The 58,265-nt window shown below is 39.0% G+C and overlaps 1 protein-coding gene across 1 annotated transcript; it reads left to right on the top strand.

The window, feature by feature from the left end:
• The first annotated feature begins 4,324 nt into the window (after positions 1 to 4,324).
• On the top strand, positions 4,325 to 49,652 carry LOC115219990 (condensin complex subunit 3). Its single transcript, XM_029790291.2, has 18 exons — positions 4,325 to 4,436; positions 6,615 to 6,729; positions 9,694 to 9,927; positions 11,799 to 12,024; positions 13,283 to 13,513; positions 16,214 to 16,406; positions 18,945 to 19,094; positions 23,525 to 23,650; positions 26,346 to 26,559; positions 31,645 to 31,821; positions 33,900 to 34,007; positions 35,347 to 35,466; positions 36,222 to 36,473; positions 38,529 to 38,710; positions 39,614 to 39,773; positions 41,988 to 42,158; positions 46,673 to 47,051; positions 48,822 to 49,652. The coding sequence occupies exons 2-17, from the start codon at positions 6,646 to 6,648 to the stop codon at positions 47,018 to 47,020; spliced, it is 2,976 nt and encodes a 991-aa protein (XP_029646151.1). The 5' UTR covers positions 4,325 to 4,436; positions 6,615 to 6,645; the 3' UTR covers positions 47,021 to 47,051; positions 48,822 to 49,652.
• The last annotated feature ends 8,613 nt before the right edge of the window (positions 49,653 to 58,265 follow it).

The following is a 58,265-nucleotide window of genomic DNA, read 5'->3' as shown; positions in this document are numbered from 1 at the left end:
GGCGAGGCTGGCAACGGCCACGATCGGATGGTGCTTTTTACATGCCACCGGCACGGAGGCCAGTCAGGGCGGCACTGGCAACAGCCACGATTGGATGGTGCTTTTTACATGCCACCGGCACGGAGGCCAGTCAGGGCGGCACTGGCAACAGCCACGTTCGGATGGTTCTCTTACGTGCCACCGGCACTGGTATCACAGCTACAATTTCCATTGATGTTGATTGATTTTGATTTTGATTTTCACTTGCCTCAACAGGTCTTCACAAGTAGAGTTTTGTGTCCCAAGAAGGAAAGGTATGCATAAGTGGACTGGCTACATCCCAGGTAGAGGCCACGGGTTATGGTCTCACTTGTCCTGCTGGGTCTTCTCACACACAGCATACTTCCAAAGGTCTTGGTCTATAGTCATTTCCTCGGTGAGACCTAAAGTTTGAAGGTCGTGCTTCACCACGTCGTCCCAGGTTTTCCTGGGTCTACCTCTTCCACAGGTTCCCTCAACCGCTAGGGTGTGGCACTTTTTCACACAACTATCTTCATCCATTCTCACCATATGACCATACTAGTGCAAACGTCTCTCTTGCACACCTCAACTGATGCTTCTTAGGTCCAACTTTTCTCTCAAGGTACTCTGTCGAGTATGAACACTGACATTACACATCCATCGGAGCATACTGGCTTCATTTCTTGTGAGCTTACGCATATCCTCAGCAGTACGGCCCACGTTTCACTGCCATGTAGCATGGCTGTTCGTACACATGCGTCATACAGTCTGCCTTTTACTCTGAACGAGAGGTCTTTTGTCACCAGCAGAGGTAAAAGCTCTCTGAACTTTGCCCAGGCTATTCTTACTCTAGCAGTTACACTTTCAGCACACCTGCCCCTGCTACTGACTTGGTCACCTAGGTAACGGAAACTATCAACTATTTCTAGTTTTTCTCCCTGGAATGTGGCGGAAGTTGGTCTCTGCGCATTTTCAGTGTTTATTGCTCCTGAGCATCTGCCACATACAAAAACTATCTTCCTAGTTAGCCTTCCTTTTACATTGCTGCACCTCTTATGTGTCCATAGCTTACACTTGGTGCATCTTATAGAGTTTCTACCTACGCTTTTTCTACAGATCGAGCAGGGTCATCTACCTGAAGGCGTTTGTGATTTGTCTACCTTCCTACTTATTAGGACTTTGGTTTTAGCTAGGTTGATTCTAAGGCCCTTCGATTCTAATCCTTGCTTCCACACCTGAAACTTCTCCTCCAGTTCTGATAGTGACTCTGCAATTAGAGCAAGGTCGTCAGCATAGAGGAGCTCCTAGGGGCATCCTTTCTTGAATTCCTCTGTTATTTCCTGGAGGACTACGATAAATAGGAGGGGGCCGAGGACTGAACCTTGGTGGACCCCTACCTCTACCCGGAATTCTTCACTGTACTCGTTGCCAACCCTCACCTTACTAGCAGCGTCCCTGTACATGGCTCGCACAGCTCTCACTAACCATTCATCTATCCCTAGTTTCCTCATTGACCACCAGATAAGGGATTGGGGGACCCTGTTGAAGGCTTTCTCCATGTCAACGAAAGCGAGGTACAGGGGCTTATCTTTGGCTAGGTATTTCTCCTGCTGCTGTCTTAGCATCGGTGGTACCATCTATTTGGAAAAGTTGCATTGAGATAGATCTGTAATGGACCGTGGATGTGAGGTGACGAGAATGGCTCTTTAGTGCCACATCACACAGCCGATATAATAAAGAGAAAATGAAGAGTACATATAAGTGCCAGAAGGAAAAAGAGACATAACTGTATAAGAATGGTTAAGAAAACATTTATTCATATGTTAACATGTGTGTCTATGTGAGCATCATGTATACAGAATAATAGACAGGCCATCATGAGAACCAAGTGTGTGTGTGTGTGTATGTAAGCATAGATGTATGCGCATGTGTTAACATTTAAGGATGGCAGTGAAGAAGGAGACAGTGAAAGGGTCTATAGCCATTGATGTGAGAAGTTCATAGCTACAAGAAGAAGAATACCAGTTTGTAGTCAATAATACATGGTAAGTGAAATACTGTATCAAGTGTGGAGGCACAATGGCCCAGTGGTTAGGGCAGCGGACTTGCGGTCGTAGGATCGTGGTTTCGATTCCCAGACCGAGCATTGTGAGTGTTTATTGAGCGAAAACACATAAAGCTTCACAAGGCTCCTGCAGGTGGTGGTGGTGAACCCTGCTGTACTCTTTCACCACAACTTTCTCTCACTCTTTCTACCTGTTTCTGTTGTACCTGTATTTCAAAGGGCCAGCCTTGTCACACTCTGTGTCACGCTGAATCTCCTCGAGAACTACGTTAAGGGTGCACGTGTCTGTGGAATGCTCAGCCACTTACACATTAATTCCACGAGCAAGCTGTTCCGTTGATCGTATCAGCTGGGACCCTCATCGTCGTAACCGATGGAGTGCTCCTATACTATATTACTGTATCAAGAAGTCATGGCCATGATGCTGAGCTGGTTACAGTTACAGGTACATGATGTACGTGAAGTCATGGCTATGATGCTGCTGCCTGGGTCACTTGATACAGGAGTTAATGCAGGTTGTATATTCGCTGTTGATCCATTGTGAAGTAACTCATAAACAGTGAAGTGTTGGAACCTGGGTGAGTTGCTTGCTGCGCTGTGTACAAAGAGAGATGATATTGGCATCGTTGAAAAGGACATGATGGTGGTGATGAAGAAAGCGGTTGCTGTAATGCTGTTGGACGAAGTTAGTGAGTCTCAACGTGGCTGCTGTGGTGGTGTTGTCTGGTGTTGTCACCAGAACTGGTAGTATCTTTGTGGTCAGTGGCTATACCTTAAAAGATCTGGGACCAAAGACCTCAGAAAGAGGAAAAGCTGAGTTTTTATAAGAAACTCTAGGTTAAGAATAGGTTTGTAAACAAGTTGTCACACATGATTGCATTTAGGGCCTCTGACAGGTTATATGTGGCAAATTGGCACGACAGAATAAGAGACAAATTGTGCCAATACTAACCAATCAGAATAGTGGTCACAACAGGATCCAAATAGTGGCTAAAGGCTAGCTGTTCCTTGCTATGTTTGAATGCTTGTATATATAATAAATGGGAGAGAAGAATTTCACCCGAGTCTATGCTAGAGGTCCTTATGTCATGATGGTAATGGAGAAGTGCTCTATCTTGCTGAAAAGAAATCTCTTTGTCAGCAAACAACTCTTTGACAGATGGAACAACAGATTCCTGCAGCAAATTTAGGTAAGCATCCCCAGTTTGGTCAAAGATGGTTAGGGTTAGGGGTTGGGGAAGGGTATCTTTTTTTCTTCACAAATTTAGATAAACCCAAGCTGTTTCTTAAAGGAGGGACATATTCATTATGCACAGAATGTTATTTACGTCAGTGGAGGTAATTGATTGGTTAAAATTGCCGAAATGCAAGTAATTTCAGACGAAATATCTTACAAACTAAAGAATTTTCTCAATAAAGCGAAGAGAAAATGATGTTTTATAAACACATTCTACCAGTATACGAAGTTTAAAACTTTTTAGTTACCTAGAAATTATGTTACAAAGTGCCGTTCAAAAGGAAAAGATCCCCTCCGTATCCGAAAACGGGGATTGTTGGCCAAAAAATTACAAAAATAAACAAATTTGGGAGAAAATGGTGGGGGACGGGGACGGGTGGAAGTCTTTCCTAAACTTTGTTGACCCTAAAACCGGTACTCGCACAAAGGGGTTTGTTACGTCTCCGCTATGTCGTTTTTTTTAAAGCACATGTTAAGTCCTCGCACCTACAAACCTAGATGATCTGATGCCAATTTTGAAGCCCTTGACCAAAAATAAATGCTTTATTCTCTACTTCGCATGTTTATAAAGAATAATTTAACCAATAAAGACTTTAATAAATGGTGGTAATTAGAAAAGGAAGAATGTTACATGAAACGAAACAAAATGCTGATTCCAAGCGATAAAAATAACGAATACTAAAGAAAATTGGAATAGATGTATTTTAAAAAAAAATTTATTCTTGGTGTTTCGGTTAAATATACATAGTTTAGGCTATCAAACACTGTGACAAATGATTTTGCGTACAAAAAATTAGAGTATATATCAAGCGATGCGTAGTCACCAAATTTCCGTTGCGATGAGACAATTTAAACGATTTAACGAAAATATTTACTTGCGAAGAACGAAGTTAGTATTTTACTTTCGTACAGATGAAAAAAAAAATCCCTGATATTTTCTCAAGTGTTTATTATTATTAAAAAAAAATATAAATATAATTGGATCTTTTCCTTTTGAACGGCACTTTGTAACAATTCATTATTTTAAATATTTAAAAGCTATAAAAAGAACGAAGTTTTGTCGCTGCCAGCATAATATGCGTATCTTTTGGCGGACTATTCGAAACTGATTACATGTCTCCCTTCTAATTTCAAGTAAGGTTTTATTATTTATTATATATTTAAATGGTACGTTAATATATTGAAATGCATTAAAACCACTATTCATTTTTCACAAAACTTGTTTCTTTGATAGGCTATATTTTGGTTATAAAACATCAAAGAAATTCTATTATATACGTATATTCTACACGCATATGTCAATACGTTGGTATGTATTTTCATAACACTTGATTTAAATCACTCATACGCCCTCTTATGTATTATATAAATAAAATCTTTGTTCCCGATAATTTAAGACTTAATCTTAAAGCTGTAGCAAAGACAAGTAACTTCATAAACTATTTTAGCTTCAATATCTTAAGGATAACTTTATAAAACTCGTTAAATCATTTTAAAATAAAGCAAGTCTTTTCAAAAAATATTTCCCAGACTAGTTTTAGTTACGAAATCTAAAGAAATTACTGTAAGGAGTTCCAGAAATATATAATTGTTAGGTAATTAAAAGTAGTGCTGCAGCCCCTCTAAAGAGATTTACAAATGTTGGTTCTGTAAATTTTATCTCAGAAATCTCGAAAACTAGTAAGAAATATTTGATGCCATCGAATTATAGAGAAAGGGTTGTAACGAAATTAACCATTTAAAAAAACAAAACAAACACAAATCCCTTCGGAAATGACAAACATAACCGAACATCCCAATTCTTTGCTTACCATATTTACTCGTGTATAAAATCGTTCTATTTTATTTTTTTTTTCTGAAAAAAAAAAAAAAAGACTGGGATGCGACTTGCACACGGAGCAAAGCTGATATGAAGTTTGAATATGAGGGGAAAATTTGTGTACCAAGATTTAACACTAAATTTGGGAACAACTTCTACACGAGTAAAAATGGTATATAAATATTTCACCTGGCGTTCAATTCTTCTAATTGTTCCAGTATTGTATACAGAATTGATAACAATATTTTCTATCTTAATTCATGGTATATTCTTAGATAAATAGTTTATTACACACAAAAACTGTCAAACTCTGCCTTCCTTCCTTCAATTGTCAAAAACGGAACCAGTTGCATTCGTGCTTAATTGTTGCTTAACTGTCTGTTGCGGTCTGTATCTTATGAAGTTAGGAATTTCGGTGATCTTCAGCTCTTTCAGTCATTATCTGATATCAATTTGAATAACTTTTAAAAATCAGACTCGACAAACCTGTTAGTTTTTCGCATTTGCTAAGAAATTTAAAACATTGCTCTCCAACTGTGACAATCACGTCTTTTATTTATTTTTTTCAGGAATCAAAAATTGTTTTCTAAGCATCAACAAAAGCGTTCCAATCGTGACTAACCCTAAACCTAGCCCTAATTCTAAATCCCAACTCTAGCCGAACCTGGAACGCAACATAAATTGTACAAAATTTGTCATATTCGTTTAGAGCAAGTTGTTTTACACATATTACACTATATTTTTTTTTTGTTTTGGTGCCCGGGTCAACCCCTCAGACGCTTTCGGAAATTCCCGATGTGAATTTTCCGAGGCCTCTCCCCCACCCCCCTTTCGTGTGCACGCATTTTTTTTTTTTCATATTCGTTTAGAGGAAGTTGTTTTACGCCTGTTACACAAAATTTTATTGAATACTAGCTGGCCCCGTGCCGTCAAAAATGACGGCTAATTGTAGTATTTTATATATAAATAAGGACAAAAGATAGAATATGGATGGTAAATCAAATTAAATCAATGTTATCTAGTGGTTGTCTTTTGAGATTGTTTGTTACTGAAAGAATGCTGGTTCACATACTTCCCTTGTACACTCACTCACACAGTTGAAACGCTGTTTGATCTTCCCTTTCAGCGTTGAATGTTCACCATCCCACTTCTATTGCACACACACATTCACATACCTCACTTTTACATACACACACACTTTATTGTATGCACACACACACACACACACACTGCTATAATACATTTCTGCACATCTATACAAGGGAACCTATTCAAGGTTTCTTGACCTGCTAGAAACAACAGCAAAATTTCCCTCAAAACATACACACTACAATGTTAGAAATGAAGACACATTGATCAATGTAGTCCTGAATACACAAAAAGACTGAATGGTCAGGGCTGCAATCTCTTTGGTTATGGGTTTGACTGATATGGGTCAAACAATGATGCCACATCCATACACAACATAATTTTATATCTTATTTTTTTTAGAGTAAAAGAACACCAAACCAAACCAAAGACAAAATGGAACCGATTTTCCATCAGAGTCAACAGAATTCACAGTCTCATGGACGACTGATCAAAGAGATGCAGAAGATATATGAAAATGTAAGATAAGATTTAATTACTTCTTTCTTTCCTTTCTTTGTCTCACTAAATGTTTTTCTTTTTTTTTAGTATTTATGTCGTTCTCTGCCTTTATCACTAGTATTGAGGAATATTTTATAAAATCAACATAAGGCATAAGCATGGCTGTGTGGTTAAGAAGTTTGCTTTGCAATCAGGTGATTTCTGGTTCAGTTCCACTGTGAAGCAACTTCGGCAAGTGTCTTCTGCTATGTCCCTAGGCTGGTAGATGGAAAACTGTGAGGAAGTCCATCATATATATATATATATATAATATGTGACATGCCAATTGTTCAGTAGGCATGATAAAACTCCGAGTTTCGGATGTCAGGGTGGAAACCCATGCTGCCATCTCTTCAGTTATCCAGCCATCGAAAAAAGAGATGGTGGCTTGGGTTTTCCGCCCCGACATCCGAAACTCAGAGTTTCATCATAGCTACCGAATAATTGTCACATTATATTTACAGATAAATTCCTCTATTTACATAATATTGAGGTCTCTTTCATTCTTTTGTTGTCTTACCATTTCTATCAATATATATATCATCATCATCATCGTTTAACGTCCGTTTTCGATGCTAGCATGGGTTAGACGGTTCAACTGGGGTCTGGGACGCCAGAAGGCTGCGCCAGGCCCAGTCTGATCTGGCAGTGTTTCTACAGCTGGGTGCCCTTCCTAACGCCAACCACTCCGAGAGTGTAGTGGGTGCTTTTTACGTGCCACCTGCACAGGTGCAAGACGAGGCTGGCAAACGGCCACGATTGGATGGTGCTTTTTACGTGCCACTGGCACGGGGGCCAGACGAGGCTGGCAACGGCCACAATCGGATGGTGCTTTTTACGTTCCACCGGCACGGGGGCCAGACGAGGCTGGCAACAGCCACAATCGGATGGTGCTTTTTACGTGCCACGGGCACGGAGTCCAGTTGGGGCGGCGCTGGCAACGGCCACATTCGGATGGTTCTCTTACGGTATCACAGCTAATATAAAAATATCTATCTATCCATACCAGTCTATCTGTCCATCTCTAACTATCCATATTTGTCTGTCTGTTTGTCTGCATCACCATTTAACAATAAGTGTTGGTTTGTTTGTGTCCCTATCACCTAGCAGTTCAGCATAAGAGACCAGTAGAATAAGTACCAGTCTTAAAAAATAAGTATATTTGTTTGACTAAGCCCTTCAGTGTGGTGCTGCTGCATGACCGCTGTCCAATAAGTGAAACAAGTATGTGATAAAATATGAAAAAAAATAAACTCAGTGGTGAGGTTTATAACTGACCTATGGTCACTGAGGGTGTATTTTACTTTTCCTTTCATTGAGTAAGTTAATATAATGAGTACCAGTAATAGGCTGAGGTTAATTTGATTGTTCTCCCTGTGCCATTTACTATTGCTGTTGTGTTACAACTTGCCCCTCCTCTCAAAATTGCTAGTCTTGTACCAAAAATTAGAAAGTAATATTATTACTATTACCTCTGCCTTAGCAAAGGCAGAGGTATTGTTTTCAGTTGTGTTTGTTTGTCCGTGGAGAAGATGTCTCAAGAACCGCTGGAGGGATTCAGATGAATCTTTCAGGGATGTTTGACCTTGTGACTAGCATGAACTGATTAGATTTTGGGATTGATCCAGTATTGGACAGGAATTCTGGATTATTTTTCCTGCTTTTTTTTACTTAATCTTTGAGAGCAGTCAGCTTCATTTTTAGTAGTCTCGTTTGTGAGAGCAATCAAGTTTATTTCAGATATTCTCATTTTAAAAATCATCTCTGGCTAATCGTTGAGAGGACGTTGGTGTTTCCTTGGCAGAGGTTTGTGCTCCCTGAGTGCTCTTGTTATTATTATTATCATTATCAAAGTTGTGAGCTGGTTGAACCGTTAGCATGCTGGATAAAATGCTTAGCTGTATTTCATCTACCTCAAATTCCACCAAGGTTGACTTTGCCTTTCATCCTTTCAGGGTCAATAAAATGAGTACCAGTCAGATACTGGGGTCGGTGTAATCTACCCCCCCCTTCCCTCAAAACAACTGCTGACTCTGTACCAAAATTTGAAACCATTATCATCAAATTCTGCTGTAGTTGACTTATCCTTTTTGTCCTTTCGAGGTCGATAAAATAAGTAGATGGAGGTTGCAGATGGAGTTTGTGACAAGGGTCCTGGACACTTTCACTTTGGAGGGCTTCCATGGGGCATTCATGAAGTGGCTGGGGTGCTACACTTTGGTGGGAGTGCCACTGGAGGAGGAATTTGTGGTCCTCTTCCATAAGGGAGGGACATTGCAGAACTTTGTTAGGAAGTTTGAAAGGAAAGGCCGGTGGGAGGGGATTTTGTCCTGCACGGAGAACCCTGAGTGGCCTTCGCAGTGGCTGTGGAGGTCATATGGGAAACCGATTTGTGCAGGATAAGGAATTCCTTCCCAGCGAACTCCTTTAGATATATGGCAAAGTGGTCTGGCTTGGAACTGTCTAGATGCTTCGTAGAAGTGAGGAGCCTGGTTGGTCGGACAGAAAAGCAAATAACTGTATTGTTGTATTTTTGTGTTAGAGGTTTATTGCCTCAGTGTGATATTTTAAAAGAACAATGTTTTAGAGAAGCAAAAGTCGGTGGGTGCTTTTGTCTTCTCTCATCTTTATCATCCTTGTATCATTATCATTCACCTCATTAATGTCCGTGTCCAGCCTGCAAGCTTCCTTACTCTGTGTACTGACTTTATGGCAAATTTAATAAAATAAAGAAGTGCATTGAAGTCAGACGATCCTACTTTGAAGGAGATTAGAGTTTTGTACTTCTTTGAAATTAATAAATGTCTCTTTTGGAAAAAAAAAATGTCTCAAAACTTCTGGAATGAATCTTGAATATTATGTTTTTTTGCACTTTTACAAATATGCATGATTTTTATTTAAAAAAGCTTTCTTAATGCTTTTTTTTTTTTTTTTTTTTTCCAGAAAACCTTTGAGGAATTTTGGGTTGAACTGAAGTCTTTCATGAAATACTTTATGGTGAAGTTTGAACGGGAACCTGCCGTGGAGCGTGTAGTCAATTTTGTGTCCAATCTAATTATAGCATTAAGTCGCAAAAACAATGAAGTGCAGGACTTACAACCAGAGGAGGAGGAGAATTCGCAACCAGAAGTGGTTCAATCTTCAATCATGGAAAAAGTTATTGCTTTTATTTTTGATGTAAGAAACATGTTCTAAACAATAGTTGAGGCACATGTGTGCGTGCACGCACACACACATACACACTATGTGTATACATATTTTACTCGCATGCGCATATCCACACACATATCTCTCTATATATAAATACTCTCTGTATACTCTCTTTACTCCTTAACTCTTTTACTTGTTTCAGTCATTTGACTGTGGCCATGCTGGAGCACCACCTTTAGTCGAGCAAATCAACCCCGGGACTTATTCTTTGTACGCCTAGTACTTATTCTATCGGTCTCTTTCGCCGAGCCACTAAGTTACGGGGATGTAAACGCACCAGCATCAGTTGTCAAGCGATGTTGGGGGGACAGACACACTCACACATACACACACACCCACATATACGACGGGCTTCTTTCAGTTTCCGTCTACCAAATCCACTCTCAAGGTCAGCCCGAAGCTATAGTAGAAGATACTTGCCCAAGGTGCCACGCAGTGGGACTGAACCCGGAACCATGTGGTTGGTATGCAAGCTACTTACCACACAGCCACTCCGACAAACACTACACATACACACCCTTTTTTCCCAGATATTTCTAAACATAAGCTCTTGTCCACTTATACATATTATTGCTCTTACACAATCCTATATACAACTCTACAACTATAGTATGCTGTTACACACACACACACACACACCATGTGTGCCATGAACCTTACATATACTTTATAAACCTTAAATTCATTATTATCATCATCATTGTCATCATCATTTAATATTCCTTTTTCCATGTTGGCATGAGCAACCACGGAGTGGTTGGCATTAGGAAGGGCATCCAGCTGTAGAAACACTGCCAGATCAGATTGGAGCCTGGTGCAGCCTCCTGGCTTCCCAGACCCCGGTCGAACCATCCAACCCGTGCTAGCATGGAAAACAGACGTTAAACGATGATGATGATATATATACAACAGGCTTCTTTCACACACACATACAAACTGTAGGCAAGTCTTAGTCAACACAAATTTTATAATAAATTGAACTGTACTGTTGCACCCTCACCATCAGTAAATGTTTTGTTGCTGTTCTTAACTCTTTTCTTACCATATTTCTGTTGAGATACTCTGTGTTTCCTTCAATTAATTTTAAATATAATGAAGAATTTAGTAAAATGACTTGGTGATCATTCAGCTAGTGTTAGGAACATAAATTGTGACTAAGGTTTGGTGGAAGATTTTAATTCAAAACTTGTCATCATCATTTAATATTCCTTTTTCCATGTTGGCATGAGATGGATGATTTGACATAAACTGATGAGCCCGAAGGCTACACTGAGCTCCAGTGTCTGTTTTGGCATGCTTTCTACAGCAGAATTCCCTTCCTAGCTCCAACCACTTCACAGAATTTACTGGATGCTTTTTTACATGTCACCAGCACTAGGTATATCCCCAAGTACCCACAAGGCAAAGACATGAATATGAAAGTATGTCAGAGGGACAGAAGCAGGTCTTGCTGAAGAGATGAATACATAGCATCCCCATTTGGAAAGAGAAAGAGAGAGAGAGATGTGAGGTCAAGGTACAAGGTAAATATATAGGACAGGAAATGGTGTGCTAGAGTGAAAATTAGTGCGGTTGTCACTTTAAAGCTAGTTTAACCCTTTCATTACCAACCCAACTGAAACCGGCTCTGGCTCTGAGTACAAATGTCTTGTTTTCATATGTTTTGAATTAAAATCTTCCACCAAACCTTAGTCACAATTTATGTTCCTAACACTAGCTGAATGATCACTAAGTCATTTTACTAAATTCTTCATTATATTTAAAATTAATTGAAAGAAACACAATGTTAAACAATGATGAATACAACTATTTAAACATTGTCTTTTTCTATTTTTCAGTCCCACAATTGTTCTTCACGAGCTATTCGCTATCGCTGTTGTCAATTGACAAATAAACTACTTGCTGGTTTGGGTGATGTTATGCTTGACGATGAGCTCTGTGCAAATATAACCACCATAATGCTAGAACGGACAAAAGATTCTATACCTATTATTAGAGAACAAGCCATATATGCCCTGGCTTGCTTACAGAACCCAGAGGATGAAAACTGTCCCATCATTGAAGGTAATGATATGTCAAGCTTATTTTTCCTTGGTATTGTCAATTTTGGTTTTTCTCAAATTTATAAGGTTCACGCCAGTTTAGTTTCGATTCACACAAGAGATATCTGGTGTTGGAAGCAGGCTTTCGGATTAGTCTGTCAAAAGTAATGCTTATTTATTCATATTGTTTTAAATTAATCATGCATTATTTTGTAGCTTTGAGATTGGGATAATGTGATTGTTTATTCTTAGAATAATATTGTAGGGTAAGTGTGAGAGGCCAGATCTGGCCTGTTTGAAGATAAAATGAATAAAATATTTCAGTTGTATACAGCTAGCTTAAATGTTAAAGGACTAAATTCCATAGCTGCTTTTGTTGATTTAACCCTTTCGTTACCAACCTGGCTGAAACCAGCTCTGGCTCTGAGTACAAATGTCTTGTTTTCATACGTTTTGAATTAAAATTTTCCACCAAACCTTAGTCACAATTTATGTTCCTAACACTAGCTTAATGATAACTAAGTTATTTTACTAAATTCTTTATTACATAAGAAGTAATTGAAAGAAATACAGAGCATCTCAAAATAAATACAGTAACGAAAGGGTTAAAGTAGGCATCGGCCTGCAGGATTTACTGAATGGTAAGCTTTGTGATTGAATTTGGTAGGTGGAAGTTCCTGTCATGTGTGAAGGTGATTATGCCTCCTGTAACAGATAGGAGGGGAAACACCTGATGAAAAATTACCTTGAATTTTATTGTAGTGTGCCCTGCAAGATGATGAGCAATTTCTTGTGGCCTACTTGTTGTAAAAGTTTATCTGATTTAAGCTTTAATTGCTAAAATAAATATCACTATAAAACTGGATTCCAGGAATTTCATTGTAAAATAAGAGGTGGGCTGTACTATAGAAACAACTGTAGGTTTCATTTCTTAAAGGTTAAAATGAGATCTATGCAGAGACCTCCTTCAGTCATGACTGACCATGGGATTGCACCTAGGAAGTTACCGTCCCAGGTACAAGTCCGTGTATGAGAATCTTGCTGAGAGAATCCATGCCTGCCCAAATGCAGTACGACAATCATGCACATTGTTTGTCACACAAAGACTTGTTGCTGATAGCTTGGTGGTTCATGTTACTTAGATGCACAAGTTACTGAAATTGGGCCAAAAATAATCAGGAAAACAAAAATTGCTGTGTTTGAGGACACTGATGATGATAAGGATATTGATTACCTTGAAGTTTATTGTCTCTTCATAATTGTCTTTCTGTTGGTTTCAGCGTACCTGTTTCATTTGGAGAATGATTCTCATGCTGGCGTGCGACGTGCTGTAGTTGGGTCTATTGCACTGTTAAGCAAGACGTTACCAGCCATTCTTGACAGAACTAAAGACATAACTGAGTCTGTTCGGTGCCAAACGTTTTCCATATTGGCTGAGAAAATCAATATCAGGGCATTATCTATCTCACAGCGTCTGGACTTGATAGACAGAGGATTAACTGACAGATCTAGTAAGTATTTTAAGCATGTTCATTATTTAATGGTGATATTCTTGAATTATTGTATTTTGGTGGAATTGTATGGGCCACTTATTAATCTGATTGAGCTGGTAGAAACGTTCGCATACTGGACAAAATGCTTCGCGGTATTTCGTTCGTCTTTACGTTCTGAGTTCAAGTTCCGCTGAGGTTGACTTTGCCTTCCATCCTTTTGGGGTTGATAAATTAAGTATCCCGAAATTTCGGGCCTCGTGCCTAGAGTAAGAAAAGGATATATTTCTTTTTATACTGAGTAACATCCAAATCTTTGATCATGCATATTTGATACATATATATATTAGAGAGAGAGAATATCAATCTATCAGATCAACATTTTCCATTATTCTGTTTTCCACTGTTCTTTCGCAAGTTTGTAAAGTTTATGCTTGCCTATTCTTTGATATTCCACTCCTCAAAGCCTTATCTCCTGTTGTCTGCTAATTCTTCCTTCAGGAACTGTCTTTTACGAGATGGATTAATAAGACCACAAGAACTTAATAAACTTATAAAAAGGGATAAATGAGTGAATATGTTTCAACATGTGGTCTTAAATTGAATCTTATTCCAAACGTATAGAAGAAAGGATGTTAGAAATCCTTTTTATATTTTAGGAAGTGTTAAAGTATTTTTATATTTCAAGAAGTATTAAAGAGCCCTGTGTGGCCAATAAAGAAAGTTATATTTCGGGAAGTATTAAAGTATGTTATAGGTTGGTAAAATCTTCAGCACATTGGACAAAATGCACAGTGGCATTTCTTTCAGCTCTTTGTTTTGAATTCAAATTCTTACAAGGTCTGCCATTCATCCTTTTGGAATTAAAGTGCCAAAGCATTAGGGTTGTTGTGATTGACTCACTCTCTCCCACTAAAACTGCTGGCCTTGTGCCAAAATTTGAGACAAAATTACTAATGCCTGAGGATTCACACACTCACTAGAATTACAGACAAAATGTCTTGTAATATATAGTTACATGCCTCCAAGGTGGTGAGCTGGCAGAAATGTTAACATTCTGGGCAAAATAGTTTGTGGGATTTCATCCGTCTTTATGTTCTGAGTTCAAATTCTGCCAAGGTTTACTTTTCCTTTTGTCCCTTTCAGGGTCAATAAAATAAGAACCAGTTGATCACTGGGGTTGATGTAATCAACTAACCCCTCTCACCCGAAATTGCTGCTTTTGTGTCAAAATTTGAAACCACTGTATGGTTATATGCCTACACATTCTGAGTTCAAGTCCTGTTGGAATTGACTTTGTCTTTCATCCTTCCAGAGATGATATAATAAAATACCGGTCAATCCCCTAATAAAATACCAGTCAATAAAATACCAGACTAATCCCCTTTCTTCAAAACTGCTGGTTTTGTACCTAAATCAGAAACCATTATTATTCGTCAGGAGACTTCTTTGAGCACTGGATAATTGCCTTGTGGAATTTTTTTCCGAATTTGCCTTTCATCCCTTTGGAGTTGATAAAATAATGTCAGATATGGAGGTTGATGTAATCAGCATGTTCTCTTCCATTAAAAATTGCTGGCTTGAACCTTGCACTTGACCAGAGTCCTGTTCAGGGGGAATGTTGTAATCTTGGTCAATGATACATCGTGGATACCCAGTAACTGGCCTTGCAAGTCCTTGGGCTCAAGAAAAATCTGGCAGAAATGATAGCATGTTAGGCAAAATATCTTGTGGTATTTCATTCATCCTTACATTCTGAGTTCAATTCCGCCATGGCCAACTTTGCTTTTCATCCTTTCAGGATCGATAAAATAAGCACCAGTTGAGCACTGGGGTCAATGATATCATCTTAACTACTCTTGGGTATGAGTATAAAACACTGCATCCCTCTCCCAAGCCATGTCAAGCCAGTGTGGTGGAGTAGGCTTACCAAACCAATATGATTTCAAGCTCAAAATTCACAGCCTCCACTTCAGAGTGGTGGGTGGAAGGAACATGTTGAAGCCTTCATCTTGCAGAGGACTCTTTACTCTCTACTCTTTTACTTGTTTCAGTCATTTGACTGTGGCCATGCTGGTGCACTGCCTTTAGTCGATCAGATCGACCCCAGAACTTATTCTTTGTAAGCCTAGTTCTTATTCTATCTGTCTCTTTTGCCGAACCGCTAAGTTATGGCGACGTAAACACACCAGCATTGGTTGTCAAGCGATGTTGGGGGGGACAAACACTGAAACAAACATATACACACATACATACATACATACATACATACACATATATAATATATATATATTATATATATATATATATAACAATTTATAGATTTAACCTTTAAAGGTATTTTTTAATATGCTGGCCATTGATAGAATTTTTTTCAAAAAATTTTATCCTACATTAGATATATATACATATATACGACAGGCTTCTTTCAGTTTCCATCTACCAAATCCACTCTCAAGTCTTTGGTTGGCCCAAAGTTATTGTAGAAGACACTTTCCCAAGTAGTGGGACTGAACCTGGAACCATGTGGTTGGTGAGCACGCTACTTACCACACAGCCACTCCTGAGCCTAGGACTGTATATAAGCAATCCAAAAGTTGCATGCCCGTGTTTGTAAAGTTGTCACTGATGGCTTGACTGTAGTTTCTGAAACTATCTGTAAGTCAACACTTGATATCTTGTGGAGTATATATATATTCAGTTTATGTTTGTATATTTCAGTTACTGTGAAGAAGATTTGTACCAGAAAATTGTTTCAGTCTTGGCTTCAAAGTTGTGATGGTAGTTTTCTTGAATTACTTTACTCTCTTGATGTTGTCACTAGTTTTAAGCAGTGTGAGAAGCTACTTTTGTCTCTCTTTGAGCAATATACTGCAGAAGAATTAGTTAAAAACTTCACCTTTTTATCAGATGAGTATGTTATTCTTTACTTTTTATTCATCTATAATTTTCATAATGTTTCATCTATAATTTTCATAAGTGCTGGTATAGCTGTGTTGTTAAGGAGTTTGCTTACTAACCGCATGATTTTAGCTTCAGTCCTACTGAGTGGCACCTTGGGTAAGTGTCTTCTGCTATAGGTGAGAAAAACCCTGTAAGTGGATTTGGTAGATGGAAATTGAAAGAAGCCCTTATGTGTATGTGAGTGAATATGTATATTTGTGTCTCCTTGTATTGACATTGTGTAATTGTTGTAAATGAATCTGTGGTAACATGTCTGGCCAGGGGGAAATATTACCTTGCTTATAAACAAGGGTTGGTAACAAGAAGGGCATCCAGCCTTAGAAAATCTGCCTCAAACTCAGTGCAACCCATGCAAGCTTGGAAAAGTGGATGTTAAAATGGTAATTTAATCTTTTATTTTAGATTTGTTTATTGGTCTTTACCTGAAGATATCACAGCTCACTGGAGCTTATCCCAGTTTTCAAGCTGTTGAGTGTTTAAGGTGATATTTTTTCCTGGATAGAATGTCAGTCTGTTGCATGGTATATATCAAGACATAACATACTGAAACATGTTATCACTTGTTAATTATATACTCTATATGATGCTTTCTTGCTGCATGGAGTTGAAACCTGGACAGTCTATAAAGCTCAAGTAGGCATATTACATGCATATATGATGAGACAGATGCAACAAATTATGAACATCATTTTCTTTGACAAGATCAGGAATGAAGAGGTCCTACGGCATGCTGGTCTGCTTCCTATGATGGAAATCCTCATTGATAGAAATTTATGTTGGTTGGGGCATATACACAGGATAGACAATAGCAGACTCTCCAGACAAATCTTTTACTCCCAACTATACAAGGGGAAAAGAAACATGGAAGATCTAGACTGAGGTTCAAAAAGATACTGCAAAAACCCTAACACTAACCCTTTGACAAGATCAAGAATGAAGAGGTCCTAAGGCATGCTGGTCTGCTTCCTATGATTGGAATCCTTCTCATCATCATCATCGTTTAACGTCCGTTCTCCATGCTAGCATGGGTTGGACGGTTCGACCGGGGATCTGGGAAGCCAGAAGGCTGCACCAGGCTCCAGTCTTATCTGGCAATGTTTCTACAGCTGGATGCCCTTCCTAACGCCAACCACTCCGTGAGTGTAGTGGGTGCTTTTTACGTGCCACGATAGAAATTTATGTTGGTTGAGGTTTGTACACAGGATGGACAATAGCAGACTCTCCAGACAAATCTTTTACTCTCAACTATACAAGGGGAAAAGAAACTTATGGAATATCTAGACTGAGGTTCAAAGATACTGCAAAAAGGAACATGAAGTGGAAAGGCATTGATCATAATAAATGGCAAACTCAAGCAAAAAGCTGACCAGTATGGAAGGAAGCTTATCAACTCATGCCTGTGCAATGAACAGTCATAGTTATGATGACTGCAGATAATAATGCCTTCAGCAGTAAGCTAAACCTTCTCATGTGATGAGCTTGTAAGAGCCTCTATGTCATTGCTCAACCTGTGAGAAACAACAGCTAAATCTTCCTCTCAAATCACACTCATTCATAATCTTACTTGTCTCTTTTCCCTCAACTCCTAGCATAATGTTGCTCCTACACCTGCGGGGTACATTGCCTTGCAACCTGCATGACGGCATCACTTGTGCTTGTGACCCATTCCATGCTGTTTAGTGGTTGGCATTAGGAAAGACATCTGGCCATAGAAACCATGCCAAAGCAGACACTACAGTATGTTGCAGTCCATGGGCCCTTTGCATCCTGCCAAACTGTCCAACTTATGCCAGCAGTTAAAATGTATGTTAGATGATGATAATGTATAGATAAGTTGGTCTTCAATAAATGGTCTCCAACTTACTAGAAATAGCAGTCAAATCTCTTTCAGATTGCATCTTACATTCTTAAATAAGGAAAAGACATAAATGCACTCCGACATACTCCTAAAAGATGAGTTGGTCTCAAAATGCCTTTGATCATAGGTGCGCTTGGTCAGCACTGTCTTGGAGATAAGTAACGCCCTTATCATTTAACTTGCTGTTAGTCAGGTGCACTGGGCAAAAAAGGCTTAAGTACTTTTGTTGCTGTGGTCCAACAGAAACTTTGGTGATAAGACAGTTTGTGACACTTTCTTCCCTAGAAGGGCAGTAACTCTGATTGAGACACTGGTTGCTTAGATGTGGTGGTGATCTATGGGCTGACCAACATGTCTGTCAGTGGGTGAGAGTTCTGTTCCTGAGAGAAAAACTTTGGGTGCATTTCATATTATAACTCTCTCTCTCATTCACTCACTGAGGTGTTGGCATAGCTGTGTGGTTGAGAAGTTAGTGTATTAAATTGTATGTAGTGCTGGTGAGGATGGTAGATAGTAAATGAATAAATGAATTAACTGTATAATGGTAACGTAATTAATTTTTCATTTATTAGTTTGTGTCAGTTACTTATTGATGTCATTCTGATAATGATAAACTACTTCTGTTTCCAGCTTGCTGATTAATAAAGAAGAAGTTGACTGTGAAAAAGTTGCCTACTGGAAGACTTTATGTCAGTACCTGGACTCACTTGGTGTTGATGGTGCAGACAGCTTAGAAAAAGTGTTACCAAACAGTATTGTGTTTTGTGACTATCTTAAGAGGTAAGACGTTTTACTGTTTAGTTATCAATTGACTTTTGTCCCTTATTAATGGTTATATGAGAGCTCAAAATCTCTCGTGGAAGAGTCATCCAACCAAAATGCAAATATATGGGAAACTACCACCTGTGTCATCTCTTGGGAAACTACCACCTGTGTTATCTCTTGTAAAAGGTAGGAGAGTCCAGTTTGCTGGACATTGTTGTAGAGCTGAAAACGAGGCAATTTCTACTCTTCTCCTTTGGAAGCCATCTACTCGCAATACCAGAGGGCACACACTCTCCTACCCTGATGTAATCTCCAGGGATACAGGCATCCAGCAACAGGACCTCCATAATGCTATGATGGACCGTGAAGACTGGCGTAGCATGGTAAATTCCATTGTCTCGACCACGGTTGAACAATGATGAATGATATTTGTGGGTTTTTTGGGGAGGCGGGGGTTAGGTGTGTATTTCTGCAGTGTTGTGTGGTTAAGAAGTTTGCTTCTCAACCACAGGGTTTTGAGTTCAGTTCCACTGCATAACACCTTGGGAAAGCATCTTCTATAACCCTGATGTGACCAAAACCTTGAGTAGATTTCGGTAGACTGATAGACCTGTTGTGTGTGTGTGTGCGTGCGTATATATACATATTCTTTTTCTTTGTTCTTTTATTTGTTTCAGTCGTTTGGTTGTGGCCATGTTGGAGCACTGCTCTTAGTCGAACAAATCCACCCCAGGACTTATTCTTTGTAAGCCTAGTACTTATTCTATCGGTCTCTTTCGTCGAACCGATAAGTTACAGGGACGTAAACACTCCAACATCGGTTGTTCAGTGATGGTGGTGGTGAGGGTGGGTAAACACAACACACACACTCACACACGACAGGCTTCTTTCAGTTTCTGTCTACCAAATCCACTCATAAGGCTTTGGTTGGCCCGGAGTTATAGTAGAAGACACTTGCCCCAGGTGCCATGTAGTGGAACTGAACCCGGAACCATGTGGTAGGGAAGCCAGCTTCTTACCACACAGCCAGTCCTGCACCTATATACCTATATATATATATATATATATATATATATATATCTGTAATATAATATGTGACTATTATTCAGTTGCCATAATAAAACTCCGAGTTTCGGCTGTCAGTGCGGAAATCTGCTTCGGCATCTTGTCAATTATTAATGGTATGAAAATGACCATTAAACAAAGGGAAATTACTAAGTAAGTGACTGTTATTAAGACAAACAAAAGACCTATTAGAATGACCGTTAAATAAAGGGAAAAAACCTGAAAGGTAGAAAGTAAAAAACACTTATAGAATGTGCGCATGTACATACATACACATGTGCGCATGCACACCCGTGTACATGTGCCTATATGCATATGCTCACTCACACTCGCTTGAAACACATGCACGCACACCCACACACATTGCCTCTATGTGCACATGTATATGCAACCATACACATGTACATATATACATATCCGCACACACGCACACATACGTACACATGCCCATATGTGCACATTATATATACATGTCTAAATATGTATATGCTATATATGCATATGCTCACTCACACTCGAGTGAAACACATGCATGCACACCCACACACCTATATGTATACATATATATGCAACCATATGCATGTACACTCCCGCACACATATATATACCCATATGTGCACAAATACGTTCATATACACGTCTATATACGCACATGCACAATAAAAAATGCAGGGTGAAAGGTAATATACAGAAAAAATATGTAAAAATATATAAAGCAATAAAGATATAAAAATATGTAAAAAAAATATATATATATATAAAAAATATATATGTAAAAAAAATATATATAAAAGAATATATAGAGATAAAATGCTTGTATGTGGACACAATATAAAAAGCAGGTGCTATCTGTGATCTTGGGGGAACCAAAAATGTAACAAATATTTAACCATATTTGGACATGATCCAGAAAGTTCAGTTCTTGAATTTAGACATGTAGTGGGGTCTAAGATGCTTTTCCAGATGAGCCATCTTTCCATATCACAAAGACTGCACTTGCCACTGCCATTGGTGTAAGGCTTACACTTGGCTAAGATCTTCCAATTGACACCTTTTTTTTTCATTTTTTTCCCCTTTATTTAATGGTCATTCTAACAGCACTTTTGTTTGTCTTAATAATGGTCATTCACATAGTAATTTCCCTTTGTTTAACGGTCATTTTCACAGCATTTTTGTTTGTCTTAATAACTGACGAGATGCCAGAGCAGATTTCGGCCCCAACATCTGAAACTCGGAGTTTTATTATGGCAACCAAATAATTGTCACATATTATATTACAGATAAATTCCTCTATTTACATAATATCAAGGTCTCATTCATTCTTTTGTTGTCATACTATTACTATATATATATATATATATATATATATATATATATGCCAGCATGGAAGGTGGACGTTAAATGATGATGATGAATATACATCATGGTCATCATCGTTTAACATCCATCGTCCATGCATGCAAGGGTAGGACGGCTGACTGGAGCTGGCCAGGTAGAAAAACTACTCCAGGCAACTGTGTCTGTTTTGGCAGGGTTTTTATGGCTGGATGCCTTTCCTAACACCAACCACTCTGCAGAATGGACTGAGTACTTTTTAACGTGGCACCAGCACAGGCGAGGTCGGTTTGTGTGTGTGTGTGTGACCTTGACTTGTCATCATGTGATTGTTGTAAATGAATGTCATTTTTTTATTTCCGATATTCTGCAAAAACGTTTGCTTGGAAACAGGTTAAGGCTGGTAACTGGAAAGGCATCATAAATCTCTCTGACCCATGCAAGAATTGAAAAGTGAATGTTGAAACAACGATGATGTATTTCTATGGTGTAAATGTATCTATTGACACACACACACACTAGCTAGTGATAGTTTGTGTTGGTACCAGTTTGAACACCTAAAGTTACGGTTGGATGCACTTCCCCTTATCTCTTAACTGCTTAAACATGAAATGCATGTGCTGACTGATTGTTAGCTAAATAGACTGAGATTTCTAATTTGCTCAGTATTGTACTTTATTCTGTGCTAAGGTGCATCATGTTTTCAGTTAGTGATGCTAAAGTTTGAAAGCCATCATTGGTTGTTAGTTCAGCAGAGTAAAGACCTCCTTTGGTCATGAATGACCATGGGATTGCTCCTAGAAAGTTCCACTCTGAGGCACAAGTCTGGGATAGGTTGTTTATAGAAGACCAGCAGTTGCCCATGCATACCAGCCTCTCCTCTCCATGCCACTGATGTTATCCAAAGGAAAGGCAAAAGCCAATACAGTTTGGCTCCAGTGGTGTCGCAACTCATTTCTACAGCTGAGTGAACTGGATCAACATAAGTAAAAGTGTTTTGCTCAAGAACACAACACACAGCCTAGTCTTGGAATCAACCTCACTACCTCACGATTGTGAGCCTGACGTTGTAACCATTGAGCCATGCGCATTCACTGTTAGTTCAGCACCTAAATATTAAAACTATTTTGTTTCATTTTGTGTGTGCGTGTGTGTGTGTGTGTGTTTTTTTTTTTTTTAACTTTTACTTGTTTCAGTCATTGCACTGTGACCATGCTGGAGCACTGCTTTAAGGGGTGTAAGTCCAGTCATGAGCAGTCTGGCTTGCAGAAATCTCTGAATGGCATCATGCCTAGCAAAAAAATTACCTTGAATGCTTTTATTAGTGTGGTCCATCTGATGATAAGCCATGTTTTGTGTGGCCCACGTTTTGGAAAAGGTTGCTCATGCCTGGTTTAGTTGAACAAATGAATCCTAGTACGGATTTTTGTTTACTTATTCTATTGGTCTCTTATGCTGAACTGCTAAGTTACAGGGACGCAAACCAACCAACACTGGTTTCAAGTAACCAGTGTTGGTGGCACAAAGACATCTATACATATTTAATTACACTGTGTAACAAAATTTGAATTTTTTTCGCCTTTGGCCAGTAAGTGTTATTTCCTATTTGCTTCTATCTAGAAATCAAAGGAAATGATTTACTATTCCTTTCAAACATTGCTTTTGTCAATTGGACATCAATGTTTTGAAACTGACCTATTTTCCTTTACATTTTGAACAGATTCAGCACTGCTGAAGCAGAAATATTGTTATAAGCAAATATTCTGCTCAATATCATAGATTTGATTGTTAATTGCTTGACTTTAACCATTTGAGCATGTGGCCGACAGTATGTGAATCTCTGATCATAAGCAGGAGTATCATAAGGGGAGCATCATAGCTATGTGTTGAAAGGGATTCTTTGGGGTTTGAAAAAATGTAAGGAAATAGCCATTTTTCATACTTTCTAGGGGTAAGCAAATAAGAAATTACATTGACTATTCAAGGACAAAGATCTTGTTACACAATGTTATTTAAATATTTCTTATTTCATTATCTCATTTCAGTTGCAATCTTGACAATTGCGTTAAATCCGAAACAAGATCTGCTGAAGACGAGTTAGAACTTCAATTCATTGTGGAGCAGTTGATGGGCATGTTGAAATTCATGGATTTGTCAGACATTGCTGCAAGGTATGAACCAAAGTTTTGACTTGTTAAAACTTAACTAACTACATAGACTGGAGGTACCATCTTGTGTGGTGGTCAGGTTATTTGTTGGTTGGAATCATTGTCTGTTGTAGAACTTTGTGTATTTTCAAGTGAGATATCCACCTAATATTAAATGCTAGTCCAGCAGTTCTCGAAGTGACCAGTACCAGTGAAATTATTTTAATCCTTCTTCATCTCAAAAAGAGTGAAAAAGAGTTTGTGTCTTTGTCTTGATATTGGACAAATTTTAAAAGTTTAAAACCAGGTTAATTTTTTTCAGGCTTGGCTGCATGGTTAAGGAGTTTGCTTCCCAACCATGTGGTTTCAGGTTCAGTCCTACTCATGGTACCTTGCGCAAGTGTTGCACATCTTTGAAGGTATAAAGAGGAGCAGTTGATTAGTTGACAGAAGTGATAACAACAATGCTGCTTGTTTCTCTCAATTTTAATAGAATACAAATACACACACTTTTAATAGAGTACAAATACACACACACATTCACGCATTTATATGGACAGTCTTCTTTCAGTTTCCTTTTAGCATATTCTCTCCCAAGGCCTTGGTGTCAGCTTGGGCTATAGTAGAAAACACTTGCCTAAGATGCCATGCAGTGGACTGTATATAAACGACATGATTGGAAAGCAAACTTAATCACAGTGATACATGTACCTGCTTATAGAAAAACAAGGAAGAATTTGACAAAGTATACAGTGACTGGAGAAGGGTGAGATCAGAATGGACAGGAAGCGATGCGGTTTAGATGGTGGAAGTCAGGTAGAGGCAGCTTGTTTTAAGGCACAGATATCAGTATACTAGCTGTAGATAAGAGAGAAATAGAAGACAGTTTGGTGAGTGGTGTAGTTGTAGAATATTTAGCGACTATGATTATATAGAATGATTAGTGATGTGTTTATGTGACATTATCATAATCATCATCATTTAAAGTTTGTTTTCTTTGCCGGTGTGGGTTGGACAGTTTGAAAGGATCCAATGGACTGTTGGGCTGTATTGTTAATTTGGTATGATTGAATAAATGATGTCACATATTGGAGATGGTGCACTTGCTATACACATACAAAACTGCATTGTATTGTTGTCACCACCATCATCATCATTTTATGCTCGTATTCCATGTTGACATGGGTTGGACAGTTTGACAGAAGCTGGCCAGCTGAGAAGCTGTCCAGAGTCCGATTGTCTCTTGTGGCATGGTTTCTATGGCTGGATGCCCTCCCTAATGTCAACCACTTTACAGACTGTGTTGGATGCTTTTTACATGCCACTGGCATGGGTCAGCATGAGTGTATTTTATGTGGCACTGGTACCTGTAAAGGACAAGCCTGTATGTATGGATGGCCACAATTTAACTAAGCTTGACACATCTTAGGTACAGAAAATCGCCACAACTCCCTTGGATGGAATGCAAAGATTTATTCATTAACATGTTACAACCAATAGCCTAAAAGACCCACAGATATGATGTGTCATCTTTCTGAATCTTCTACCACCACTACAACATCCTGGACTAGAAAGTTGTGTATCACTCCAGGCCAAGCCTAATCTAATTTTTTTCCCCTCATCAGTCATTCCTGTAGTATTTTCTCTTCTTCATATTTTTTTTACTAAACCTGTTTTCTTCCTGTGTTTTCTCTATCAGACTACAAACTTGGGATTCTCTGCTTATGTTTTCCCCTTCAGGCAACAGCTACAGAAGGTGAAGCTAAATATGTGCTCTGACATACCTTTTTTCTCTCCTTCCATTTAGGGTAACCATGTATCTCCTCTACTGCAAAGCACTTGTGTCTGACTCCTCTATCATAAATTAACCTTTCATCGCCTGGAATAAAGCCTCCACCCTTAATACTATCCCTTACTCCTCAGTTGAAGGTGTTGTCTTGTAAGTTACCAGTGCTGGTGCTATGAAAAAAGCACCCAGTAAATGCTGTAAAGTGGTTGGCTTTAGGAAGGGCATCATCATCATCATCATCGTTTAATATCCTCTTTCCATGCTGGCATGGGTTGGACGGTTTGACATGGAGCTGGCTAGCAAGGAGCTGTCCAGACTCCTGTCTGTTGTGGCATGGTTTTGATGGCTGGATACTCTTCCTTACGCTGACCACTTAACAGTGTGCTGGGTACCTTTTATGTGCCACTGGCATGGGTGCTTTTTAAGTGGCATCAGCACCTGAAAGGGCAAGCCTGTATGTGTAGGAGACAGTGATTTTACTTAGCTTGATGTGTCTTATCAAGTACAGCAAATCACCACATCTCCTGGTTCCTTGTCATTTTTTCAGTGAGGGCCAGCATCTTAAAATTCTTTCTCACCAGTCATAGATCATCCAACCATAGAAACCCTGCCAAAGCAAACACTGGAGTTTGATGCAGTTCTCTGGCCACATTGGTTCCTGTCAAACCGTCTAGTTCTTGCCAGCATGGAAAATGTATGTTAAGCAATAATGATGATGATAAATCTTATTATAGTGTGACAGAGTCAGCAAGAATGATGTCATCTCTTATCCTTTTGTGGCTTAATAATTTTTTAAGATTTGAAGATTGCAAAAAAAAAAAAAACCTTGCCTCACCACAAAAAGAATAAGAAATACTTTTTCCCTTTAAATTAGAGCGTTTGTCCTTTTATAATTATTGAATTTAAAAAAAAAACAAATTTATTTTTTAGGAATGCTGTGCAGACTTTGCTCCATGATGTTTTAGTGTCTGATAAGACCAACAATTGTTGGATTAGTACCATTGTGGCACAGCTACACATACTGAAACCAGATCAAAAGGAACTTATGAACTACATTTGTGACTTGGTCAGTGAAATACATGAGCCTGTTGTTTTGACATTGCTGAGCGTTAACGAAGATGAGAGACGAGCAATTGATCTGAAGGTAATGCATACAAATTTTTGTTTTGATTTTCACTCTCATGGCTTCATCTGTCTTGTCTGTATTACTCAACACTGGACTCTTAGCTCTCACATCAGGTTGAATGGTTAAGAAGTTCACTTCTCAATCATGAAGTTGTGTGTTCACTCTCACTGTGCAACACTTTGGGGCAGGTATCTTCTACCATCACATCAGGTCAGCCTGAGCCTTGTGAGGGAAATTGGAAGCCTGTCAAATGTATTGTACCTGTTAGGGATAAAATGATCAATAGTTTTTTTAGCAGGGATGCAACAAGCTGAACACCAGCATTCAACTTGTTGCATCCCTGAAAGTCAGTCTCTTTTCTGTGTGTGTTTTTGCTTGAGTTTTTTGTATAGTAGACAGTTTTGTTTTTGCCAATTATTATAATGTAACTCTTATCCAAGTAAAATGAGTTACACGTTCTTCACTGGAGGGTTATACACGGTGCATTCAAAAAGTATCCGATTTCATCATTTCCCACCAAAACTAATTCCATGTTGGTAAAATCCTTTGGGTGAGAGGTGATGCTACCCTTCCATCACATGCATTAAAATTTTCGTGCCTGTAGGCCGTGTCACTTTCCAGCTGTTACATGTAGAGTACATGTGTGTAGTGCATGCTTGTCGGATTTTCATTTTCACCAAATGCATTGAGCAGAAATATTGCATTAAGTTATGCCAAAAGCTTGGTGATACTCAAGCTCAAAATAATAAAAATAAATGTGCCCTTTTTAAAGCCTAGCCAGGCTCATGGGCCCGGTTTCTATGGCGTATGTGTTCCCCTGCTGGACAGGATGCCAGTTCATTGTAGCGTTACTCATTTTTGCCAGCTGAGTGGACTGGAGCTCGTGAAACGAAGTGTTTTGCTCAAGAACACAATACATTGCCCGGTCCTGGAATCGAAACCACAATTTTATGATCATTATGCTGACACCCTAACCACTAAGCTATGTGCCTCCACTCGTGCCCTTTTAAAGCCTAGCCAGGCTCATGGGCCCAGTTTCCCGGTTTCTATGGCGTATGTGCTCCCCAGCTGGACAGGATGCCAGTCCATCATAGCGTTACTCATTTTTGCTAGCTGAGTGGACTGGAGCAATGTGAAATGAAGTGTTTTGCTCAAGAACACAACACATTGCCTGGTCCTGGAATTGAAACCACAATCTTATGATCATGGTGCTGACACCTTAACCACTAAGCCACGCGCCTCCACACACAAGCTCAAACCATCCAGAAAGTTCAGCAGGCCTTTGGCGATGATGCCACAGGCAAAATTCAGACCAAGGCGTGGTACAACCATTTCAGACATGGCCGTACATCAGTGGATAGCGAGGCACACTCAAGCAGGCCATCCACAAGCTGAAACAAGGAGCTGATTGAGGTTTGGTGAATAGTCATGTAAGACCATTGTGTAATAATCCAGGAAATTATCCAGGATTATGCTCATGTGGCATATTGTTTTGGTAGGAAAAAATAAAGTCGGATACTTTTTGAATGCATCTCATATTTTATTCGTCTAGTACTGAAGGCCCAAAATACAGTACCAGTAATTGAATGGGCCAACCTAGTATAGTAACACACAGTGTCATACTCAGTTGACATGAGAATTATGTAAGGAATATTGGTTGTGAATGAGTACAGATGTGAGGGCATTGATGAAATAACTCGTAATTTATTCCCTCTCATTCTGTTCTGAGTTCAAATACTGCGAAGTTTAACATTGCCTTTCATCCTTTTGAGGATCATTAAATGAAATGCTACTTTGGAGTGGTGGACTGGCAAGATTGTCAATGCATCAGATGGGCTGCCTTGAGGTATTTATTCTGGCTCTCTGCATTCTGAGTTCAAATCTCACTGTGGTCTACTTGAGGGTGGGGAGAAGAGAGTTAACCTGTCTCCTGGTTCCACTCTGCCATATAATCTTTGCGTGCCTTTAGTAGAGTCCACTTTATTGTAAGCTTTGGTCCATGTCTCCAGCTTGAGGAAAACCTCTGCTCTCCCATCAGTCTTTGCAGCTTTGAATAGGGTTAGGGCCTTGCCCTTCTCTTCTAACTAAGTAATAACAAAATGTAAATAAAACTTGTCTGTGACATATTCAACTTCTTAATGTATAATGCAACAAGTATACAATTTTGCGAATGCAAAAACCTTGCCAGAACTGACCTTGCCTGTGCTTGTGTCACACACAAAGCACTACTCACCTCACCTGTACCACATAAAAAGCACTAAGTCCACTCCAGCTGTAAAAATTCTGCCAAAACAGTCACAGAAGTCTGCAGGCTTCAGCTTGGCTGGCTCTTGTGGTATTTTCCCACATGAAATATGGATGCTAAATGAGGATGATGAATCTATCCATTGATATCTCTGTCTGTTTAGGTTGTCAATATGGTTAAGCATAACCTATAAATAAAAAAAAAAAGCCTTATTGACTATTATTTGTCACACTGTTCTGATATAAGATGTTTAATGACAAAAAGATGTTATATTCACATTTTAACCATGTTGCCTGAAATACACCACTGTTTCTTTTCTTTTGTTTATTTCTTTCTTTCAAAATGTTGGTCATCTTATTTTCCTTTCCATTTTTACAGCATACAATTTCCTGTGCACAATTTTTTCTGTTAGTGATTCTGTATATGTATGTGTGTTATGTTTTGTCCACCACCTTCTTAATTTTTGTCTACCTGAGCGAAATGCTTAGCGGTATTTTGTCTGTCTTTACGTTCTGAGCTCAAATTCCGCTGAGGTTGACTTTGCTTTTCATCCTTTAGGGGTCGATTAAATAAGTACCAGTTACACACTGAGGTCGATGTAATCGACTTAATCCGTTTGTCTGTCCTTGTTTGTCCTCCCTGTGTTTAGCCCCTTGTGGGCAGTAAAGAAATAGGTATTTTGTCTTTACATTCTGAGTTCAAATTCCACCTAGGTCGACTTTGCCTTTCATCCTTTTGAGGTTGATAAATTAAGTACCAATTGCGTACTGGGGTCGATCTAATTGACTGGTCCCCTCCCCAATAATTTTGGGCCTTGTGCCTAGAGGAGAAAAGAATATTTGTCTACCTGTTGTAACCTTACATATTGTTCAACTGTCTGTCTCTTTTCCTCCTGGTTCCATTTATGCTATTTTACCTACCTACCTACCTACCTATCTACCTAAATGTGTGTGCGTGTGTATGAATGAATGATCATTATCGTTATTTTTTTTTCATGCTGGCATGGGTTGGACAGGTCTGCTTCATCATAGTACCTTGCTATTTTTCACAATTGTTTGTTAACCTCCTTTTTAAGGTTTGCCTTTCTGAGATCAACCTTTATTACTTCTTCCAATGTCATTGTTGATTTTCATCTTCTGTAGGCCCCTTTCGTTTGTATTACTTGAAAATGCAACTGAAAGGAGTTTATGGCAGATGGAAATCAACTACCATTTTCTTACGCATTGATTTGTCCCCTGTAATCATATTCTCTCGGCTCATCTGTGCTCTATCGCTGTTGCACATTAACATTACTCATTCACTGAAGCCTGCTCGCCTCATTTCATTTCAGCTTTTCTATATTCTCTGTATTCACTGCATATATCTGTCACACTGCCACAGTGCAATATGCTTCAAACATTCTGCCTTACATGTAAAGAGAGATGTCCTTTTTTTTTTTTTTTTTGCTATCGGGAATAAAAGTTTCCTAAAATTTTTCTACCTTGTCCATACTCTGGCTATTATGCTGCTGCTATAAGCTGACTCTTCTGGTGATTAGGTCCTCTAAGTAACAGGAACTGTAAACTACTTCTACTCAATTTTTTGGGCAGTTGAAAGATTGCACATTATGGGTGCTCCTACTGATAACTACTCTGCCTGTACATCTGTTAGGTCTGTAGTCTGTCTACTTGTTCAGTCTATCTGAGATCCCATTGTACTCGTATCATCATCATGATCATTTTGCATCTGCTCTTCCATCTGCTCTGGTACGGGCTGGACTAATTCCCTAAGCAGTGTTTTCCTGCCAGACACCCTTTTAGTTGCCTCTTATAAAATGCACGGATACAATGTATTTATTCTGAAATTAGGATACAGTGGTAATCAGCTCATGTCTGATAATGATCAGTGTTAGATAGATAGCAGATTACTGAAAAATTAGTATTGCAGAGTTGCCTAACTCATGTGAAATATGGTCCACAAGCAAAATTTCTTGATGCCAGCAATGGTTTAAAATGTTTGTGTGTGTGTGTGTGTAAGAATGGTATTGTTTGTCTGTGGACAAGATATCTCAAGAACCACTGGATGGATTCGGATGAAACTTTCAAGGATGTTTGGCCTCATGACTGGCATGAAGTGATTAGATTTTGGGATCAATCCAGTACTGGACAAAGATTCTGGATTATTTTTCCTGTTTTTTTTTTTTATATATTTAACTTTTGAGAGCGGTCGGGTTCATTCTTAGTATTCTCATTTGTGAGAGCATTCGAGTTTATTTTAAATATTCTCATTTTAAAAATCATCTTTGGCTAATCATTGAGAGGACATTGGTGTTGCCTTGGCGGAGGTTTGCACTCTCTGAGTGCTGCTGTTATAGATTTTTTTCCTGTTTTGTATTGGGTGAGCACAGCATTTCCTATCTAATTAAAACTTGAAGCCAGAAAAAATATAAAACAAATTTGACATTTCTCAGATATTTTCATTGAGCCTCCTGGTTTATTGATTGCTCTTTTAAAAGTGCCTCTTTAGTCTCCTGATTAGCTGGTTAAAATTATGCTTAAAGTTTCCTTTGTATAGATTGCTTCCTTATGAATTAAAATGAGTTAGATGAATATGCCAGTAATTTCCATTCCTGTTAATAGCTCTTCATAAGACTTCAATTATTATAGATTTTTTTTTTCTGTATTGTGTTGGGTGAGCCCATAGAGTATTTCCTTTTAAATTAAAAATTAAAACCAGAAAAAAAAAAGCAAATTTAACATTTCTCAGAAATTTTCATTGAGCTTTGTTTTATTGACTGCTCTTTTAAAAGTGTCTCTTTAGTTTCCTGATTAGATGGTTAGAATTATGCTTAAAATTTCGTTTGAATTTCCTTTGTATAGATTGCTTCCTTACGAATTAAAATTCACGAGCTGCGAGATCATTTAGATGAATATGTCAAAAAAGAAGACTATATTTCTGCTGCCAATGTAAAGAACACTCTGAAGCAACTTGAACAGCAACAAGAAGAATTAAATGCGTCAAAAATACCCAGCTCCGAGGAAACAAATGAAGTGAAGGTTAGCATTGCTTGGGAGACACAGTGTGAAAAATTATTCTTAATTTGTAGTTTTGTTTCAGCCATTTCCTATTAAATGATGTCTTTACAAACATTGTACTTTGTACCAAAGTTAGAGATTGTGAACAAGAATGAAATAGTAGCTAGTAGCACCAAATGTATCCAGTGAATGTCTTAGCCATTTTAGTTTAATTAGAGAAAAATGAAATAGGAATTTACATTAAATTTGTTTGCATTTTAGTTTTCATTTTCAATTTTATTTTACATCTATCTTTCCATATTGGTGTGGGTTGGACAAATCTGTTTTATTGGATCTTTTCGGTTTGAATGGCAGTTTTTTCTAGCGGTGTCATATAAAATTGTCACCTATAATTATGACCCTAGTATCGATCTATTGCATTTCAATCTGTTTTAGAGTTAGGGGTGGGGGGAAGGGTACCTTTTTTTTCTTCACAAATGTAAATAAACCCAATCTGTTTCTTAAACGAGGGACATATTCATACGGCACAGAATGTTTTTTTTTACCTCAATAGACGTCAGTGATTGGTTGAAATTGCAGAAATTGAAGAAAAAAAACCCAACAAATATCTTACAAACTATAGAATTTTCTCAATAAAGCCAAGAGAAAAAGATGTTTTATAAACACACTAGCAGTATCGCCCGGCGTTGCTCAGGTTTGTAAGGGAAATAACTATAAAGCATTTTTAGAGAGTTATAGCCAAAAAATAGCAAAAAAATGGGAAAAAAATGATGGTAAATTTTTTTTGAGAGTTAAAAAAGGTGGAGTTGCGTCCCCTAGACAGTCTGTGGTTTGGGTTTCTGATTCTCGACCCCATGTCGAATTTATCGATTTTTTTCAGAACTGGGGGAACTTTTCAAAATTTTCGCTGTGTTAGTTTTGAATTATGACATTGGGCTATATGTGTGTCAAGTTTCATCAGAATCGGTTGAAAGCCGTGGCCAGAGTGAGGGTACGAGAAAACAGACACACAGAAAACGCACAGACAAACTGCCGTTTATATAGAGAGAGATTCTACCAGTATACAAAGTTTAAAATTTTTTAGTTACCTAGAAATTATGTTAAAAACTGCCGTTCAAACCGAAAGGATCCGTTTTATCACAGCATCTCACCATTTGTTATTGTCCCTTGTCATCTCCTTTTGTTTGAAATTTCAAATAGATAGAACTAAGATAGTTTCATACACAAAAATTGATAAGAGGGGAAAAAAAAATAAAGATTCAGTCTTGTATTTATATATGATTAAAATTGCATTGATTAAAAAATATTTTCTGTTCTGCAACTCTTTCAGTTCCCAATTTTTTTTTACTTATTATTTCTTTTACTACTTTACTGCCTAATCACTCATCTTTCACTTTGTCTCAGTCTCTTATTCCGTTATTAATCTGTCTAAAGACTTTTTTTCATATCTTCCCCTCATTCTTGTTTGCTGAAGATCTCTACTAGAAATATCAGATTACTGCTTCTCCTGTAGCAGGTAATTGATAAGAGGGTTCTGTTAAATGTTGATTCAGTTATTTCTGAAATGAGATAGGCCCAACTTCACAGATAAGACAAGGAGTACTCTTCTGAGACACTGTTCATGGAAAAAAAAATTGCATGTTTTATATGCCCTCAAATATGGTATATTTATTTCTGCTTTATTCACTCAACAACACTTTGCGATGAGATGGAAGGGAGAGTGTTCATATTTTTTATCTTATCCTGCTATATCAATAAGTTTAAAAGGGATGAGATTAATACATTCAAGTATTCAGTTTAAACTGATGCAGGTTAGCAGTTGTTTGTGAAGCATGGGCCAGGAGATAGTTTTAAAGGGAAATGGTTCTCGGATGGGAGTAGAGAGTTGTAACAGTAGACGAATCTCCTGGTATCCAGCGAGAGAGTTGTGGCAGCAGTAGATGAGTCTTTTAGTATCTAACATGCTGTTGAAGTCAAGTTCATATGGTTTGATTAGTTATGTGCTTGTTTGCAGTGTATTACCTTGCCCAAGTAGCTGTCCTGCTAATAAATCTGTGCTGTGTCCTTATAAGTCAAGATAATTTGCTTTTACTTTACAGAATGATCCAAAGACTCTGTTGAAGTGCCTAACAATAATTTGTGAAACACTAATGTTGAAGAATGTCTCTGTCAAAGAACCAACCATTGAAGTTCTGAAAGAGAGCATTGTAAGTATTTCTTGATTAATTCTTAATGTCTTGTTTTTGTGTTGATAGTTCTTATTTTTCAAAAAATCTTATATTGCTTTTTCTTTTCTTTTTTTGTTTGTTGTGCATGAATAATAGCATAGTTGCTTAACAGCTTATTCATGTGCCAACGAGTGATTCACTACATCTTAGGTGGAAGAAATATAGCAAGGGATTTTTGTTAGAAAGTACCAATTTATTTAGTTTTCTTACTGATGTTTCCCCAATATATATCAGTACTTTGTTTATCACATTTTAATTTTTGCCTGCAAACATTGCCAGAAATAGAAATGGGGAACCATGTAAGGATATTTTTTTTTCCACGTAATGATATGATGTAATAATATACATCGAAGGAGAGGGGCTCTCTCCGTCCGGGTTGCGGATCCGTGGAATAAGCTGCCGGATGAGATGGTGAAGATGCCGACGACCGCTCGGTTCAAAGTCTCCCTTGACCACAAGTGGCCTGAACTCTTTACTTGAACACCACCCTGTACATAACTCCATGTCCCCCTACATGGCCTTGCTTTTTTGCTTTTTGAGCCAAAAAATTAACTAACTAACATGTGAACAATTTGTAAATGTTACTAAATAAAAGAAATGCAAAAGTGGGCCATTATGAAAAGTTTCTGATTCCTGGGCTAGAGAAGACATTCTGTAGTCCTACATAGGAATGGCATCTGGCTGTAGGAAATCTGACCCAAGTAAGCTGTAGAAGAGATATTTCTTTATTGGGGACAAAGGGATCAAGTCGATTACATTGATCCCAGTGTGTAACTGGTACTTATTTAATTAACCCCAAAAGGATGAAAGGCAAAGTAGACCTTGGTGGAATTTGAACTCAAAATGTAACAGCAGACAAAATACTGCTAAGCATTTTGCCCAGCATGTTAACGATTCTACCAGCTCACCGCCTTCACGAGGAGATACATGGCTACCCTAACTTGGAAATGAGAAAGAGAGAGAGAGAGAAGATGGTGGGGAAGATGCATCAGGGCATACCCTCAAGGTACTGAGAGATGAAGTTATGCAAAGTGGTTAATAGGATTAGAGAGGGTGAGTAGGCAGGAAGTGAGTGAGAGTGCAAAAGGTGAGTGGGAGATGGTGGGGGAGGGGAATTCATTGAATGGTGAACATGGGTCATCTCAAATAAATACTTGTAATATATTGGGGTTAATTCAGTTAATTATACCTATCCCTTGTAAAAATTTGACTTGTTTCTTATGGAATAAAAATTCAATATTACAGCAGTTTCCATAGATATTATTTCAATATTACAACAGTTTTTATGATTTCTTCTTTTCCATGATTTCATCAAAAGATTCTTCCTTCCATCCCAAATGAATGCGATGAAGTGCGAAACCTTGGGCTGAAATGTCTCGGATTGTGTTGCTTGAATTGTAAAGAAACAGCAATACGACACTTGAATATTTTCTTAGAGGTAAGCTCCTGGATATTTTCTTCATAATATATACAGTGAAAATAAAGTGGACCCAGCTGTTATGTTGGTGTTTTTCGTAACTTATGTAGAACTGTAATTTTGATTGAAAATGAAAGCTGTATGGGGATAGATGTGAACTCTGCAAGCAACAGAGAAGGCAACTTGATGAAGAGAGCAGTAACTTTGATTAAAATTCTGCATAAAGAAAATGTGGACTCCACAAGACATTAGATGATTGAACCAACTCTCTTTCTTTCAGATGTAGAAAATGGTCAACAGACAACCTAAATAACACTAGAGATTCAATTCTCTGTCTGTCAACTGCAAAGCTTAAAGTTGTTGCAGTTAATGTTGTCATGTTGAAAAGTAGGTCTGGAGAGATTGTAGTGCTTAAAGGTTAAAGTATGGTAGAGGGACAAGCACAGATGTTTTGCTACAGAAGAGATACATGGGTGAAGGATATAAAAGTAAGGTGGTGATGGGGTGCTAGAGCAAACTCACAAGGTACAAAAAGTGAGCATAAGAGAGGATATGGACAATGGTGCCTTTTATACATCTGACATAGCCATTTATTAAATCTAGAAGTAGTGGTAGGTTACATTTGCTGGGCACAATTTTTTCTACCAAATCACCACAAGTATAGGACGGGAGAATCAATTTTATTCTTGATTAATTTTGACTATTTATTTTAGTACTTTACCTGTACTTTTTTGAATGCTCTAAATGAATCTGGTGGTACTTTTTCTCCATTTAAGGCGTGTCATATCGAAGTGGAAGTTGATGCAGTGAAAGTGACAGCTCTGAGAGCAATCTTTGATATTCTATTAGTGTTTGGAATCGATCTGTTTGTGAATTCTTCAAGCAGTGAAGAAGATGGTGAAGCTAATTCTTGTTCAGAGAATAATGAAACCGCAAATAACTTAGAGTCGAATTTGGAGGAAAGCACTCAAGAAAAATCTGGATCCAGTGTAATGATAGCACTACTCTGTAAACAGATGGATTCTGAGGTGAGTTTGTTACTTGACTACAGTAGTCCCTTGACTATTGTGGGTGTTAAGCTCCTACACCCCTTCCCCCCGCCATGATAGGTGAAAACCCGTGAAGTAGAAACAGTACTGTACTCTTTTACTTGTTTCAGTCATTTGACTGTGGCTATGCTGGAGCACAGCCTTTAGTCGAGCAAATCGATACCCAGGACTTATTCTTTGTAAGCCTGGTACTTATTCTATCGGTCTCTTTTGCCGAACCGCTAAGTTATGGAGGACGCAAACACACCAGCATTGGTTGTCAAGCAATGTTGGGGGGACAAACACAGATGCACAAATACACACACACACACACACATATATTTACATATATATGACGGGCTTCTTTCAGTTTCCGTCTACCAAATCCACTCACAAGGCTTTGGCCGGCCCGAGGGTATAGTAGAAGACACTTGCCCAAGGTGCCACGCAGTGGGACTGAACCTGGAACCATGTGGTTGGTAAGCAAGCTACTTACCACACAGCCAATCCTTTTTGTATTATTTTTATCATTTGTATATATTTTATCATAAATGCAAAACAACACCACAGAGGAATCGACGTAAACTTTAATAAAACTGCGATATGGTGAGGGATATTGTATTTGTAACTTTGTTGTCTTTGTTGATGATTGTTTAGGTTCTTTAATTCACTAGCATGGCTGTGTGGTTAAGAAGTTTGCTTTGCACCCATATGGTTTTGGGTTTGGGTTTGGTCTCACTGTACAGCACCTTGGACAAATGTCTTTCACTATAGCCTCAAGCTGACCAATGCCTTGTGAGTGAATTTTGGTAGACAGAAATAGGGTGGAAGCCTGTCGAGTATATGTGTGTGTGTGTGTGTGGTGTTTGTGTCTCCCTCCACCAACTACTCAATATCTGATGTTGGTTTGTTTACATCCTGTAATTTAACAGTTCAACAAAAAGGATCAATAGAATAAATACCAGGCTTAAAAAACAAGTACCGGTGTCAAATTTTTGACTAATTCCTTCAAGGTGGTGCCCCAACATAGCTGTAATCATCATCATTGTCATCTAATGTCTGCTTTCCATGGGCTGGACGGTTTGACTGAGGGCTGGCAAACCAGAAGGCTGCACTAGGCTCCAATCTTATCTGGCAATATTTCTACAGCTTGATGCCTTTCCTAATGCCAACCACTCTGAGAGTGTAGTGGGTGTTTTTTATGTGCCACCTGCACAAAGGCGGTACTGGCATTGGCCACGCTTGGATGGTGCTTTTTATGTGCCACCGGCATGGGAGCCAGTCAGGTGGCACTGGCAACGGCCACGCTCGAATCCAATCACTAAAACAAGTAAAAGGTATATATGTCTAGCTTCCTTAAATTTTCTGTCTGCAAAATGCATTCAAAAGGCATTGGTCAGCCTAGAGTTATAATAAAAGACATTTGCCCAAAGTGCAATGCAGTGGGACTGAACTCAGAATGATGTGGTTGCACAGTGAGTTTCTTAACCACACAGCCATGCCTGATGGAGTAGGATTTTACTAAAATGTTTTATATGCATTATATTGTACTGTAAGGGTTGTTTATAAATATCTTATATGTGAAGGCGCATGGCTCTGTGTTTGGAGCATTGGGCTTACAATAATGAGGTAGTGAGTTCGAATCCTGGACCAGGCTGTGTGTTGTGTTCTTGTGCAAGACACTTTATTTCATGTTGCTCCAGTGTACTCAGCTGTAGAGTTGCGATGTCACTGGTGCCAAACTGTATCGGTCTTTGTTTTTCCTTTGGATAACATTGATGGTGTGGAGAGAGGAGGCTGGTATGCATGAGTGACTGCTGGTCTTCCATAAATAGCCCTGCCTGGACTTGTGCCTTGGAGAGTAACTTTCTAGGTGTAATCCCATGGTCATTCATGATTGAAGGGGGTCTTTAGCCTTTTTCACACTATATAGATTATGACTTTTTTTTTCTGAGTTTGTGATATAGTTTTTATGTGAGTTTTATGTAAAGTATTATATGGTGTCACAGAATGTTTTTATACTGATTTTTATATACATATGCAAATATTATACAGGTTTGTGAAATCCAAACAGTTGCTGCAGAAGGTCTGGCAAAATTATTGCTTTCTGGTCGAATAGCTGCCTCCAAAGTTCTTACTCGTTTAATTCTTTTATGGTTCAATCCCATCTCTGAAGATAACTATTACTTGTGCTGCTGTCTGGGAACATTTTTTCCAGTCTTCGCATCAGACTCTGCGTAAGTATTAAATGTCTGTGTCTGAATATGTGTAATATGTATGCATTTCTACAATTTTCAACCGATTTTCACCAAACTTTACACACACATTACTTATGTGCCAAGGATGGTCAGGCACTATAATTTTTTGCCCAGAGCTCTTGCATGAAGTGAGAAACTGGAGAAAAAAGGTGTTTTACATGGGTTTTTCTCTAAAAGCTGCAGTTTACAACTGATTCTCTCCCTTTTCTCATTCTGTTTCCCTTGCTTACATATATTCTCTCTCACACTCAGTAATAGTTACTCTCTATTAGTCTGTCTTCTTTCCTTCCTTCTTTCTCCCTCTTTCATTTTTCTTTCCTTCTTTCTTTCCTTCCTTCCTTCCTTTCTCCCCCTTTCTTTCTTTATTCATCTTATTTATTTTTCCTTTCTTTCTCTCTCCCTCTTTCTTTTTTCATTCTTTCTGCCTGCCTCCCTCCCTCTTCCTTTCCTTCCTTCCATTCTCCCTCCCTCCCTCCCAGTCCAGCAGCACTGGCAATGACCACGCTTGAATGGTGTTTTTTACGTGCTACCAGCACAGGTGCCAGTCGGCGACGCTGGCAACGATCATGTCAAATAGTGCTTTTTATGTGCCACTGGCACGGGAGCCAACACGTATATATACAACACCCACATATATATAAAGAGAGAGCGAGAGCCTCTTTTATTTTCCTATCTCCAAAATCTGTTTCATAGTTCTACATTATTGCTGCTGCTACTCCTTCTACAACAACTACTACAACAATTCTGATATATTAAGTATGCTGCTTATCTATCATTTGTTTTCTTTTTTAATTTTTCGAAAGGCCCTCCCTATAATCATCAATAAAAACAAGCACTTTTTTATTTTTACCTCTCTAAGTTAAAACGCTATTCATTTTACAGTTTGAACCAAGAGCTCGTGGTTGACAGTTTTCTTCCAGTGGTTAAGACTTTATGCAATGCTCCAGCCTCCAGTCCCTTGTCCAAAGTAGACACTTCCAAAGTCTGTGATCTGTTGATTGAATTAACCAGACCAAGGCTTCTACCAGGAACATTTTGTAAGGTTAGTGAATTAGAAGTCTATCATGTATCTTTATTGTGTATCGTCTACTTTTATCATGAATCGTCTACTTTGTCGTGTATCACTGTCTTGGAGGATTTTAATGAAGCTGTGGTGCTTATTTTTTTCTTTTATAAGTCTGGTACTTATTCTGTCGGTTTGTCTTATTGGACTGCTAAGTTATTGGGACATAAATTAACCAACACTGGCCGTCAAGCTGCAGCACTGCCTTGAGGTGCATCCACACATACAGGCCTGTCCTTTCAGGTGCTGGTGCCACATAAAATGCACCCATACTGGTGCTGCATAAACGCACCTGTGCTTGTGGCATTTAAAAAACATTCACAACACTCTGCTAAGTGGTTGGCATTAGGAAGGGCATCCAGCTATAGAATCCATGTCACAACAGACATTTGGAGCCTTGACAGCTCTCCAGCTGCCCAGCACCATGTCAAACTGTCCAACCCATGCCAGCATGGAAAGTGGATGTTAAACGATGATGATGATGATGAAGTAAGCTGCAATAATTATTTGTTCTCAAATCTGGCTCTTATTCTATTGGTCTCTCTTGCTGGGCTGCTAAGTTATAGTGCCATAGATAAACCAACACTGGTTGTCAAGTTGTGTGGAGAGACAAACATGTACACATATGTACATATACATGCATGCACACACACACATGCTTTTACACACATACACACACATATATTTATACACGAACAATGGGCTTCCATACTATTTCCATCAGCTACAGTATTCATTCGCAAGGCATTGATCGACCTGAGGTTATATTAGAAGACACTTGCACCAGAAACTACACGGTTATAAAGTGAGCTTTTTAACCACATAGCCATTTTGTTTGTTTTTCTTAAGCTATATTTTTAATGAATGTTGTTTGAAACTCCTATATGAATGGATAATGGGATGAACTGAAAAAGATAGGTTTTCTTACTCTAGTGATATTCATAGTTTAATGATTTTCATGGTTGTGCAGATACCAAGTGCTTAAGATATTGGACTCATAAATCCCAAGTTCAAATCTACACCAGAATTTTATACACTTGAATTCATCCACTGTAGGAAAATATGTGGATGAATGTCTTTGATTTCCATTTTCTCTATTTTCATTGATTAGCCAAGAGGAAAGGCAGTACTCCTGACTTTTTACTGGGCTTCTGAGAGGGAAAGAGGGATTAAGGTATCCTCAAGCCGGTAGCCTGGCCCTTCAATGCTTGCAACAGCATGGACTCCACTATGTTGGAGTAGTTGCTGGTGTTAAGCCAGCTGATGGATTAAGTGTACCATTATTAAACCTGCTGTTTAGTGCAACACATACATATATACATACACAGGCATGCATATTTACATGCATGTATGCATATTTACATATGTGTGTGTGTGTGTGTAGGGGACTGAGACTTCTTGCATTTGCTGTGTTTGAGAAGAGACATTTGTCCTTGCATACAGGTATGTCACCTGCATCCCTCTCCAGCTGAGCATCCCTCTCCAGCTGAGCACTCCTCTCCAGCTGAGCACCCCTCTCCAGCTGAGTACCCCTCTCCAGCTGAGCACCCCTCTCCAGCTGAGCATCCCTCTCCAACTTTCAGTTTGATGATATATATTAATTGTTGGTAGGGAACCATATTTTGTTATGCAACCATAATATAGTACCAGGTATATAATAAAAGGCCTATAAGTCATTATTGTGCCCCACCTGTATTAAGCAGTGCAATTCAGTTACTTTTTAAAGTTATCTCTGCATATTTTTTATAGAAATTAGAGCAAGCAGTGAAAGTTTGTATACAAATAACCCCAGGTTGAGCAAAGTCTTGTGAGTGGATTTGGTTGATAGAAACTGGAAGAAGCCCATTGTGTGCGTGTGCCCTTGACTTCACATGATAGTTGTAAAGGAATGTTGCTATCATACAAGTGGTGTTCTTTGTTACCATTCTTCTGTGAAAATGTCTAGTCATGGGAAATTATTATTTTACTTGTATAGAAGTGAGGGTTTGCAACAGGAAGTGCATCTGACTAAAAAAAGAATCTGTCTCAGCAAATACCATCTGACCCATACAGGTGTGGAAAAGTGGACGTTAAAATGGTGGTGCTGTATGTGTGTTTTTTTTTTTTTGCTTGTTGAAATAGTAGTATGATGTGGCTGATGTTAAATGATATATTTGTTTTATCTTTCTATTTTTTTTGTTTCCTGTTTTGTAGGAAAATTTAAACCACGACAGAATTCTTGTCCAAGTGTGCAACGAAATTCTTTCTAATCCAAACTCCTTCAGTGTTCGCCCGTTGAGCCGAGTATTGAATTATCTGGATCTAAATGAAGATAGCATCACAATGTTGAAAGATCTTAAAACACTAATATCAAAAATACTCTCTGTGAGTATATTGTTCAATTTTAAATGTTCAGAATTTATTTTTCTGCTACTCTGTTTCCCTTCCTCTTCAATTTTTTTTTTCTTACTTTAAAAGTTTTCAGTTTATTACATCAACCCTAATTTGTTTTTGTCGTGTACTTATTTTATTGATGCCTGTTTGTTGAAATACTAAGTTACAAGAGTTAAACATCTTTTCTTTTTAGGCTAGTGTAAATGAAAATATGGACACACACACACACACACCATCATCATCATCATTGTTTAACGTCTGTTTTCCATGCTGGCATGGGTTGACAGTTTGACTGGGGTCTGGGAAGCCAGGAGGCTGCACCAGGTTCCAGTCTTATCTGGCAGTTTTTCTACAGCTGGATGCCCTTCCTAACACTAACCACTCCGAGCATGTAGTGGGTGCTTTTATAAGCCACCAGCACAGGGGCCAAAGGGAGCTGGCATCAATCATGTTTGGATGGTGCTTTTATGTGCCACCGGCACAGGAGCCAGAGGGGACTGGCATTGACCATGTTCAGATGGTGCTTTTACGTGCCACCGGCACGAGAGTCAGTCGAGGCAGCGTTGGCATTAGCCACATTCAGAAGGTGCTTTTTACGTGCCACCAGCACAGGAGCCAGTCGGGGCGAGGGGGCACACACACACACACATCATCATCATCATCATCATTTAGCGTCCGCTTTCCATGCTAGCATGGGTTGGACGGTTCAACTGGGGTCTGTGAAGCCAGAAGGCTGCATCAGGCCCAGTCTGATCTGACACTGTTTCTACGGCTGGATGCCCCTCCTAACGCCAACCACTCCGTGAGTGTAGTGGGTGCTTTTTACGTGCTACCTGCATGGGTGCCAGACGGAGCTGGCAAACGACCATGGACTGATGGTGCTTTTTACGTGCCACTGGCACGGGGGCCAGGCAGGGCTGGCAACGGCCACGAACGGATGGTGCTTTTTACATGCACTGGCACGAGGCCAGTCGGGGCGGCGCTGGCAACGGCCACGAACGGATGGTGGTGCAGACGAGTCTGGCAGACGGCCACGAACGGATGGTGCTTTTTACGTGCCACCGGCACAGGGGCCAGGCGGTGCTACACACATATATATATATATACATACACATACATACAGTTAGGAGAGAGACCCAGAGATGCTCAATATAGAAAACATGTAGTAGTGCTCAAATGATCTGAAATTTGAAGTTTTTATTGAGGATTAAGTTCATGTGGCAAAGAGTGGCTATAAGAGAAATCCAGGTGAGCTGATATGGAGATAGGGATGCAAATAAACATGATTAGGTTTGATGCACATAAATATATATATATATATAATATATATAGGCGCGGGCATGGTTGTGTGGTTAGGGAGCTTGCTTCCTAGCTACATGGTTTCGGGTTCAGTCCCACCGCGTGGCACTTTGGGCAAGTGTCTTCTGCTATAGCCCCATGCCGAACGAAGCTTTGTGATTGAATTTGGTAAGCGGAAGTGTGTGTAGGTGCTTGTGCCTCTCTGAGAGAGAGAGAGGGATATATATATATATATATATACACACACACACATACATATATAGATATATATAGGGATATATGCTTCTGTCCTCTTTCTTGTATCTCTCTCTCTCTCTCTGGGTAATTATGTACCTCCTCTATAGCAAGACACCTGTTTTTGCCTCTCTGACATGAGTTCCCCTTCTCAAATACCCCTACTTCTCTCACAATTCCTTGTCTTGCGAGTTGCTTGGTGATCCTGCCAGTGTTGGTGCCATATAAAAAGTATCTAGTCTGCACTGTAAAGTGGTTGGCATTTGGAAGGGCATCCAACTTTAAATATCATGCCAAAGACTAATCTTGCCTGTTGAAAGCACTGAGTCCACTCTGCAGAGTGGTTGGTATTAGGAAGGGCATCCAGCCATAAAAACGCTGCCAAAACACACAGTAGCTTGGAGTAGTCTTCTACCTGGCTGGGTCCTGTCAACCGTCCTACCCATGCACGCATGGAAGATGGATGTTAAATGATGATAGATAGATACAAAAACTAAACATATTCAGAAGATGAACACATATGTACAAGTATATAGATATTTATAAATATATATATATTGTCAAATAAATTTACTTTTACATGAAATATAATTGGCTATCTTCCAATTTTACATGGAGTATGATTGGCTGTCTGCTAATTTTCCTCCTGATGAAGGAAGTTTCAATTACAATAATGTCTCTGTGTCCATCTACTGGTTGCAAATCCATGACTTTTTGCACATTCCATCTGCTAATTATGAACATTACAACTATTATGTAATTCTGAACTCCCAGAAACGGGTGTTGAGTTAAAAAAGAAACCATGTATTCTTACCTTAGTTTTCTGTATTTTTTATTCTCCAAGTAAGATAAATGTGTGTATGTATGTATATTTATATTTATCAAACCTAATTGTGTTTATCTGTATCACTATCTGTGTGTGTGTGTGTGTGTATATATATATATATATATAATCATTACCACTTGGTGTCCATTGTTCATGCTAGCATGGGTTGGATGATTTGACCAGGGCTGGCAAGCTGGAAATCTGCGCCAGGCTCCAGTCTGATTTGGTATGGTTTCTACTGCTGGATGCCCTTCCTAACGCCAACCACTCTGAGAGTGTAATGGATGCTTTTATGTGCCATTTGTATGACACCAGTATCTGCCATGAATGCGATTTTACTTTGTTTGATTGATCTTCTCAAGCATGACTTAATGCCAAAGATCTTGGTCATTGCCTCCTTGAGGCCCAACTCTTGAAAGGAGCTCGGCCATTTTGCCTCCATAAGGCCCAATGCTTGAAAGGTGCTTTTTATGTGACACCAGCATCGCTAACAACTGCGATTTCACTTGGCTTGACGGATCTTCTCAAGCACAGCATATCGCCAAAGGTCTCGGTCACTGGTCATTGTCTCTGTGAGGCCCAAAGTTTGAAGAACATGCTTCTTCACCACCTTTGTTCCATGTTTTCCTGGGTCTACCTCTACCTCCCCATTTAGAGATCAACACTTTTTTACACAGCTGTCCTCGTCCATATGCGTCACATGACCATATCAGCACAGTCATCTCTCTTGCACACCATATCTGATATCTCTGAAGCTTAACTTTTCTCTCAAGAAGCTTACACTCTGTCAAACATGCACACTGACATTGCACATCCAGCAAAGTATACTGGCTTCATTTCTTTCAAGCCTATGCATGTCCTCGGCTATCACAGCCCATGTTTCACTGCTATGTAGCATGGCTGTTTGCAAACAGGCATCATACAATCTGCCTTTCACTCTGAGACAGAGGCCCTTTGTTGCCAGCAGAGGTAGGAGCTCTATGAACTTTGTCCAGCCTAAATCTTATTCTCACAGCTATGCTCTCAGAGCACCTACCTACACTACTAACTTATTTCTTTATTGCCCACAAAGGGCTAAACACAGAGGGAACAAACAAGGACAGACAAAGGGATTAAGTTGATTACATCGACCCCAGTGTGTAACTGGTACTTAATTTATCAACCCCCAAAAGGGTGAAAGGTAAAGTCGACCTCAGCGGAATTTGAACTCAGAACGTAACAGCAGACGAAATACCGCTAAGCATTTCGCCTGGCATGCTAACATTTCTGCCAGCTTGCTGCCTTACTACTAACTTGGTCACCTAAATAACGGAAACTATCTACTACCTCTAGCTTACCCCACTGGCAGTTGATGGAATCTATATTCTGTATATTTTCAGTGTTTCATGTATCTCTGCATGCACACACACACACTGTATATGTATTTATTAAAGTTGACAATCTATTCTGTCTGGCCCATGCAAAAGTGGACATGTGAACATTAAAGCGATGAGTATATATGCATGTGTGTGTGTGTGTGTACCTATGCTTCCATGCCAGCATGAAAAAGCCAATGTAAGATTGATAGTGGGACTTCTTTTTCTTCTACTCTAAAATAATTTAATTTTCTTTACATGTCACTTTTATATCATACACCAACTTAATGACTCTTTCGTGAGAGCTTCAGCTTTTGCAGATTCTTGCAGACTGGTGATGGTGCTGATACCCAGCCTCCTTTTAATAGTAAACATAAAGGCAGGGAAGAGAGGGAACTGATGGCTTGATTTGAATGATTGCAACAGTTTGCTCATAGCACACAGTCTTTTTAGCATCTACTTTCCCATGTTTGCATGGGTCAGGTGGAAATTATCGAGGCAGATTTTTATGGCCAGCTGCTCTTCCTTTCACTGACCCTCACCTGTTTCCAAGTGAACTAGTATTTCCCATGACCGGATATGTTTACATGGAAGGTTAGAAACAAAGGCCACTGCTTGCATGATAGAGTTATTGCTGAAGGCACTCACTTACTCATGGTGCCTCTCAGGATTGAATTTGATTGAATTTGATTGGAAGATTAAACTTGTCACCACACTGCCATGTCTACTACAGTATTTTTTTTTTGTTAATTTTTTTTTTTCTTTTTTACATATTTCTTTTTAATCAACAGGTTGTCAAAGACAATATGAGTTTGAAAACCTTGGTGAAATTCTCACAGCGAGTAGATAAAGCTGTGTCTGCATGCGAAGAAAAAAGTCGAGTTAACAGCATCGGGCCTGAGTGTGAAACGCCGAATGGTGACAATAATGATGTGACATCTGAATGTGGAACAAAAAGTGGCGACAGCAGCAATGCGGCGCCCAAGTGTGGAACAGAAACTGACGGTAATAACGTCACATTAGAGTGTGGAACAAATATTGATGGGAGCAGTGTTGTGTCTGAGTGTGAACCGAAATCTGACAGCAATAATACAACATCCGAGTGTGACACAGAAGTTGATGGGAGCAGTGTAGCATGAAGATTGTGTGAGATTGCAAAATAAAATGAAGGTAAGTTAATTGATGTCTAGTCAATTAAATCTGGTGACTAGTGCTGTGACTTGCTGGTTCTTTTAGGATACACTTTGTTAAATTGAAATTTTTTTTTCCTACTGTTTAGGTCAGATCTGGTCTGTTTTTTTTAACCCTTTATAGCATTCAGACTTATTCTGTCAAATGTAATGCTTATTTATTCTCTTTGTTTTGAATTAATCATGCGTTACCTTGTACCTTTGAGATTTTCACGATGGGATTGCTTATTTTTAGAAGAACATTGTAGATTAAATGCGAGAGGTTGCATCTGGCTGGTCTGAACATAAAACACATAGAATATTGAGGCTGAATATGGCCAGTTTGAATGGTAAAGGGTTAAACAAATTTTCCATGCTTGTATGGATTGGGAAGAATTTGTTGAGGCAAATTTTCTACAGCCGGATGTCCTTCCTGTCACCAACACTCACCTGTTTCTATGTAAATGAATTTTTCCTCAAGGCCAGGCCAGACATGTTTTCACAGAAGATTGGAAACAGACACTGCTGTCATGGCGGTGACATTTTGTTTGCAACTATCACATGGAGCTAAGACAAGCAGATAGTAACACACACACACACACACACCTATACATACACACATGCACACGCACACATACACACACACCTATACATACACACACACACATGCACACGCACACATGTATATGATGGGCTTCATTCAGTTCCCATCTACCAAACCAACTCACAGGATTTTGGTTGGCCCGGGGTTGTAGTAGAAGATACTTGCCCAAGTTGTTTTGCTGTGACACTGAACCGGAGACCATGTGGTTGGGAAGCAAACTTCTTACCACTCAGTCACACATGCACCTATTTTTAATGACTAATTTTTCTATGTTTGATGAAATAGATAAGATTACATTGTGGAAGAGTTTTCTATGGCCAGATGCCCTTACTGACACCCACCTGCACTGAACAAGATAATAATTCCCCAACCTATCAAACAATGAATTGCCTGGACATTAGTTATGCAAAGAACTAGAAACAATAAGGCAGCGAGCTGACAGAATCGTTAGCACGCTGGGTGAAATGCTTAGCCGTATTTCATCTGCTGTTATGTTCTGAGTTCAACTTCCGCTGAGGTTGACTTTGCCTTTCATCCTTTCGGGGTCGATGAATTAAGTACCAGTTACGCACTGGGGTCAATGTAATCGACTTAATCCCTTTGTCTGTCCTTGTTTGTCCCCTCTGTGTTTAGCCCCTTGTAGGCAATAGAGAAATAAGAACTAGAAACAATCAACATTATGCGTGAACCTTGGTTTGCAAAGATCATATGACATATTAAAGAAAGCATGTCTAGACATGCTTTCACAGTGGATTGCAAGCAAATGACACTGTTTGAGGAACAGTGAAGCTTTCGTTTACAGGCAGCAAACATGTGAATAGTGAGGGGAAATACTTAACAATCACACAAGCCCACAAACTTGCACACATGCATGCAGGCATGCACACACATACATAATATATACACACACACACATATATATATATATGCTTATGGCCTTCACTGGCTCTGAAACTGGTAAGGTCAATGATTTCGCTGTTCCTCTTGTAGTAGTTTCAGTCATAGAAAGCATGCCAAAGCAGACACCAAAGCTTGGTGCAACCCTATGGCTTGTCAGATCCTGTTAAACCTTCTAACCCATGCCATCATGGAAAAACAGATGTTAAAAGATGATGTTGAGGATGATGATTTAATTGTAATTATGTTTTGTTGTTTTGTTTATTTCAGATACTGAAGCTTGATATTAACGCCAACAACGCCATGTAACCAATTGCAGTTCTGTCTTTATTGAAGAATGCCAAGTTTATTTATCTTCAGCTACTCTTACAAACTCAACAGTTAACAAGGCAGACTGTAGAGCTGATCAACCAAGCTGAAGTTCTAAAATCCATCTGAATCTTTTTCATATATTTTATATACTTGTGAAATTTCTTTAAAAACAACTTTGTGTATTGAGTATTGAGTTTCCCCAGAGTCAGCTTTTGGCTGTGTTCTGGACTTGAGCCAAGTAACATTCTACAAGACCTACCACAAGTTAATCAAGTGTTCAGAATACAATAAAATTATAATACTTCACTATGTAAATCCTATACCATTACTAGTTTTTTTTTTTATCTTCCTCTCTTTAGTGATGCTATTACTGATTTTTGTTTAAAACACTTTTCTCTTTATGTGATTTTGTCCTTGTGCACTTCTTGAAGAAGCAACCTTGTTGAAACTTTCTGAATGGAGCAATGTTTTGTTTTATTGGATGCCAGTTCTGTGACTTAGGAATCAGAAGCTTCTGGTATTTCAGCAACATACAGAGCTGAGAATATGCTGAGAGTGAACTGTGCATTGTGAAATGTGATGTGAATGTTTTAGCATACAGTTGTCCTATTAATTGTTTTTAATTTAGGTACAAGGTGTGCAATTTCAAGAGGAAGGTTAGTCAGTTACATTTACCTCAGTACTTGACTGGCAGTTTATATTATGGTAGAGTTGTCCTTATAATAAAATGTCCTTATAATAAAATGTATTACTTCATAACTGAAAATAAAATTTAAAAAAAACATTGTATTGCTGGTTTCTATTTCTTTTCATATCCATCCCTTCTTATAAAAGGGTGACTATCTTAACATCATTATATCACATACAATCACGAAAAAGATAGATGGTATCTCAGACCTCGACTACTGGGGTCGACTAGAAAAGCTGAAACTCTATTAACTCCAACGATGCTGTGAACGCTACATTATTTCTATGATGTGGAAAATATTCCATCAGCACTGTCCAAATGATGTTGGCATCACCTTCAAAATACAGCCAAGACTTGGACCCTGTGCCATCCATCCACAACAAAAATTTAAATCGCATCTCATAACAACAATACGGTACAATTATTTCACCTCAATTGGCCCCTCTCTCTTCAACATTACACCAGGATATGTCAAAACAGAAACTGACCACACAAAATTTAAGAAGTCTTCGGACAAATTCCTCCAAGCAGTCCCGGACAAATCACCCACACCCGGATATGTCTCTGCAAACAATAACTCTCTTCTTGAATGGGCCTTGGTGCCCAAGTACTGAATTGGAAGACTTTGCCCAGTGGTGCTATTAAGTTAGACATGGCATGGGCCAATACTGGCCAAAACCTTTCTAAGTTATTCATATACACACACACATGTATGTATATGCATACGTACATACATACATGCATACATACATATGGTTCCATGTAAAAAGTACCCAGTGAACTCTGTAAAGTGGTTGGCATTAGGAATGGTATCTAGCTATAGAAACAATGCCAAAGCGAACAGTAGAGCTTGGCACAGTCTTCTGGTTTGCCAGCTCCTGTCAGACTGTCCAACTCATACCACTATGAAAAAGTGGATGTTAAACAGTGACAATGATATATATATATATATATATATATATATATATATATATATATATATAAAGCACTATCCGAACGAGGCTGATGCCAGCGCCGCCTGACTGGTGCACGTGTCAGTGACACGTAAAATGTACCAACCGATCGCGGCCGTTTGCCAGCCTCCTCTGGTCCCTGTGCCGCTGTCACGTAAAAAGCACCCACTACACTCACAGAGTGGTTGGCATTAGGAAGGGCATCCAGCTGTAGAATCACTGCCAGATCAGACTGGAGCCTGGTGCAGCCTCCTGGCTTTCCAGATCCCGGTCGAATCGTCCAACCCATGCTAGCCTGGAAAACGGATGTTAAACGATGATGATGATGATATATTGCATATGTGTGTATGTATTTTCGTCTCCTCCTTGACATTGCATAATGATTGTAAAGTCAAACAAGCTAAGTCATTCATTTTCAATGTGCTGCAAAAACATGTCTGGCCATGGGGAAATATTACCTTGCCGACAGGAAGGATATACGTAATAATATAGTACTTTCTCTTCCTCAGTCCACCATTTCATCTCATTTTCATTATGCTCATAGAAATAAGACAATTTTCTGTTCTCACAAAACTTATCTGTTGTGGGCTAATTTAATTTTTACTACATATTTGTTGTGGATAACCAATCCCCACTGCTGTTGGATTTACCTTCCATTTAAGATTCTTGGAAAGAAGCTGTCAAGTAGAATTGAAGGCAGTAACGTGAAAAGGAACTCTACATTTTAAACTTGATGTATTTAAAAGATTTGATGTGGGAAAGAAAATTAGATTGCCAAAACATTAAACCTTGCAACGTCTATAGTGGGAACAATATGTGACAACAGAGATGACCTTTCTGATAATGTGAGTAGAATATATCCTCAAAAATACTTCTTTGCTCCAGCCATTGGTTCAAGGCGTGATAGCTAACTTCAAGGCATATTATATAAGAACTTTCAAACAACTTACGAAAGCAATTGACAGGAAGGATAAACCTACAGTTAGAGATTTCTGAAAGAAATTCAACATAATGGATACTGTGGATAATATAGCTGAGTCATGGGATGAAGTGAAATCTTCAACTCTGAATGGTGGTTAGAGAAGCATATGGCCAGACTATATTACAAGTTTTCCTCAAGCAGAACATCTACATCAAATTCGATAAGATACTGTGACATTTGTAAAGGATGTAGGATTTGTAGGAGTTATAGAGACTATGTGACTGAGTTGCTAGTGTGCCAGAGAGAAAGTTTATCCAATGAGGAGTTGATGCTGTTAGAACAAGCTGAGAATACAGATGAGACAATGGAAGTTCCACTTACACTACTTAATTACTGCTAACGAGTTGGCGGATCTTTTCGGTTTATAATAATAATGAAATTATTGTATACAGTACTCAGGTGCACCACAACTTGTCAGAAAGTGCGTATAAAGTATATGCAGTAATGTACAAATGTCTGGAAAGCGAACAATGTATGAGTCAGATACATGCTTGTGTGTGTATGGAGGGGAGAAAATCAGGTGTAGTGTTGGCGAATCTCAGAAAGCATGAAAGTTTTGAAGGATGCAGTGCTCCGACAACTAACAACTGATGCCAGCAGTTTGTTCCATGCTTCAGCAACTCTTAGCGTGAAAAAATGTTTCCTGAAGTCATGGGAGCTGTGCTGTTTTCTGACTTTGTAAATATGTCCACGGGTGTTAGACGGGTGGAGTTCGAAAAGGTGCTCAGAGTTATTGTTTGTAAGATGGTTGATAATTTTATGGGTTTGAATGGCAGTTTTTAAAAATAATTTCTATGTAACTGTTTCACCTCAATAGACGTCATTGATTGGTTGAAATTGCCAAAATTGAAGAAAATATCTTACAAATATCTTACAGACTACAGAATTTTCTCAAGAAAGCCAAGAGAAAAAGATGTTTTATAAACACATTCTGCCAGTATACGAAGTTTAAAAGTGTTTAGTTACATAGAAATTATTTTAAAAATCTGCCGTTCAAACCGAAAAGATCCGAGTTGGCACTTAGAGAGGAAAGTCTACGAGCTTTTGCTGATAACGATCCTAATCATGAACGAAACAAAAATTACTGGAGGAAGTTACAATCGACTCAGTTCCTACACTAAGCTGTACAAAGAGATGATGCGTCATAAACAACAACTTTGGTTAAGGTTCTTCACTCTTCCAGCTGATGTCCGTGATAATGAATTATACGATAATAAACATTGTCCCTAATCCTTCTAGTAAGGCTCATTTCACCACCATCCCTCACACAATAGACAACATCTTTTATGGTAAGAACGTACCCTTACGATATTACGACTCTTATTAATTCTCTAACATTTCTCTTGAAATGTTTTTGTTTTTGTATAACGTGTGTTTAGAAATTGATATTTTCATGTATAAAGGCGATCGTGTTGCTTGTTCTCTGTTGTTTTCTTGTGCTTCTGTATTTCTGAAAAAGTCCGTGGGAACACAATCTCACTTGATATCAAAATTAATTTCGCATTATGGAATTTCGCGTTATGGCCAGATATTTAGGAACGCATTACTTCCATAAAGCAAGGGATTCCTGTATAACCAGCAGTATCGCCCGGCGTTGCTCGGGTTTGTTTCGACCCTTTAGAATTGGAATTTTTGAAAAGTAAAAATTTTGCATTATGTAGCTTGTTATTTAAGTGACCATTTTTCTGGTTGAAATACACCGAAAAATAGCGACACAGTAGTAAAAAAAATCATTAAAAATAGGGATTTTCATAGAAAAGAAGCACCTTTTTGATGTAGATAATTTTTGGTTTTAACATGGTCTTATTTGAATTTTTTCTTTTACGGAATGAAGAGCAAGCCTTCTTTTATCATACTCTCAATTTTGGTCAACTTGCGCCGCAGGGTCTCGGAGGAGATAGTGTTAGTTGAAGGCTACCAAACCTGCCATACGCAGACAACTTCAGCTTTACATATATATTTCTTTACTACCCACAAGGGGCTAAACACGGAGGGAACAAACAAGGACAGACAAAGGAATTAAGTCGATTACATCGACCCCAGTGCGTAACTGGTACTTAATTCATCGACCCCGAAAGGATGAAAGGCAAAGTTTACCTCGGCGGAATTTGAACTCGGAACGTAACGACAGGCGAAATACGGCTACGCATTTCGCCCGGCGTGCTAACGTTTCTGCCAGCTCGCCGCCTTAGCTTTACATATCTATTATGATTACAGGTAGTTGACTAACAAACTATGATGTAGGGGAGGACGGGATGATCCAGCCAGAGCGGTGATACCGTCTATGGATGACCAACTATATTACTCCAAATCCCACCTAACTGCTTTGTAGATCGAAACAGAAACCAACGTTACAAAGCGAATAATTTGATTTTTAGCCTTAAAAGTAAAAAAAAGTGCGAAACAGGTAAGTGCATGTTTCATCCTTATGCAGCATGGATATTAGATGTGAATTGTTAGCTCAGATATAGGTCTCCACGCTTGCCATAGCCTTTCACACAGTGAACAGGGGTTGCAGCGGGTGCACCTGCACCCCTTGGAATTTTCAGGTGGTGCAAGATCAAAAGTTTCACCCCCCCCACTACATAATTTTACCAGTTTCAGAAAATAGTGTCTAAAAAATTATCTGTATAAAGATGCTTGAAGCTGGATTTCGTTTCAAAGAAAAAACAAAAAAAAAACAAAAATAAATAAATAAAAGTGATGAAGCTGGGCTTAAAATTCCCAAGGGAATTTTATGACTAACCAACTTCTGAAGCAAAGTAGCGTCAAAATAAAAACGTATATGACAACAACAACAAGAACAACATGACCAGCATCTGAATTCTAATTCTGACAAAAAAATAACTCCGAAATCTTGTCCTCTCTCTCTATCTGTCACCTCTCTCAAGTTCTTTGTAGTTGATGTCGCTAAAGACTGACGACATCATCATCATCATTGTTCGACCGTGGTCGAGACAATGGAATTTACCATGCTACGCCAGATTTCACGGTCTATCATGGCATTACGGAGGTCCTGTTGCTGGATGCCTGTATCCCTGGATATTACATCAGGGTAGGAGAGTGTGCGCCCTCTGGTATTGCGAGTAGATGGCTTCCAGAGGAGAAGAGTAGAAATTGCCTCTTTTTCAGCTCTACAACAATGTCCAGCAAACTGGACTCTCCTACCTTTCACAAGAGATGACACAGGTGGTAGTTTCCCCATATATTTGCATTTTGGTTGGATGGCGCCTGCACGAGAGATTTTGAGCTCTCATAAGGAGGCGAGTGTAGGTTCCATTCAACCGCCTCTCAAGCTTCTTTGATAACGTCCAGGTTTCTGAGCCATATAGTAGAATTGGTTCGGAATGGATTCGACTGTTTGACCACAGCCTAAAAATAAAGCCCTTTTAAAATTCTTTCAGTCATATCGGTTTTCTCATTTAGGTTATTAGGTCCAAAGTTTGACAAGGGAACAAAATGATTTATTTTTATCTTTGATATTTAATGCTCATTGTTAAATGCTTTGATATTTATTGCTCATTCGAAATACTAGTTCAGTTTAATAATAAAAAAAAGGTTTTGAAAGGAAGCATAAAACTATAAATGATTGCAGACCAGCCCCGAATTTACCTAATTTGCGAAGAAATGTATTCGACAATTTCGGACTAATCTATATATAAAGGAAATGATATTAAAAGCATTACCTACCGTCATCCTGACGCGGTTAACCACGAAGATCACTTCAGAGGTGCTTTTTTTTTTCGCACATAAGTCTAACCCTAGCTGAGGCCAGCACACGGGCTAATATGCTTTTAACAGGGGTCTTTAATTTTACTAATCTTAGCTGATTCGATGATTATATCCAGCCTGGAACTAAGCAACTGAAGTGGAGAGATATGAACCCTTTCCTCGATACAACAAAAGACTTTCCCATACAACAAATTATTACCCGTCCAGTTAGGGGAAAATAACATACTCGACTTTGTCTTTATTCACAATGTCCAGGTTATTCCCACAGCTATTTCCAACCAAAGCATTATACAATTATCTGTATATGGTATAAAGATATATCCGACTCGCAGCATGGATTTCTACCCCGAAGATCTTGCCTAACAAATTTTCTCCTTGAAGAATGGATTACAAGGACCATAGATGAAAAAGACTTGATGGGCGTGGTACTTTTAGACTTTTGACTCCGCAAAGACGTTTGACTCCGTTAATCACTGACTTCTCTTGCGCAAACTTCGAGCATTCAAGATTCATCCAGTGGTGACTTTGTGGATTTCTTCCTTCCTGAGCTATCGAACCTTTCGGATGCAAATAAATGGAGATCTCTCCGCGGAGACGAATGCACGCAGCGTCGTTCCCCAGGGGTCGGTGCTGGGGCCAATACCTTTCCTTCTCTATATCAACGACCTGCCAGATTTTCTTGATTGAAAAGTTCTCCTATTTGCAGACGACGTCAAACTTGTTTCGCCTAGGAATCAATACGACATACTCCAGTCGTCGCTGAACTGATCTTGGAATTGGGCGGAAGAATGGAATCTGCCCTTGAACGTCTCGAAATGCAGTCATTTGCCAATAGGTTCACCTCCAAACTCTCCCTTGGCTATTGGCCACAAACATCAACATCTTAAGATGGTCACTGAAGAAAAGGATCTTGGCATAATGATCGATCCTACTTTCAAACCACCGCGGCAGGGTATCGAGGCGACGAACAAAGCCAGAAGGAATCTTTTCCTCATCCACCGAACCTTTGCCAACCTTTCAATGGACGTCTTTCGGCCTGTATGTATCACCCTAGTTCGACCCATCCTCGAATATTGCATCCATACCTCAAACCCATATCTCCAGAAAGACATTCAGCACCTGGAACGGGTTCAGCACTTGGCCACCCGAATGGGCGCGGGCTTGTCTAAGCTTGCGTAAGAGGAGCATCTCCAACGGCTGGCATTGCCTTCACTCGAACGACGGAAGGATAAAAGGTAAAGTTGACCATAGCGATACTTAGACTCAGAACATAGCCGGAAGAGGTGTTGCTAAGCATTTTGTTCGCCGTATTAACAGAATAATTTGCCATGCCGTGAGATTGAAACCTGGGCCTTGTAATAGAATGAAAAGAGAACTTCTTAAACATTCTACAACACAGCATCTATAATTTATTAGAAGCACTGCAATCGCTTTAACAAAGTTCCAAATTTATAAACACATTAACTCTGTCGTTGTAACCGCAGTAGCGAAGGTGGTTATTCTTAGCTAATCAGTCATATGCAAGATCTATATATAGCTTTTTCATTGCCCTCAACCATTATTTGACATTTCTTTCTCTGCAGGCAATCTATTCCGGTTTTTAAAAGCATTCTATACTGTATCCAATTCATAAGAATGCTAACTTTTATAATCCTGTTAACTGTCGACCTGTGGTTATTACATCCAACATCTCAAAGGTAATGGAAAACATTTGTAGCGTACGCTTAGTGAAATTCTCTCTCTCTCTGTTATATATACATGAATACGGACGTAGTAGATAACAGCTAGCCTTCGGCCACCCCTTTGGATCCTGTTGTGTCCACTACTCTAATTGGTTGGTATTGGTGCACTTTTGTTTCTTGCTCTATTGCGCGCCAATATGCAACCAATTCAATAGCAGCCTTCTGATGTCACGAGAGACAGTCTCTTCCAAACATCCGGTGAGCCGATAGTACAGTATAAAATGCTAGCTTCAACACCATCTTTCGTCTTTCGGTTCCAGACCTTCTAAGGTCTAACTACTGTTCCAGCAACAACCACAACAGCAGCCCACATGGAGACTCAACTTCGTGCAGCAGCACTCACGACCTCCATCTCTGTCGCCATCATCTTCTGAACGTCGTCAACTATATCTCTCTACGTACACAGCAACCAGCAACACTCGCACAGGTCAATCTCCTCACAGTTTGTGAGTTACTTCACTATGGTTAACAGCAAGCACAACCTGCGAGAACTTCCTGCATCAAGTGACCAGCAGCGGCATAGTAGCCACAACTTCTTACACGACATGTGCCTCAACCGACTCTGCTTCTTCGCCACAACTTCTTGTTACAGCACTTCAACTATCGTGTACCTTTACTACGAACTGGTATTTATCATCCTTGTGTTTGAACATTCTTCTAGCGTCCTATTATAGACTCTTTCAATGCTCTATACTCATCGCACACGCATACACCCTTGTTTGTACACATACACTTTGTATACATGACGGCCTATCTATTATTATGCATATATGACGCACATACAGACACATATTAACCTATCAATAAAATCTTCTCTAAACCTTCTACCGGTTGTGTCTCTCTTTTCCCCACTGGTACTTATACTCATTTATCCCTTTTCGCATTTATTGTATCGATCATGGAATGTACTAAAGGAACCAATCTCATTACCACTCCTTCGCACGGTGGTTCTACACATTCCTTTAGAAATGTTATAGTTGCTTTTCCATCTTCTCTAGCAACTCGAGTCCATCCTATCTTCAGTAGATACTATTATAATGGGCACTTCTTTTTACGTTACACCACAATGGAGGTTTCTATAGCAGAAGTTTCGTAGAAGTATTGTTGTAGCGCTTGAAAGCCGCAGATCATTTAAGAGTATATGGCACAAGAACTTTCTTGCTACTTTGCTTGACTTTGGACCACATCAGATAATTTGGGTTGAGCTTCTCATTTACGTTGGAAACTTTGTCAGACCATAAAATTGACTCATGGCTAACTGGGCTCTCTTTGACATTCTTTTGTCTCTGGTGTGCTACAAAGTCC

The sequence above is a fragment of the Octopus sinensis genome, linkage group LG15, assembly GCF_006345805.1.
Source record: "Octopus sinensis linkage group LG15, ASM634580v1, whole genome shotgun sequence".
NCBI lineage: Eukaryota > Metazoa > Mollusca > Cephalopoda > Octopoda > Octopodidae > Octopus > Octopus sinensis.
This window is presented reverse-complemented; position numbering and strand designations above follow the sequence as displayed.

Coding starts and splice junctions, on each gene's coding strand:
- LOC115219990 (XM_029790291.2), top strand. CDS start 6,646: ATGGAACCGATTTTCCATCAGAGTCAACAGAATTCACAGTCTCATGGA. Junction 26,560..31,644: donor GACGAGCAATTGATCTGAAG/GTAATGCATACA, acceptor TCCTTTGTATAG/ATTGCTTCCTTACGAATTAA. Junction 36,474..38,528: donor GTAAACAGATGGATTCTGAG/GTGAGTTTGTTA, acceptor AATATTATACAG/GTTTGTGAAATCCAAACAGT.